The sequence below is a fragment of the Phaenicophaeus curvirostris genome, chromosome 3 (genome assembly GCF_032191515.1).
Source record: "Phaenicophaeus curvirostris isolate KB17595 chromosome 3, BPBGC_Pcur_1.0, whole genome shotgun sequence".
Classification (NCBI taxonomy): Eukaryota; Metazoa; Chordata; class Aves; order Cuculiformes; family Cuculidae; genus Phaenicophaeus; species Phaenicophaeus curvirostris.
The window spans coordinates 68,324,331-68,396,419 of NC_091394.1; the positions used below are offsets into that span (position 1 = coordinate 68,324,331).

A 72,089-nucleotide genomic window follows, 5' to 3' on the forward strand; every position below is an offset into this window, starting at 1 on the left:
TTTCTTTACTTTAAGCTATAGAAATCTGTAGCCTCCTCCAAGGGGTTAAGCTCTCCTCTATGGCAGCAGGCTGCACGACAGTAATCTCAACCTTGAGCAGGGCCACCTCAAGGTCACTCCTCGAGGCTAAGAGATCCCTTGCCCAGAATCCAATATCTATAATGAGGCAAACAACATTTTACATTAAGTGTAAAAGCATATTGTATGCTAATGATATTTAGATATCCAGCTATAGCATAATTATTCAAAGTGTAGTAAGTAGTAGAGTGTTTCACCGCTGTCTAAATGACTATCTAATCACCATCTAAATTATCATTTAAATCATCCTTTAAATCAGTGTTGAATCATTCTCAAATCATTGTTAAATCACTGTTTAATTAACACTAAATTACTGCTTAATCTATATATTTGATTATCATTGGATTTTCATTCAATCATCAATTAATTAGCATTTGATCATCATTCAATCATTAATAAAACACTTTTAGTTAATTCCATGACAGCTTCTGTTAACAATTCACCTGTGATGCTAAGACATTATTTTTGAACAGAGTGATCATTTAGCTTTTATTGCTTTACTGTATGCCCCAGAAAAAAAACCAAACAAACTTTATACAAAATATGAACTGTAGTGCAGGTTGCTACCACACAGTAAGGCCAGGTTTTCATTATTATTTTGCTCCTTTTGCTGAGTCTTGCACACAAAGGTTAGCAATAAAAAATAGATTCCAATGCAAGTAAAACCATCAGAATAACAAAGCGCTGGATCTACTAAGTTCAAGGCAGACAAGGCATCCACTGTAAAAGATCCATGCAAAGTGTTCAGACAATACATATATTGTAAATCAAACAAGGGAGGAAAGAAACAGAGCTACCCAGTCAATTCTAAGAGAAAAAACATGCTATTGTTTTTTCCGTGGCATTGTTAGAGACAAAGAATGCTGAATTAGTGATGAACTTAGCCTTTGTGTGATTAAGTGCACCAGCTGTATTTCCGAATTTTTAACTGTCAGCTGGATGATTTTCAGTAACCTCTGTAATTAAACATTTGCCTTAGCTCTTCCATGATGTTCTTACACATTGAATAGCCACATAAAACAGCTGCCTATTCTAGAACCAGTGAGAGGTTTTTAATGTCAGACTTCTTCAAATCAACATCATTTGAGATATCAGCCATGACTGAAATTATGATTATGGAATATGACACATCAAAAATGAATGCAAAACAGACTAAAGAATACCAGTGTTCTGAGTCTCTTTATTACATATTACTGGCATTATCAAAATAGGCTATGAGAAAATCAGAAGAAACAGCCCTTCCCAAAGGATTATTCCACTGAAGAGTAAATAAATGGAGACACTGAAGAAGACACACCTCACTACACAGGAGAAATTATATAGTTGGGGATCTTCCCTACATAAATATGGTTTACAAATTATTTAGATACATATGCATGCAAATATTGCATAATATTAATTCTATCAAGACTATTTTTTTACTTGATCAGTTTCAGTTTTCTCAGTTGAAGGTATTCTCTGACAAAGGAAAGAGAGAACATCATGAAGATCCCTGGTAACTTGCAGGGAGAAAAATCTTTTCTTCAAGGGAAAGAATGGCTCCATTTAATTACTCGAAGACAAGCTGGTCCCAAAGCCTGGTTTTCATATGCAGGATTAGGATAGAGACCCTTCCACTGTAACTCTCTTCTATAAATGTTTCCTTCCCTGAGGCTGTATTCAATTCAGAACTGGAATTATGAAGAGTCAATAAAGGCCTTACAGGGACAGGCACACAGGATAAATTTTTGCCCTGTCATTATTTTGGTTTTGGTGAAGCTTTGAGAAAACTTAAGGAAAGGCTTTAAATTCACACCTAGAATCTACCTAGAATGTACCTACCTAGAATGGCAAACTGAGGCAGACTTTTTCAGCAGATTCCAAACCTTTAGCGGCTGAACTCCTATCAAAAACACAGAAGCAATGTGAATATCAGTTACTTTGTACAAAATAAGGATTGATGCAGGCTTTTCTCAGCTTCCTGGGACAGCTTAAATATCTATGCCAATGCCGAAGTGATGCATTTATTGAAAGAAAATCTTCGAATTACGGAAGACTTCTAATTAGCAAAAACAACCATTTGGAGGAGTAACGTGGGGGCCTTCCTTCTGATGTGCTGTGCCTTGAAATAAGAGTCGTATCATGTTTTACTGGAAATACATTTAATTAATAAAATAATTATCTAATTCTTAAGACTTACTAGCTAAAATTAAAACTCTTCAGATGTAATTGAAAATATAAGCTAAGTAAAATTAAAGAACTTGCCACGTATTCAGGTTTGGTTGCTTTTTCCTTAAAATCAAGTCAATATAAACCTATTCTGCTACTTAATTAAATACTACAGGAGGGGAGCTTGCTCATAGCAGAAGTCTCACCAACAGAGAAATTTGATGTGTTGAAAAAAATGATTGCAGGAGCCACAAAATTTAGGGTTTTAGTAGAAAATAACACAGTTCTTCATTCTTCCTTCTTTTTGTGAATTGTAAGAAATTTAAGATAAACTAGGTTCAATACATTGTAAATATCCTATATAAAAACACCTCCAAAAGTTATCACCTCTCTCTCTTTGAGCAGCTTTATATGTCATAAGAAATAAGCATTCAACAATCTTTTGATAACCACTCTCCATCTGGAAATGAAGACCAGTTCCACAATATTGTCTTTCATTGCTGCAAAAATACCAGCTGTTGAAAAACTCAGATTTAAGCAGTGATGCAAACAGAATTTAGGGTGAAGAAAAAGAAAAGTCATCTTCTGATAAGCACTTGAGTGGGGAAAAACACTTAACAGAAAATAGAGTGGTTAAGGCACTCAGAGTTCTCAATTGAATTTTCAGCTTTGTCACAGACTCACTTGACCTTGCTCAAATTTCACTGTGCTCCAGTTCTCCATTTGTAAAGCAGAAATGAATGTTTCCTGTTGCCTTTCTTCTATCTTTCTTTGCATTAATGATTCAGACTATAAGATATCTGAGATATACACCTGTATAGACATTGTATACACACAGTTCCCTTCATATAGCCGCATGAGGTGAGTACCATGATATACTTTCAAAAGACGCCAGGGCTGTCAGCACTAGTTAGCTGCCCTCCAGGCCGTAAGAAAGAATTACTTAAGGGCTTAAGTAAGCAGACGCAAGCACCAGACTGAGTAGGGCCTTAGGCAAAAGCCATGGATCTCTGCTCAGTCAGGATTTTCCCTGAGTATTCCCAGGCCCTACTAATAATTCTAAGGACAAACAAGGGGATAAGTAGTCTCTAAAGAGCTACTCCAGTTCAGACTTGAGAAAAATGTAGATATTAAGGGTCAAGGTAAGGTAGAATCTGGATGACATGGATCTCAGCATAAGTATTATGTATATGTACATCATCCAAGACATTGTAGGGTCCAGACTTCTTTTGAGAACTCCTCAAGCTGCAAGATAATCATTCTCACTACTAAATGTCTTTATCAATAATCTGGATGAAGACATTGAGTGCACCCTAAGCAAGTTTGTGGATGACACTAAGCCGGGTGGAAGTGTCGATTTGCTGGAGGGTAGGGAGGTTCTGCAAAGGGATCTGAACAGGCTGGACCGCTGGGCTGAGACCAATGACATGAGGTTTAACAAGGCCAAATGCCGGGTCCTGCACTTGGGGCACAACAACCCTATGCAGTGCTACAGACTAGGAGAAGTCTGTCTAGAAAGCTGCCTGGAGGAGAGGGACCTGGGGGTGTTGGTTGACAGCCGACTGAACATGAGCCAGCAGTGTGCCCAGGTGGCCAAGAAGGCCAATGGCATCTTGGCCTGTATCAGAAACGGTGTGGCCAGCAGGTCCAGGGAGGTTCTTCTCCCTCTGTACTCGGCACTGGTGAGACCGCTCCTCGAATCCTGTGTTCAGTTCTGGGCCCCTCACCACAAGAAGGATGTTGAGGCTCTGGAGCGAGTCCAGAGAAGAGCAACGAAGCTGGTGAGGAGGCTGGAGAACAAGTCTTATGAGAAGAGGCTGGGAGAGCTGGGGTTGTTTAGCCTTGAGAAGAAGAGGCTTGTTTAGCCTTGAGAAGAAGAGGCTGAGGGGAGACCTCATTGCTCTCTACAACTACCTGAAAGGAATTTGTGGAGAGGAGGGAGCTGGCCTCTTCTCCCAAGTAACAGGGGACAAGACAAGAGGGAATGGCGTCAAGCTCCACCAGGGGAAGTTCAGGTTCAACATTAGAAAAAATTATCACGGAAGGAGTCATTGGGCACTGGAACAGGCTGCCCAGGGAGGTGGTTGAGTCACCTTCCCTGGAGGTGTTTAAGGCATGGGTGGATGAGGTGCTGAGGGGCATGGTTTAGTGTTTGATAGGAATGGTTGGACTCGATGATCCTGTGGGTCTTTTCCAACCTAGTGATTCTGTGATTCTGTAAAGCAAGTAACTTTACATTCTGGTATGAATTTTACCTCACATCATTGACATGGGAGAGTGGGGGTAGCAGGTTATTGCACATCAGGGAAGGAGATCCATAGTTTTGGTTCTACACATTCAACAGAGGCATTGCCTACTCTTGAGTTTTAGACAATAGCTCCAAGTCTGCTCAACAGAGTTCTCTCAGTGAAGAATGCAGCAATAATGACAAGTCTCTTGGTCTATCAGTTTCATCTCTTTTAAGATTAAAAGTACCACTAAATAACTAGCTAAATGAAGATTGTTGTAGCTGCAAAATTCACAAAAGGACATTATCTGTGCAAAACTGTTGGAACAGGTCCAGAGGAGGGCTGCAAAGAAGATCAGAGGGCTGGAGCACCTCCCATATGAGAACAGGCTCAGAGAGAGTTGGGGTAGTTCAGCCTAGAGAATAAAAGGCTCTGAGGAGACCTTAGAGCAACCTACCAGTACCTCATGGGGCTACAAGAAAGCTGGGGAGGGACTTTTTACAGAGGCATGCACTGTTAGGACTAGGGGCAATGGGTATAAACTGGAGAGGGGCAAATTTAGACTAGACATAAGGAGGAAATTCTTTACAATGAGGATGGTGAGACACTGGCACAGGCTGCCCAGGGAAGCTGTGGCTACCTCATCCCTGGAGGTGTTCAAGGCCAGGTTGGATGGGGCCTTGGGCAGCCTGACCTAGTGGGAGGTGTCCCTGCCCATGGCATGGGGTTCAAACTAGATGATCTTTAAGATCCCTTCCAACTCAAACCATTCTATTATTCTATCATTACCAACGTATGCAGTAGCTGTTTTAAGAAACCAAAGGAAGGGATTTTTTTTAAGGGATCTAAAAAACCCTAGGACCAAGATTCTGCATTGTCCTCCCACCACCATACCAACATCTCAGAACCAGGAGTACTTCCTAATCCTCACTGCCTTCTAACCTGCTCACTGCACAATCTTGTTCTATCTTCATTTTTATGAAGCAGTGTTCTTGACCTCTTCCCCCTTCTTTTAGGGTGGCCTTTAGAGTAGCTTCCTTAACTCCTGCCTTTTCTTTCCTAGAGTTCTGTCCTTACTCTCCTCCTATTGTTCTTCTATATCTTATTTCAACCATGGCCCCATGTTCTCTCTTCAAAACATTTCTAAAATATCCTTGGGAGGTTGTTTCCTATTTAGCCACACAAACAAAAATCTCATTTATGTTCTTATGAATAACCACCATGTCCCTTTTTGGCTTTGGCACATGCCCTGCTTGTGCAAAGTCTGAGCACTGTTAGCACAGTTAACTTTCCATCCTGTCAGTTTAATTCCAGTATTCACTTCTGTGCATTCCTGCATATGCGGTTTCAAATGCAAAGCTTCATGACCTGAGATGGGACATCTTCATAAATCATCTCATTACCATCCCTATCATCTTTTTTTCTATGATGTCATTGAAATATGAGTACTTAGGCTGTTCCCGTGTTATGATTCTTGTATACTGGTGAACATCAGGACAAAACTACCCAACTGTATCCTACTATCCAATATCTTGATCCTTTGAATGTAAGCTACACAGGAAAATATCTTGTTTTGTGGCTGGTCTGGTACTGTGCCTAGCCTTATCAAATCCTAATCTAGCATCAAAGCTTTTTGATGCTATAGCAATTCAAATCACATTTTTAAATGCTATTTCTAGCAAAATAGGAATTTAAAAAATAAGGTAGTTTGGATTATCTGTAACTGATTATATTCTGTCCAAACAATGATGAAAACTGTAGTTGCTTATGAAAGAGAAGTGAATAAAACTGTACCTTTGGGTATAAGCTTCTGAGGTCTGATTTAGCAAAAGTAGAAGTAAGATATATTTGGCCTACAAACTGCAAGTTACAAGTCTGTGCTATTCAGCTACTTATCCACTTAATTAATCTTTTATTACTTGAGATAGAAAGCATACACTGTCCAAAGGCTCTTTTCAGATAAAGCATGCTCTGCTGCTCCTCTGTCATGTAATTTGATACTACCTCTGGAAGATACTGCCTGTGTGGATATTCAAGACTCATTTCATATAATGTTATCTGTCTGAGCCTTCATATCTATACAAGTACAATGAAATTCCACTCATCACAAAATGTCAATGTTCAGCCTATTGCACAATTTTATGCCCTTGTTTATCACAATAACATCTGAGCTCATTCAAACTGCAACTAAATCTCTTAAAAGTTCTTCCCTGATAACCCTTCCTTTTTTGACTGGAGAAAAAATGTTTGCAGAAGGATTTTGTGAAAGTTGTACCTTCTATTCATCTCTTGCTGAAATTCATACTGTTTTTTCAGGGTTTTTTTTCTTCCCATCCTACAGAACAAATATTAACCTAATGTTGAGAAAGTCATCTCCAAAATATTATTTCTTCTGTTTCACCTGACAGAGTTGCTCTAGGAACATAAACAAACTCAAAGAAATCTACAATCTCAACAGAAGATTGACTTGAAAGTAGAATTCCTATGGAGGCACTGAGCTTGTGAGTGGGTAGGCACAAGGAGCAGTTACGAAATTTTCCAATATACACTCAGAAACAAACCAGCAAAATTTAACAAAAAAAAAATACTAGTCAGTTACTTTTTATAAAACTATGTTTTGAAGGAGAAGATTCACTGGCATTGATACAGGATCACTGAAGTACTTGGTCTAGGAAATAACTATTTTAAGCAGAAAGCCGCAACACTCCAACTGCATGAATCAAAACCACTGACCAGCTTTAGGCACAGGACTTATCAGTAATAGATTTACTTCTTTTATTCTATTTGGGAATAAAAAAAGTCATTAAATATACACACCTGTTCAACAATGAAAATACTTCCTAGGAAACAGGCAGATGTCTTCATCAATACATAAATATTACTAAGGATGATTATCAGCCAACTCAAACTCCAAGTGTCCAATGTTGCCCTGACTGCAGGTATCTAACAGTCAGGAAGAATTACAGTTGTACAGGAAAAGGGAGAAGAAGGGACCTAAACCAAAGTTTCAGTAGATGGTTCCCAAAGAAACAACTGAGAACTGCAAATGCCTTGAAAACCAGGAGAACCACATATATATAACTGCCACCTACTCAACAACATTTAAAAAACTACAAACAGCCCACAAGCTTCTGTTATTTAGAAAACTAAGATTAGCCACCATCCAAAATTTATTTTATTTTTTTAATTCTGAACTGAAAATTTTTGCCCAAGAATGCTGAACAGTAAAGGATGGAGAAAGGGAAACAGGAAAAAAAAGCTAACATACAGAATCAAAACAGGCATTCTTTAGCTTTAGAAATGGCTTTAGGCAAGGTTTTAGAGGTGCTGGCACATTACTGAGAAATCTGCCTAAGAGCCAACTGATGGGTTGTGCTAGATTTGAGATCAGGATAAGAGGTATTTTCTCTGGTGAGACATGCAGGGTTCTCATGATTCCCCAGTGATTTTAAGTGCTTTGGCAGTGAATGATAACCTAAAGTACACAGGATCACTGTGGTGCATTTCTGCTGTCAAACTCTCTGGATTTGCAAAGGCATCAGGTTTTGACAGCTCTCACAGACTTTGTTCTCTCTTCCCTGTTATGCACTGCAAGTTTTGGTAGTAATTTTTTTTTTTTAATTAAATATATCTTATCTGTGTTTCAAGATGCTCTCTGCTGCACTGCAGAGTGAAGAGTGGAGAAAACAAGCTTTTGGGGACATCTCTTTTTAAAAGCTTGTACATAACAATAAACACCTGGACTCACTGACTGCAAGCTTAAACGGGTTCCTTCACCCAAATAAACAGGTGTAAGAGATGAAATCTGAAATAAAATCAGGATTAAAACTTCACAAAAATTTAAGTCTCTACCAATGACAGTCAAAGAAATACAGGCTGTACACAAGACGCTAAATATGACTGCAGGCTAAACTCCTAGGAGCATTATTAAGACAGAAAGGCATCAAAATAAACATGAGATGTGGACACTGCATACAGATATACTCGTATACTGAGAATAGCCTATCTATTATTAGGAGTTATTCACAACTTTGGACTGGGCTTTTTCTACTTTTGATTATAACTTTACCAAATTTAATTATCTGACCTATAAACTTCAGAAGTGTGTGAGCTTCAAAACATACTTTAATGTCATAAAGAAAACTCCTTTTTTTTTCCCAGAAATTGTCAGGGTAAGTCCAACCAGAATGAAAACAAATCTGATGAGCTGTTTGTCCACATGCTTTGGGCGAGGAACTGAACTAACCACTCAGATTCAAACATATCCAAATCCTTAAAGTCTGAAAACTATATATACTCAGAGAGTATACAATCACTTCTAAGATCTCACTCTCACAAAGCACACTCCAGTGAAGAGTCAGTAGGACTCTTTGTTCACTTCTTACTCTGGGAACCTGAGGGTTTCCCCTCTGTTGTTCTCTGACAGCCAACTAACTCTATCTATCTGACATCAGACTGCATGGAAGAGGAAGCTACAGAGTTCTAATGCAAAGGAGACATGAGCAGGGAAAGGGTTCTCCTAAGAGGAGTACATCAACTCAGACTTTTCAGAAAGAGATGAAGTGATACGGTGACAGGCCAAAATGACACTTGGCAACTGTGAAGAAATGAACAGTAAGTGAAACTGAACTACAGAGCCTCCAATTTCTTTGTTCCACTATATATTATTAGGCAGTGGAAAATCCCATGATCTGAGGAGGAGCTAGCAGGAAGAATGAAGAACAACTAACACCTGTGGGGCCTGGTATGATAAACCTGAAGATTAGAACTAGGTTGAAGATCCAAGAGGATGAAAAGATGGAGTTAGAAGAGGGCATGAACAACTTATGTCAAGAATCTCTACTTTTTGCTTTTCCACTGTTGACAAATAGTTGTGGAATCTAGAGGTAAAGTACTACATTTCACTTTAATATCACAGAATCACAGAACGGTTTGGGTTAGAATAGATCTTTCTACTTCATCTAAGTAAAACCCTTGCTTCCATGGGCAGGGACAACATTTGCTAGATTACTAGATACCCATTCACATAAGTAAACATACTGAAGACCTACGTAGGTATCACAATTGTCAGATGACAGTATTTTTTTTCTTTCAAAACAACAGATTGAACATACTACATCTAAAAATGTGAAAAAATAGTCAAGCACTTAGAAAACATTATGGCTAATGCCAGAATCAATAATGCTAGTATAATCTTAATTTCTCCTTTTATGGCATATGCATTAAAACAGCATTATATTATTATTATAGGCTATTTTCCCCACATGGGAGGATGCTTTATATTACAATGTTAATAATGTATTTTTAAGCACAGAAATTGTTACTATGGGATTATTATTCCTACAAAGTTTATAAAATATATAAGCAAACAATGAAGCTGACAGTGGAAAATGAGAAAACCCAAGCAGGTTGCTATTGAAGTGTTAAGAAAATCAGATCCCTTTGTACTAAGACAATGATGGAAGTCCCAAGGGGAAAAAAAAAAGGAGAACACATCCGTTCCTATTGATGTCAGGAGGCTAAGGGCCAGGCTCTCCCCTGGAACACACACAACTGCTGTTACTTTCAGCTGAAACAACTTGTAACTCAGGGTAGAACTGGATCTTGTTGTTAAAGAATATTAATTGTTTTTGTCTGAGATATAATAAATCCAACCTTTTAGAGTTAGTTGCTTAGCATTAGGCCATAAAAATGAACTACAGATGAAGCCTTTCCAAAGTGCAAAGAAGCATGACACAGCAGAACTTGCCTGGCATTAGCAGCCAATTTTGTGAAGCTTTAGGCTGCAAGCTGCGACCTTTCACCTAGATACATTGAACTCACATTGAACTTTCACTCAACTGCACCAAAGCACCAGCCCCAGAGGCGGCTCAAGCCAGAAGATAAGGAAGGTTCAACCAGCTGGAAACCATGAATATGGGAAAATGATGGCCTGCCGAGAGACGAGGAAAAAACCTAAAGAAGACAAGAAGGCCCTAGTCCCTAAAACACCATGATACTGAAAAGAAATACTAAAAGAAAAAAAGCTATGGCAAACTATGATAAATAAACTGGTTCTAACAGAATTATCTATTTTTCTAGTGGAATCTGTCCCTGCCCATGTCAGGGGGGTTAGAACTAGATGATCTTTGAGGTCCCTTCCAGCGCAAACCATTCTATAATTCTGTAACTTTCCAGGAAACGGCACATTGCTTGCACTGGAGACTCCAAATGAATTAGAATTGTGGAACACACAAAACCAACCTAATGTAGGTGACTGCCACATAGGCAGGTCCATAGAAGGTAGGCTATTTAAGGCAAAACAAAGTGGATGTGAGATTAGTGGGGTTTTTTTATACTCAGTACAACCAATTTTCCTAATTTCAGGAATATAAAATTTAAAGAAGTCTATGGGGCATTGATCTTCATATCTTCTTATGTTCTTGTACTACTTCTGGCTGGGGTAGAGTTAATTTTCTTCATAATATGGCTAGTAGAGTGCTATAGTATGGATTTGTGCTGGAAACGGTGTTGATAACACAGGGATATTCTAGTTACTGCAGAGCAGTGCTTACACAGAGAGTAATCTTTGTCAAGCCTTTGTTAAGGTGGTCACACCTGCCACAAGTTCAATCAAGTATTTCCTAACAGGACTGCTTCAGAAAGCTCCCATAAGCTATTAAATGCTGCTATGCAATCGATGGCATATATTTTTGATGCATTAAAAGCCTAGGTAAAATCAAAAAGTAGCCCCACAGGAGTTCACCTTACTCTTTCTCTGATCATAGACCAAGAACTCAGGCAATATACACACATTCCCTAAGTCAGAGAAACACTAAAGTCAAACCCAGAGGCAATGTATGAAGTAATCCTCTCTATTTTACTGCTAAAATTCACAGCTTATATATATATTTGTGTGTGTGTATATATATATATGCATACTTGTCCTGTTTACACACTTCCTACAAATTATTCTGTGGATGGCCTTGATTCTCCCCATTTGTCTTCCAACTTAGCATATGGCTGGCCACGTACTTAATATTTGGCCACTTGATCTAAGTGTTTGCAAGTCACTGGTTAAATCGCAAAGAAGAAATAGCCTTCTGTAAAGAAATTTGTTAACTGTAACACATTTTCTATTGCAAACTATCACCACAGCAAACTCAAGTAGGTAGGCAGCAACATAGCCAACAAAATTTCATATCTATGAGGTCCAACACAAAAAAACCCAAAGCTATCTCTAAAGTTCAGGAACCAAGAGTGGGAGAGGAAAGACAATGAAATGGTTTTAGAACATGTTCTAACCTGTCGCAGTGAGACAAGGCTCAACTCAATTGAGCTCAGTACAAGCAGACCCATGTTCAAATAGACATTTTCTTACCCTGGGTTGGAAAATCGTCAGTATGTACCAGCCCACAATGCTTTGCCTGTGAAACAGTTTTTAGCTAATAACAACATTGCTGTGCATGAGCACCCACCCTATTCACCAGACCTGGCTCCCTGCTATTTCTGCCTCTTCCCAAAGATCAAGTCGGTGCTCAAAGGAACCCATGTTTTGTTGGTAGAAGATGTGAAAGTAAAAATTATGAAGATCAACAGCCTTTCAGAAAATGATCTGTGAAATTGCTTTGAACATTGGCAGCATCGTACACAGCTTTGTGTGAATTGAAAAGGGAACTATTTTAAAGGTGATCATAGTTGATTTTCTTAATTTGTTAAATAAAAAAATTTACAGGCACAGTCTCTTTTTTTTTTTGTTGGACCTTGTATACTAACCTCAGTTGATATGTGATGAAAATACAGTTTCATTTTTCAAAACTTATGACACCACTAGGTCAGAGTTATCCTATAATCATCATTCTAAATTTTTCTTTCTTTCCCTTTGTGTTTTCCAGCTGATGAGTATCTAGCATAGAGTTAAATTTTTTTACTTTTTTCCATTAAACTTCATCCCAGTTCTGTGATTTTACTCCTCATCAGGTTTAGTATTCTATCTCGAATATTTTCTGTATTGATAGTGCTTCTAATCCAAATTTAATTCATTTGTACTTACTTGCCAAGATCACTACTGAAAATCAAAAATAAAATCAAATCCAAGATTACTCTTTTTAAAAATGCTACCCCTAAATTTTCTCCAGAATGACATCTTGCCTTAGTGGAACGACTTTTTGCCATCCTTCATATTCCTAGTTGCTTACACCTATGGTATATCTATGTTACACCCATGCTATATCTACCTTACACCAATCCCTATATTCTGCAGTTTATTGATGGGTTTGATAGTAAAAAAAAATCCCTGAATTCCAGTCTTGTGTGCTATCACCAGCTAGCTTATGTAAGTGAAATTTCCTAAATCTCTTCTCATTTCATAAATAATGGTACTGTCTAACAACCTTCATGAACCTTTGACTTACAAAAATTTCTTGAGATTTAACACTTCATTGTTTCTATTACATTTAAATGGAAATTAACTCATCTGACTTGAAGACACTCTTTTGACTTTAATTTCACAGTAACATCCATTTCTATACATTCATTCATTCCTCTTCACTGTTTTACCTTCACTCCACCCTTCACTCCAGCCAGCAATTATTAGAAAAGAATTCAGTTTGAGGGAGAGTGCCTAGATTTTTCACCCCAACCTCATTAAAAAGGAGCTCAATTTCTTCATTTGAGGATTTCTTTAAATTTTTACAAGTGATGGTACAGTTTACTATTATTTATTCTAACAGTCTAATTTAATTTGAATGTTGCAAATCTCACCTCCCCCTTACTATTTCTGATCTCTAAGGCATCATTTTCTCTTCATTTGTTGGTTGATAGCCTTGTTCTAACACCTTGTTTAAAATCACCCCCTTTGCAGTCAAGTCTGAAGTTCTTTCTTATACACTTCTCTTCATTAAAGACATTTCCAAGCTTTCCTCATGTTCAGCTGTTCAACTGATTTCACTAACTAGTTTCTTCTATTTTCCCTACAGTGTACCCTCTTAAAGCTGAAATGCTTGGACTTCCATCAGCTTGTGGTGGAACTGATTGAATCCATAATTACTAAATTAAAGATTATATTCTCCAAGTAGAACAGGCTCTCTGAATGTTGCTAAACGATGCAAGCCTGTATGTTTTTCTACTAAAGTCAAATTCTATAGGTGTCTTGTCCATGTGTCCTTCCTTTTGTTTTTGTAATTATGCATGTTGAATAGTACTAAATACTCTTGGGCCAGAAGTGTTTACTTCTCTTGACTCCGGAATTTACTGCTATCAAAGAAATAATAATAATTATTATATAATAGTAATAATAGCAGTAATAGTAATAATAGTAATAATAGTAATAATAATAATCACCATCATCCTTGCTTTTCCACAGATCAGGGGTTTTGTAGTACACTGCTTATTTAGTGGATTGTGTTAGGAGTTGCTGAACTATGTAGCCAACGGAAGAGAGGCAACCATGTCTCCATTTTTCTACATCTAGTCAGTATCAAGTCAGACCAGGAGTTCCTAATAGGCACACAAACACACACTATGTATGTATACACAAACAGATGTATATAAATACGCGGACAACCACAAAGAACAACATAAACACAAAACCTCAAGTAAACACAGATGGCACGAAGGGTATAATCCTGTCCTCCTCTCTGGCATGGGTCCCTGTGATGTGAGGTGTGACTTGCTGCTGGCATTTACACCCTATACACACACATGCACACAGAACAAGGAGTCCTCTCACCCAGTAAAAGAGTGAGAAATAGAGTCTAGTGAGAAGACAGGAGAGACTGCCTGATCAGGCACAGGGCAGAGCCAGACAAGCCTGTTTACACAGGACTAGTCTTATTTACCTTCTCATCCCACTATTTTCCCACACTTGCTCATTCCGGTATCACCTTAATCCCTTCCTTTCCCTGCCATTAGGTCTTGCTTTAAACATCCCATAATAAGCTTTGTATAATTACCCAATCCCTGGGCAGGGGCTCCTATCTCTGACCTGGTTATTTGGGTTTCCCCCACTTGCCCCTGAGCTCCTCTGCATGTGTGGAGATGAGCCTTTAATCACCTCACCTAACACACAGTAAACAGAGATTAAATATCACTGTTGAAATGCTGACAGTGCTGTACATTCAGGTCTGTGATGTCAATCAATAGAAGAGGTTTAAGGCAGGGAGTAAACAGGAGCAACCCAAAATTTCTACAGCTGTAGGGCTGCACAGGTACAGGGAATCAAGTCAGACACTGGCACAATTGAAAGCCTTATCATAACCACAACAAAAATAAACACAATGGACTTCTAAAACGGAAGTCAGGCTCAGAGTTTTTATATTTCATCTGAGAAACAGATTAAGATCCTTGCCTTAATGAGATTCTTCTCCCCTTTTCTGCGTTCCCCTACCACTACAGACAACCTTCCAAGGTCTAATACCCAGGCCACTGAGGCAGCTGTCCTGTTTCAGATCTCAGCACCAACATCACCAAGCGGGGTCTACTCCAAAACCTTGCTGAGGCACCAACTGGCTACCAGGTCATGAGAGCTGGCACAGTGCCTTGGAAACAACCATGTTCACAACATTCATGTTTTCCCGAGAGCCCATCCAGGAGGACTTTTCTCGACCAGACACAGCCCTGCCTTGCTCGTGAAACAGAAGAGCCCTCAGACCACAACAATTTGGTGACACTTGTATCTATCTGAACCAGACTGCCTGGTGTTATTTATACAGCAACATAGCCGTGCTAGCCCTGTGTACAGTGTGGGTTTGGTGGATCTTTCTGATGCAGTCATTTTGGCCTGTATCAGAAACGGTGTGGCCAGCAGATCTGGGGAGGTGATTCTGCCGCTGTACTTGGCACTGGTGAGACTGCTTCTCAAATACTGTGTTCAGTTCTGGGCCTCTCGCTATGAGAAGGGTGTTGAGGTTCTGGAGCCTGTCCAGAGAAGAGCAATGAAGCCGGTGAAGGGGCTGGAGAACAACTCTTTATGAGGAACAGCTGAGGGAGCTGGGGTTGTTTAGCCTTGAGAAGAGGAGGCTGAGGGGAGACCTCTCTACAGCTACCTGAAAGGAGCTAGTAGAGAGGAGGGAGCTGGCCTCTTCTCCCAAGTGACAGGTGATAGGACATAGGGAAACAGCCTTCAGGGGAGGTTTAGGCTGAACATTAGGAAAAAAATTCACAGAAAGAGTCATTGGGCATTGGAACAGGCTGCCCAGGGAGGTGGTTGATTCACCTTCCCTGGAGGTGTTCAAGGCATGGCTGGACGAGGTGCTAAGGGGCATGGTTTAGTGTTTGATAGGAATGGTTGGACTCAATGATCCGGTGGGTCTCTTCCAACCTGGTTATTCTAAGATTCTATGACTCAAGCTGTGCCAGGGGAGGTTCAGATTGGACATTGGGAAAAAAAATTTCACCAAAAGGGTCATGAGGCACTGGCAGAGGCTGCCCAGGGAGGTGGTGGAGTCATGGTCCGTGGAGGTGTTTGAAAGATGGGTAAATGAGGTACTTAAGGATATGGTTTAGTGGCAGATAGGAATGGTTGGAGCTGATGATCTGAGCGGTCTTTTCCAGCCTGGTGATCCTGTGATTGTAATCAGCGACACGAATCCAGCCTTCTTTCACGAGCCCGTCAAGTATCCCGCACACGCGCTGCACCGTTAACAAAAATAGACGCCCTGCCTACTGGTGGATCTTAAAAATATCAGGACGCCCTTGGTGAGGGAGAAGCGTATCCCGGTGACCTTGGCAGCGACGCCTTTCCTTTCCTCTCCCCTCCCGGGCAGGGAGCAGCCGCCGCCGCCGCCGGAGGAACAGCTGCCGCTGCCCGGGCCGCAGCAGCGCCAGGGAGCACGGGGGCTCTTCCTTCCGAACAGAGACCCGCGCACCGAGCGGGGAGGCTCTCCCCGGGCTCAGCGCGGTACGGCCGGGGCGCGCAGGGCGGTCTCGGTGCGGGACGCGGGGGCTGCAGGAGAGGAGGAGGAGGAGGAGGAGGAAGATGAGGGGCCGCCCCCCCCCCGCTCCTTCTCTCCGCGGCGAGAGCGGAGTGCGGCGGCCCGGGGAGGGGGCGGGGAGGATGACTTCATGCCGCCGGAGCGCCGTGAATTTAGGAGGAGCAGCAGCTGCCGCCGCCGGGATGTGGGGGTGAAGCGCCAGCGGGAGAGCAGCGCGCTCCGCGGGGGGCTCCGCGCCGGCACCACCAGCAGCAGCGGGAGGGAGGGAAGGAGGAAGGAAGATGCGCTGAGCCGGTCGCTGGGAAGGTGAGCGGGGCGGGGGATTCGCTACGAGCCCCGGGAAGGCCGGGCCGGGAGCTGGGGGAGCCTCAGCGCCTCGCTCCCCGCCCGCCTGCCCTCCCTCCTCCCGTGTTTTCCCTGCGAAAGCAGCAGGGCTGCCCTTTTCGGAGCGCGGCGCGTTATCTCTCGCGGCCGGGATGTGCGGTGGCTCGGGGCCAGCTCTCCGCCCGGCATCGCGGTGGGGGGTGCTTTTCCGTGCCCTTGTCGGAAGGGAGATGCCTTTGGCCGGGAGGGAAAGCGGGGAGCAGCGGGGAGCGCTGCGACAGGTGCAGCCCCGCAAGCCCCTCGACCCCGCAGCCCCGCGGTCCCACATCTGCCCCTCCGGCTGCGGGGAAGACGTCGTGAGGCCGAAGGGATCCGGGGGAGCAGAAGCAAAAACGATGTCGCCCCGTTTGCATCTCTAGATTTGGAGGTCGCTTGATGGGGAAGTAAAGGCAGCGTAGGAGCTGAAGAACCAGCCCTTATACCGAAATGGATTCTCTTGGCTTTCTCGGGGCCTTCTCTCTGTGGTTTGTTCCTTTTTCTGTTTTTGTCATAGAATGGTTTGGGTGGAAGAGACCTTAAAGATCACCCAGTTCCAACCCCCCTGCAGTGGGCAGGGACACCTTCCACTGGATCGGGCTGCCCAAGGCCCCATCCAACCTGGCCTTGGGACAAACAAAATAGCCGCAAAATTTAAATGCCTCTTTTTGCTTAATGGAAGAATTAGCGAGTTGCTCTTCAGTCATTTCTTCCACATCTTCCATGGAAAAACAAGTATGTGCAGCGTTGTGACTTGGCCGTTGATATCGCACGTTGTTTGTGGTGCGTACAGCATTTGATTAACGGTCTCTTGAGATTGAGTAGAAGGGAAAAATCTGCTTGGCCTATGCTTCTGTCTGACATGTTGGTGATTTTGCGGTTTGTTTTTACTTTGTTCTGCTCAAAATAAGGTTGCTTTAAAGCAGGCATGTCAAAGCAGGAGGATAGGGTTGGCATGCAGAGGCAGATGATTAGAATGAACACTATCAGCATACACGAACAGTTAATAACTCTGTGTTTTGGTTTGAGAGCGGAAACAATAATTGTCCCTTTGGGAAGAAAACCCTAGGGTAATAATTTGTTCTTAATGAAAGAAGGAACCAGGATATTGGAACCTGAAGGATATTTTATTGCATGTCCATTTATATGTATGTTCATCTTAAAGGATCCTCTTATCCTATGTGTCCACAGAGCAGCTGACGCGGTTGTGGGATCCCCAGTTGTGGTTGAAGCCTCTGGTCATGGTGCTGCAATGACAGAAGTAGTACTTAGGGTGGTAACAGGTAGTTGCTGGGTCTGGTGTCATTATTTCTGGGAACAGGTTTAAATACATTTATTTTTTTCCTGTACAACACTTGGGAGATGGAGTTATGACATCTCTACTGCTTTTTGCTTTCTAGAAAAGACTATGGCTGGCTGTCGCAGGGGATGAATGTTGTGATCATTTGCTGATTTATCCTCTAACTGCCATTTGCTGTAAAAAGAAGCTGTTGCTAGTTTCAGATGTTTCTCATATTAGTCCAGCCATTCTATAGAAGATCATTTTTTTCACCAAAGCGTGCGTGAGTAATGTTGTTGTAAGTACAGGGTAGTATGAGTTCTCACTAATGTTAGCACAGTAAATTTAGCTCTTTGTGCAAACCCAAGTAATATTTCAAAAGACCGATAGTTAACAAATTTTGAAAGAGTATGGTGACAGGGATGAAGGAGTACTTAACCAAGAGCCCTACATCATGGCAGATGTGAACGTGCATCTGATTGGTTTGATGCTGAAAACTTGAATTGCTTTTTTTTTTTATCTGATGTGTCCTCCAAAGGCAGGTGGTGTAATCATGCAAAATGCAAGAGTGCATGTGCATGTGTCCACAGAAAAAATGTATATTTAATTATCAGTGTAAATTTAATTTCTCTTACAGTAACTTCTATACCTCTGCCAAGCAAAGAAAAGTGTCTTGGTTAGTCTGGGGCATCAGCCCCACTGACTGGAAGAACAGACTAGTTGGCCAGCTGGTTGATGCCAGACAGACTGGGTAGCAGCTGACATTTAACTGTCTTTTCCTCAGAGGCTCTGCTGCTTTGGAACTCCTCATCGGGGTTAGTTCTTCACATTTGTAAGAGCTTAATTATCTTTGAGATTTCTAGGCCACAGTCAGCCTTTGAACCAGCACGTTCATTTAACCAAAGTTATGAGTGGGGCCCAGATGGGTATGTTTGCATAAGGCTTGCTTCCTTAGGAGAACAAACTGGAAAACTTAATAACCTTGAATGCACTTGCAGTTCCAGAGGTTTCATTTCTCTTCTAGTCCTTTCCAAGGGGGGAAATGAAACAGTTAAGTTAAAATGTATTCTCTTATTATGAGCATGTTTAAAGTTGATGTTTATTAAATGCTGTTTGAACTAACTGAAATAACTACATTCCAGCTCAAGCATGTAATTTTTCAGTTATGTTAGTACTGGGCTTTGATTTGGATTATTTTCCCCAAATTCAAAATTCCTTAAAGGAAGGCTTGAGCAGGATGTGGATGAACAGATACTGCACAGTGAACATAAGACTCTGTATTGTAGCATGTGCAAACAACCAAGAGTATTTTATCAGTAGTGGTACCATTTTTTTTCTTCTAACGAATGTTTTGACGCTTTTCAAATGCATGCCATATATGTGCATTAGCTAACATTTCTAGGTGAGAAAAGATTTTCATGTAAGAAATAAATACCAGGCATAAACTTAAACTTTGTCTTGTACTATGTGAATGGATTTCATGTTGGACTCTTTTATGATTGTCAGTAGAATATCTTTATTGGAGTGCCCATGTAGTAACTGCAGAGGTAGCAATTGTTAGGAAGAACTAAGAGCTTTATCCATTTAGAATATGTCAGTGCTGGGAACAAGACAGGCATTATTAAGTACCCTTTTTTTTTTTCATGAATTTGACCTAATCAAGTAAGTCAGCACTTCACAACCAAGGTAATGAGCCCCTAGGCCTAATATAAAATATGGAGATAAAAGTACACAATTCATGTATGCCTCTTGCAAAAGCAAGCTGATTAAAGTCTTCCTCTTGAAGAGGACTGCTTGTGACAGCAACGCAAGCACTAATCCATTTTTATGTATTAGTTTAATGATGCATTGAGAGGCTAGTTTCAAGAAAGTCTTCATATTGTATACTCTTACAAAATCATTCTATTAAAACGCCATTATAAAAGAAAGGATCTGATTGTACAAGAACTGTATGCTTTCAGTATTTATCCCTGTCATTAAATATAAACATATCAGCATAGAAAAATAACACAAAATTAATTCTTTCATAAGAGAGTTGGTTCAAATGACTTAGCCAAATGCCAGATCAAATTGTTTATTTTTTTTTCCTTTTATTCTTACAGTAGAACCAGTAAGATATAATATTTTGCATGTGTGTGTCCTTCCTTAACATACTGAAGATACACGGGATTTCTGAGCCGGTCGCATTTCTGCAGTGGTAAAATGATTCCAGGGTATCTCTGCCCTTCTTCCCTGAGTGACACAAGTATAAAACATGAACTCTGCAGAAGAGCTCCAGTGGAAGAATTTCCATGTCCTCTAGGGTGTAGTTCTCTCTAGTAGAATTTGTTTTGTTTTCTAACCTTTATTAAAAATTAATTCAAAAATTGGCTACGTTGCTGTTCTTTCAGTTTATAGGACTCATGAGCAATTTAACCTGCCCTCTGTTCAGAAGTATTTTAAAGCAATTGGCTGATCTTTGCACAGTTATGCATCCCTTTCTGCGCTAATGTTCCAGTGATTCATCAGATGTGATAGGCAAATAGGTCTAACTCCAACACAATTTTAGTTTCTCTTAGTTTGACTGCTCTTTTTGTCACATCTTTGTTCGAGCAACTACTCCAAGGACCCAAAGGTCTATCAAAGTTGTCTTGTCAGTTGTCAGTTAGCCTGTAACATGTGCTGCAGCTTTAACAAGATCATATACATTTTAATATATCTATATAATTATATATATTATATAATATATATATTTGCTAACTATTCACTCATTTGCCTTCTACCTCCTACAGAATTTCCACTTACACATATGGTGAGCACATAACTGTGGTGAAACGGTCTCACCACCTGTTGTTTTAAAATAGCACAGATGCTTATTAATGGTCCTTCCATGATACTGTTTATAGTACATATTAAACCTCACTTAAAATACTATGGATCATATTGGTAAAGGATATTATTATTTCAGCAGCAGCATTAACTTGGTTCCTGTTCGGCATCTCTACTTAAGTTGTTGAGTTTTCGTAGGCAGGAGAGAGGTAAACCCCATAAGAGAGTCAAAGCTGTGATGCTTAATGAAAAAGCTGTTAGTGAAGCCTGTACACCACAAGGTGTTCTGTGAACATGAGTTTAGATACCTGATGTACTTGAAGATCTGCAAAAAGAGTGCACAGATTCTCTGCGCTCAGAGGCCTTGTGCTCAGCTGATGTGAACTACTTCAGTCCAAGGCTTGAAAGCCAAGTCTTCATGCTTCAAAGAAAAGGGACAATAAATAATAGCAGAACTTGGGCTTTGATCAAGACTGTCTCCTAATATGTGTTTCTCATGGAAAAGTCAGTTCTATACTGACTAAACTAAATTTAGGTAAACAAATGTTCTGTCATTTCGCTGTATTTTTTTGTCTAGTCTAATGAGTGCCTTGGATTCTCAATTTGCTTTCAAAGAATTTCTAAAATTCTGCCTAGTTTTTCTGGGCTGTAACTCTAGATTTATCCTTGATTGCATTTTTTTATCATATTTGTTCAAAGTAGAAATTAAAAATATGTTTTTACTTAGTAAACATCTATCCACAAGTGGATCAAGAAAAGTTCTCGATGTTAAGTGGCAGTTCACTATCATTCTCACTTCACTGAGATGTAGATTTAAAAGGGCAGTCGGGATAAACAGACTCTGCTACTTTCAAACTTCCCAAAATGCTTGCTTAAGGCACAGAAAACTCTTGATATCTGCATGTTGCTAGTGAATTCCAAGAAAATTCTTCTACAGTGCTGAAAGAATATAACAAAAACCAAACAAACAAAAAAAAGGGAATGAAACCTGTTTCTTATTTAAGTTCCACAAAAGTTCTTGGGAACTATGGGAGCATGATTTTTTTTTTTAAATTAAATAATATTCCTATGGTGCATGACAGATGACATTGATTGGTTGAGCTTACTAGAGCTAATAAATTAAAAAGTAATTGTTCGCACTAGAACAGTGGCTGTCACGTGCCTGTTCAAACAGTATAGGATGGACAAAAACCTCTTCTTTTTCAGGAAAGCTGTGTGGAATAACACTATAGACATAGCCTATAAGAATATAAATCTGTTATTAAGATAAGAGTGCTGGCAAAATTCCAGTAAAGGGTGCTTAGAGAAATAATGCATAAATTAAATGGAATAATCATCGTTTGGTACTCCCAATATTTAGTGCTCAGCATTGGTTAGGAGTTCTGTGAATATAAAGTAATGTTTGCACTATTACATTTAATCCCAGGGTGCATTGTGTCTTCACTGAACTGTGTTTGGTTGATCTATTTTATATTTTATATTCTCAGTCTCCACGGTATCCTTTGGCAATTATATGATTCAGTGTAGGCAGAGTTGAAGGAAGTAAATCTTTTTGATTTACCTTAAAATTTGTTGCCTAATGATTTAATTAGGGGTCTTTTAATTGTCATGATGTGCAAAATGTTAAACAATTTTTTCAGTTTCTTATGAGTCATGATTTCACATGCCTATCACATTTTCTTTTTCCTTAAGAACAGAGTTGTGTTGATGTGTTTTCTCCTGCATATATAGATGCTGATCCATATCTGATTGATTCTTTGTAACTTTTTTATACACCTCCTGCAAATTTTTTTATACTATGCAATGGTTGGAAATTAGAAGCTTCATTTAGTAGCATCATAGTTTCTATTTCTGTTACATTCCTTTCCCAGTTTTTCTTTTTACTATGCCTATTTTGTTCCAGTTTACATTTCAGTTGGGCTGATCTCTGGTGTCCCTGTTTGGTTCATTTTCATTGTAGGATCAGTGCAAAAATATGTTTGTGTGACTGGAAGTAGCTGGTAGCATTAACAGAAGACTTAAAAACCTACATCAAAAATATGTATTTTAAATGTAAGCAAGAACGAATCATAGTGTAAAGCCTTGTAGATCAAGAGAGATTCAGTAATAAAGCCCCTTTGTTTTGTATTACTCTTGGTTTGAAGTAGTGGGATGATGGCAGCTTTACTGATTTGGGCTATTTGTAAGCTCAGACACGGCAAGCAGGAAAAAAGAGAACAGGATTCATTAATGCATATAATAATTGGAGCATGTGAAAAAAATTCAGACGCTAAAAGGCAGGCATAATGTGAAACACAAAAAAAAAAAAACCACAAAAAAAAACAAAAAAAAACCCAAACCCCAAAACAACCCAGACTAAAAATAGACTGCTGCGTTTTAAGTAACTGTTATTTGTAAGGTCTCGTGGAGTCAAAGCATTATGAGAGATATGAATGGAGTGAATATAGAAGCTGTATGACTTGCGAAAGAGACCGCTTATCAAAATTGTTTTCAGTATGCCTTAAAAGCCTAAGGAAACCACAGCTTCTTGTCAGTGAAGTAAGCCCATTTTGTCTTACATCTGTTTTATACAGGCTGCTAATATTTACATTCAATTCTTAGAGAAATGCCAAAACCTTTTTCCACGCAGAATATTTACTCTGAATAGGGAGACGTTTAAGTTATCCTGAATAACTAGAGGCCTTTTTGAACACGTTTTGTTTTGGTTTTAATGTGTTGATTTGCCTGCAGGGAGTTCAGGTGTTGATCTGTTGAATGACAGCTATAACATTATAAGATAGTAAAGAACTGTATAATGTTAGTGTCATTCACTCTGAGTGACAATGTGCATAAATAATGCCACCACTGCTACGTGCCCTTTTAGAGTATAATTTTTGTATCTATATCTAATGTGGTACTAGTAGGGCCTGACTGGGGCAACGGCAATATTTTTTTTTTAATTTAATGAAAGCAAAACCACTTGTAAATGGTGAAAAACAGGTGCAGAGCCTTCACCCATCCCCAGCACATGCACAGAGCATCTCCAGAACAAATACAGTTTCAATGGGTATTTATAGAAGATGAACAAGATAGCCACGCAGACGAAGAAACAGAGATACTGTGTAAGAAATTTAAGCATGTAACTTTGCTTGCTCCCTGATGCTTTAGTATCCATTATATGTTCATGTAACAGTAGGCTTTTAGTATATAGAAAGCTAATAATGGGGAATGATTTCAGTAGCACATAAAGAAGGGATTGTATGCAGATGTTTTGCATGGTATGATGCATTAGCTAATTGTCACTCTATAAAGAAGATACTCTTCAATTGTACACTCTTCATGTTTATGCACTTGCTGTACAGACCAAAGAGCAGAAAGTATTTCTGTTATCCTCTTTTTCTTAGATACTGGGAAAATCTATTGTTTGTGTAGCACCTTTCATCATTGAAGACCTCAAAACAATTTACAGCACTTCCATTTTCATTGACAACATTTGCAAGTGAGGGATGAAAGCTGCTATTTAAACATTTTTTCCCACAGTTGTATGCCTGATAAGACTGCAGATCAGGGAGTTTATTTATGCTAATCTCTAGAAAAAGGTACTTATTTTTATTGAGAGCTGCAGCACACTGAACCATGCTATTTCCTTCCAAGCAGAAAATTCTCTTTCCTATCACTTCTATGCCTCATAGAAGCAATTTTCGAACGCCATTCATCCATTACAGACTGCAGATATGCTTCTTAATCAGTGTTGCTAGTGGGACAACACACTATGCAAATGTATTTAGTGTAAGTTTACTAGATTCTCCAAGTCTGCTCTTTGTTAGCGTTTCTGTTCTTCCGTCCTTCCCTAGCCCTTTTGGTTTGGCTAAGCCAGGCACTGGTTCTTCTTTTGCAAGTTTTGCAAGTATATTTTGTCAGTAAGTAAAATTTTTGAATTTATAGTTGGGTATCTCCCATGGTATTTTATAAATATGTGTCCTTAACTACTCTCCCATACATCTATTTGCAGACTAACAGATTGCAATCTGAAATCAAATTCAGACAAGCAAACTACAAGGCAGAATTCTAGAAAGAAGAACATTTTAGCACTGTTCCGGGGTCAGGATCCAATAGGAAGATGCCAATCTTCTTATGGTGATATGTTGCACTAATTTCCTACTGCAGTAGGAGGAAAGAAGTGCCATAAGCGTTCAAGTTTACCTGCTTTCTGGGCTGTGTGATCTGAGCCAGTTACTAAATGTTGTGTGTTCTCTGAGCCTTAGGCTGCACCCAAGCACCTTGTTTTGTGTTGAGGCATGCTTTTCGCAAGTGGGCTTTTCTCTCCAGCTCCTCCTGAGAGAAGCAGTGTGTCTGTGCTTAGTAGTGATTCATTACACTTTCCTCTTCAGGCTGCTCTTCAGCATCTTCTTTCATAATTATATTCTTCTATGAATTTTGGTGGCAACTATGGGGGCTTTAAAGGGTTTTTTTGTTTGTTTTTTATAGAACAGATTTCAGCAGTATCAGAGTTACAATCTTTGCTTAAACAATAGTTAAATAATACTTCATTTAAACTCAGTGAATACTGCTGAGCACTAGAGCAGTTTTGTATATGGCTGTTAAACTGTTGCCAAGTATTTCTGTACAGTTTTGGCTTGTGTCAACTTGTTCTTCTGAACAACTCCAAAACTTGTTCTGGGAATTGGTGTGGATTAGGTGCCATTTCCCAGTGGGTAATTTGAATGATGTTTAGAAAATAATTTCTCCTGTTAGAAGCCTTTTAGTTTACCTGACTTTGCATTGATGTGGTTGCTGTTGAGGCAGGCCAGATTTTCAGCTAATTTGTCTGGCTCTTCTCTGCTCAAACTGATGAGAACAGTGGAACCATGCTTTCTACGCATCCTGTGAAATCTGTCTTTCAACCTATGTTCCTTCTGTGATGCTCTTCTTGAGCACTTACTTAATCATATCTGCTGTTTGCTCTGTTGAGAGAATTTCGGCTCACCATCCCCCTTCCTGAAGTATTCTTGTTCTGCTCAGAGAACAGTAATTCCAGTGAAGTGTTTGAAATTATCTGTTCACTGAGCATGTTCGAAGGTGTCAAGGAAGGCAGAGATACATTTTAGAGTATCACGGCTTTCGTAGTAGTAGTTGTAGAGGTTTTCAGTGGTTTTAATCTCTACATGTGTTTATTTTGTGTTTAAGTATGATGTGACAATCCAGGAGAAGTCAGTTTAACACTTCAGTTTTGTTGATTTTCCTTATGTAGTGGTAATTTATAAAAGTGGTTAACATTCTGATAATGGTGTCCAAAATACTAGGCTTTTCTTTTCGCCAAGGGCTGTCTTTCTTCAGAGATTCTTGTGTAAGTAAAGACATAGATGTGGGCAGGTTGGAAAAGAAAACATAAATAGGAGTTGACTGTCCACAGAAAGAATGGGAGTGTGGATCTAGTGAGGGTTTTCCAGGGTAAGTCAAATGCAGAACAACTTATTTGTATACATGTACTAATGTTGCTATGTCAGTTGTTTGTCCAATGGGTGAGATTTTTCTCTCCTCCACGCAGGGCCTTGTCTGTGGAACTAAAGAATGGGAGACAAATATAAGGAAAGAAGTAGTTCCTCTTATAAAGATTAATAATAACAAAACTTGACTAAAAGTAACGGTAGCTCTGATCTCTGAACTTTTCCTCTCCTTTTTTTCTTTTCTGCATGTGTCTGTATTTGCATGGTAGTCAGGTGCTTTTGTTGCATAGTTTGGGCATAAAGACTTCTTATAGACTAAGTCTTCTGTGTTGGGTTTCTGTTGTGCACTGGGTTGGTTTTAGGTTCCTACTTTTCTGTCCAACTGGCCAACTCATTTAAAGCTAAAATCTTAGACCTAACATGGAGGCTGTTTATATTCAACCCAGCTGGTATATCACTAAATTAAAAAATAGTCAGAGAAGCATGAAAGGATTCGGTAGGATTAAATAGCAAAGCATGAGGGTTGCAGCCTTTTAAAGCTAAAAGCAAACGAAAGAGAGAGAGAGAGAGGCATTAATTGTGAGAGGTTAACATGTAAAATGGGATTGAGAAGAGAAAATTCTTCAAATCGTTTCAGCTACTGAATGCATTGAACCAGGGGTCTTCAGTTTACAAGTGATAAAGAGAGATAGAAAAGAAGCCTATTAAGGACAGAGTAAAGAAAAATTATTGAGATTGCTGTTATAACACACCTCCCCCCTTAATCAGCTCTCTGTGAAAAGGATCTCTTCTCCCCTACCCGTGAGTGTGGTTTTAGACATATTTGTCCAGAATTGTTGGTTGTTTAAGGTGACATGGATGACATCTGAGAGCAAGAAGTCAAGTATCCTTATGCTTCTATAAATAAAGATGTGTGGAAAGTCCGGGAGGACACTGACTTGCCTTTTAACTGAAAGGGCTAACTATTCCTAAGTTTAATTCAAGTCATCTTCAAGCGTTTTATAAGTCAAAACCTAACCAAAGCAGAGCACAGGTCACTTTCTCTTTGTGTCTCCCCTTCCCTATCTATTGACTGCTTCAAGAGCTTCGCGTAGAACTTAATGAAAACACATTCTGGCTTTTTTAGTTATTGCTTATTTTCACCTGGGAGAACTGCACACAACTGTATCTGACAATGACTCCTGAAGGATCCTTTGTCATCTTCTGAAAGTCCTTTTGCCTCTCAACACAAGAGGAGTAAGCCAAGACGGGAATAAGCTTGAAAATGCCAAGCTGAGTGCTTCACCATCTGCTCTTGGATCATCCACAGCACACCTACTTGAACAAGTACACGTCCTTACCATGGAAACTGGAATTGGGATGCAGAGAATGGGAATGCCTAGGTCTCATCCAGACATTTAATCATGACAAATCTGTAGTGTACTTGTGAAACAAGCAACTTTAACATAACCAGAATCTCATTTTTTTTCTTCTCACTGACTGGCATGTTTTGCTGTTTTTAATACAGGCAAGTGTTTTGCGTTTTTTTGAGTTTCTTCTCATCTCAAAATGACAGAAGCCACTCTACTACCTGCACTAAGCAATGCTCTAGCCCTTTTATTTGCTTGAGCAGCTCCAGCAGGTTTGTGGCACAGTATGGCTTAGCCCTAGCTTTCTGATGAAAATTTCTTTTTTTGCAAGTAATTTCTATTTCCACAATTGCTTGGAAAAGGATGTACTTGGTGCTTTCTCATCTATATGAAGCAGAAGGAAAACTGCATATTTAGACACGTGAGGCTTGTCTCAACATGCAATCATTCTGCCAGATATTTTGAGGCAGCTAAAAATGGCTTTACTTCATTAACCTATTCAGAAAGAAAGTAGTTTACCAACTTGTCATTTGTAGTCTTCACTACTTGAAGTGCCCTTCTGATAAGATAATTCATATAATAGCTGAAGTAATTTTGACTTCTTCCTCAAACTTCTTACGAGAAGACCTAGGCAAGAAAGAACTCTTATTTCTAAGGCATATTTTTCTACAAGCCTTCGATGAAGTCTGTTTATTTCTGTGGAACTTCTATGGCATCCTTCTTGTATTCGCGTGACACCTGTGACCAGTTTGCTAGTCTGTTTCTCTTACTATGCTTATATAAGCTACTAAAAAGAGTGGATTTTTTTGTCCTGTATTGTTGGATAAAGCTTGCTCAAAAAAATCCCCAACAGTGCCACCCAAATTTAAATTAAACTGTTCGCCTTTAAATTAAACTGTTCACTGTTCCTTCTTCCATGCTCCTGTACTCTTCACTTGAATATATTGGAATAGTAAGGAAGTTACAGGAGTTAAAAAGATAGCTAGTATAATGTCTTTTACAAAAAAAGGTAAATATGCTGACTTAGTTACCAAGGTCTATTGATCTAATATGACCCCCAGGCAAAACAGTAGAAAAAGTTATACACTTTTCACTTAAAGCTTTGAAGGACAGAATTATAATTAGTACAGATGGCTGATGAACAAAAGATCTTGTCAAAGAGATCCTGGTGTGCTGGCTTTATATATTTTGGAGATGACAGGTTTGGCTATAGGCTGAATAGTGTGTTTTACTTGGTGAAAACTGAACTTAATGCCATTTCACGTATGCCAACTCAAACAGCTCTTGTTTGTTACCTGCCAGGTTCACTGCTTAGTTCCAGATGTGATGCAACACGATGGGAGACAGATACAGCAGAACACACAGCGTGTTAAGTTCATACCTATGTCTTACTCACTGATGCTTTCTTGAACCTGTCATGTAGGTTTAATGAATGTCTTCCCAACATGTTCATGGTGGTTTTTAGATTGGTATGGACCCAGACTGTGAAAAGACTTCTAAAAGATGGAGTAGTTACAAGATTCTTACCAGCTCAGAAAATACTGATAAGTCCCTGTCTGATGACAATTATGTAGGTTTCCCTTTCTTGCTCAGTTTCTGCAATATTTGTGGGTGTTCCCTTCCATTTCTCTCTGTTCCCTGACCTCCCAACACACCAAGAAAGAAAAGTAAGGGAGAAGTTTCTTCTACATTAGCAAGTAGAAACAGAATTCAGAAGTAGTCTAAAGGGCTGTGCGTATCTAGAGAGCTACATGATTTTGTCCAGTTTCTGTATTTTCCCAATGGAAAAATTTGTTGTCCTGTTGATAACTTACCTTGACCCCAAAACATTCTATTTTTTCTTAAAATAAAACTTTGAAACCAAAGAATTACAAATTAAATTTACTTGTTCTAAAGTGTTGGTAGTCAGAATGTTGTTCAAATATAGCAAAATTTGCCAACAGTATGCTAAAATTCTTAAGGTTTACTAAGTATGTTTGTTAGATGAATTCAGAGATGGCAGACAAGAAATTAAGAGTTCTCCCAGGCCTTTTTAAAAACCTTTATGACTAGTGTTTTTCTGACTCTTTATATTTAATGTATCTGCCTTCGTGTTCGTTGCAAATTTATTTATTAAATCCACCAAAATGTTCACTTTCTTCCTGGAAAACTAGGAAAACAATGAAACTGGGCATTTCTGTTACCTTCCATATGATTCATCACTTTGTTTGCCACATTTAAATGTTTTTCACCTCATTAATTCCTTGTGATTATATTGTGTGTCTTGATTATTTCTACTTTGTTTGTACTGGACAATATGAGCTTTGTTTTGTCTTTTTGCATTTTGAACTTTGGTACAGGCTGTTCTCCATTAGAGCTCTTTGTTCCATCTGCAACAGGGGAAGATTCTTCCAGACATCAGCACATTGCTTAAAAATCAAAAGGAGGGCTTAATGTCACATAATCTTCCCTACTAGTCTTGTAGCAGATATAATGAAGACTTGACTGCTGTGAAAACAGAAAGCTGCCAGCTGTGCCATATGCATGTTATCTAGTAGCATGAAGAGAACCTCTTGTACAAGTTGCAGTCAGAGGATGCTGCCTGGGTCTTTGAAATTAATTATTGAAAATGATGTGGGAATCACAAGATGAAGAAATGGAAAAAGAAAGTCACCAGTTATAATGATTAAGATTTTTTGAGGCATCTCTGAGTATGTATTTAGAAATATAAACCAAACAAACAAACAAAAAAAAAACCCCAAAAATACCCCTAACTTATAAACTACTTGTTTTTCAGTGCTGTGGCCGAAACTGCATATGATAGTTGCCCTTGTAGAATACTCTATCTTCAGCCTCTAGCAGTTTAAGCTCACTCTGTTTTTGTATCCCTCCAGTTTGTTTTTGTTTTTTTTTCACAAAGGACAGATATGAAGGTCAGCTCTGTTTTCTAGACTATACAGCTCAGTAATTGTTTCATGCCATCTAACTATTGCTTTTTTACCCGGCTTCTTTTACAAATTCATAGTTTAAAAACAAGCTTAAAGACTGTGAAGAAGTTCATAACCACAATATATCAATGAGAGAACCTTATTGCAAAAATGCATTATGATGTTGTTTTTTCCAGATGCTGTTCACAGATGAATTTTTTTACTACTTTATTTTTCTTTTTCAAAAACTGATTTTAAAATAAGATCTTATTTCAGCCTGCTTGCCCAGTGTTATTCTTAAGCTTTTCTCTTGTGTGCCAATTTATAATGGATATCATTTTTCTGCCTCCTGTCGTATGCTACCTGGCTTGTACATAAGATGTGCATTTTATTAGATAGAATGTGTATATGTGTTAGCAGCAAAATACGTAGCAATGCTCAGCTGTCATCAAGCTCAAGGCCAATGAATATTCTTGTTCTTGCAAATTTAGGAGTTAAATATGGAAATCTTCATCTTCTCTTGAGAAATTAAATATTTTTGACTGTATGTGTAGAATCTGATGAGAATTCAACCAGTGAAAAAAATTCAGTAAAGTTAATTAAAGCTGGTATCCTGAGAATGCTTTGCGTTAATTTTGCATCAGATTATACTTCTACTTTCTGCAACCTTAATTAATCAAATCTTAATGGTTCCTCAATCTATAGCACTGCTTTGGGCTTAGAAAATTCCAGGGGCATGTTCCTAATTGAATATTGGTGTCTGAGGGGGGAAGGAGTAGATATTGGCCCTTTTTTCCAAAGGGGAAATAGACACTAAAGTCTGAGCAGGGAGAAGAGGAAGAGGTAAAGGGCAGCTTGTCCTTCAGGACAAGAAATGGCAGCAGAAGGGAGACAGCAAAGTAATTAACTGGTCTTTCTCCAGAAGAGAGGATGGCGTTTGCTGTGCCTAATTACGCAGACTGTAATTTAAAACACACTGTCTTGATCTAACATTTGGATCTTTCACTGCCTGGTTAATGCAGGTCGTCTGCTTAAGTTTTAGACCTGTGAACAGATATCTAGATTGTCTTTGCCTGAGACCACAAGCTGAGAGGACAGATTGCCTTGTGAGGAGTTAGAACTCTCATCTTGTGGATAAGTGTTGTAGATTAATCCTTTGTATATTAATGGTTTTAGCCTGCAACGTTAACGTGTTGAATTGTACCAGGATACAAAGGAGTATCAATGTTAGTCTAAACCTGGGCTGTAATCTTCTAGCAAGTAGAGAGCTAACATCTGTTTTTATAAACTCTGCAGTTGTGTGATTAAAAGGGCACTATCTAGTTACTTGTATTACGTGTCAGGGAAAACCAAGTGTAAAGTAGGCCAAACTAATATCAGGGAATCATCTTGCCAATATTTAGTTGTGTGTGTGAGCTAAGGGCTGTATTTCACCTATGACATGGTAATAGTGAGAACTTCTAAAACTCACTAATCATGGATTAAACCATATCTCTGTCAACTAGTAGCCTGGTTCTAGTGAGGCTGGTGTCTTGAGTCAGGAAAATGTCTGGAATCTACATCTACCTTTTAGGAGTCTGAATGCAAGACTGCGATCTTCCCTTTTTTACTTGAACTATAAGCATCTAGAACTGCTGGACCGACTGTGCATACCATCTGTCTCTCACCTAAGACTGCTTATGATCTAGTAACTAGGACTCTGATCCTAGTGTCCTTGCAGTCACTTGGATGGCTGGATAAAAAAGGGACATTTGACATACCAACTCAAGTTTAGAGAGGCTGCCAAAGCCATTATGAGGCTGTACCAAAGCCCATGTTTGAGCAGGGGCCAAGGAAACTCTGTTCAGTATGGTGATGACTTTACAAGGAGGTTTAACTGCACTACCGAATGATGTGTTATGGAGATGATGTAGACTTTTCCTGGAGGCTTCCAACAGAAGTGTAGGTAGCAGTGGTCAAAAGTTGCATTGAGGGAATTTCCAGCTACATGAAAGGGAAATCTTTCACTGTGAGAGTAGTTAGCACTGCTGCAGATTGTCCAAAGTTTCTGGGGAACCTCTATCCTTGGAGATACTCAAAATTCATCTGGAGTCCCTGAGCAACCAGACTGAAATTCAAAGTTAGCCTGGCTTTGAGCAAGTGGTTGTTGGACTTGGCCTCCAGATGTCCCTTCCACCCAAAGTTTTGCTGTGATTTAGAGTGACTTGTTGATTGACTAGGCGTACCTCCCAGTCCTGACTCACAGCCTATGTTTAGCTTAATACCTTCTTTGTCAAGATAGCAAAGAAGAGAAGCTCACTTCTCATCTTCCATACAGCAGCCTTACATCAGTGAAGGAGGGGTCTGGGCTCCAGACTACCCTCATCTTCAAGAAACATGAACCCATTTCCAAGCAGAGGACTGAACCACTAGTAGAAAAATTATATTGAAAATAGTTTATTGTGCGCAAACACAATTGCCTTCCTTCTGATCCTGTGCCTTTTTGCAGACGAGGATACCTGACTATAGTCTTATGATTTGTATACTGAAAAACAGGAAACTTCCAATTCTAGATCATGCTTCTAAGATTATTTTAGGGCTTTTTGTAATTGACTCTGGAATAAAGTGTGTGCGCCATTCTGGAAGTCCTTCTAGCTCTAGGTGTTATGCACAAGGCAAATGTTTCTGTCACTAGGTGCTTATTTCACAGGAATAAGCGCATCCAAGATTATGCAGGAGACAGAGCTTAAGAAAGACCTGCCCCACAAAAATGTCCAAATGCAGCAGAACAATACTTGAGTGCCAAGACAATATGGTTCTCAAACTTCCACGTGAGGATCGGAGCTAGGGCTAGCTGGTATTCTCCTGAACCTGTAAGACACAACCACAGGGTTCTTTGTGAAGAGATTGTTTCTGTTTTCCTTATGCTGCCACATAAAGTGAAATTCTCAGCAAGACATTGAGATGCGAACCAAAGAAGCAATTCCATATTTAGGTGTGAAGTTTGTCATTGTCTGATATACCTTACCCTGGTGCAGTGCAGAAAAACACAGGTATGTAACAATAGGCATTGCAAACTAGACTTGTCCTTTTATCAAATCCACCCACATAGAAGATATTCAAGAAAAGCTGCATCACATGCTGAAATCTGTGAAATGTAAAGCAACCCTGGCAAGTAAATTAATTCAAATTAATAATGTACATAATTCAAACAGTACAGGTGTGGGAGAAGAAACAACAGAAATCAAGCGAACATTGTAGAAGTCCATTACTTTTGTTGGGATTTTTTGTGAATGTTGCCAATGCTGTTCTAGGAGACCTTGTAGCTTCCTCTCCTGAAGCGTGTTCACTTTCATCAACTGTTGATGTCTTTCTGCACAGGCTTGTTAAGGAAAAGTAGTGAAAAGTACTTGTTCTAGATGGAGAAACCACTCGTGTTTTAAGGAAAGATATTCAGCCTTAGTATACTGAGAACAATTTTCTTAACAAAGCATGTTAACTGACTTTAAGATACTTCCAGATGTACCTCATCAACCTTTGTTTCTAAGAAAGAACTTTCTCCTTATCTAGTATCAGCACAGTTCTGTTTCTGGAGCACCTTTTCCCTATTATTGCTCTTCTAGGGTGTCCAAGGTTAACAGGGAGAACCCAAAAGACAGAACCTATCATGAAACTTAAAAGAGCAAAATTGTATGTCATAGGTTTAGCTCTGAAGTACTTGATTGTTACTGTTGTAACATTTGAAAGACATAACACTATGCAGGTTCATAAAAACTTTGTGGTAATGCTGGAGCTTACTGGAGTATTTGATTACATGCTTAATAATCAGACCAAACCAGTTTACCTTTTTTGGCAACATAATCACCATCTGTATGTAATCAGAGGTTGCAGTTTGTTTTGTTTAGTTTATCTGGGGAGAGTCTGTGTGTGTGGTGGACTTTCTGGTTTTTTTTGGTTTCGTTAATTTTTTCTTCAAGCTATCATTTAACTGAGAAGATGACTGAAAATGTTTCAAATAAGCTTAACTGGGAAGAAGCATTTATTTGGTGTTGTGTGTGATGAGTGAGAGAGGTGTCGTTGTGTTTTTCTTGGGAGTTTGGGGAGTTTGTTTGTTTGGTTTAAAAAAATAAACAAACTCCATCTTTCTTCTTTTATCCCTGAGGTGAATATGGTCTCTGCCTTTTTCTGTGCTACTTCTTTTGTCATGAGGGTATCATAGTGCTTCACTTTAATCCTATCTTCAAATAATACCTGCTCAGACTTGGAGATTTCACCTTCACACACTCTCTGCAGTCAGTTGTATGTTTTTTAAGAAAAAAAAAAGAAAAAAAATCCTTCTGTATTTGTTTGTTTGTTGGGGTTTTTTTTGTGGGGAAAATTTCATTGTTTGCTTTTACTTTGTCGAACCCATTAGCTTTGGTAGTCCCTTAAACGGCATACTGAGGTATGCCAAACAGGAGAATAATTTACTCACAAATAGCTTTAATGGACCTAAAAATCATGTTATGTAATGTGATGTATGTGAAGTTTTAGGCAAATAGCCAATTCCCCTTGACTTTACAGGTGTGTTTGACTCATTTGACATGTAAGTCAGTCAAATGGCTAAAAGATTTGTAGTGATTTCCAAAAAGCATTTTGGCACATGTAGATTGCTGCTGTCTGGATGCAAATGTGATATTCCAGTAATGACATCATGCAAAATATCTATGTGGAAAGGAGGGGACATGTGTCAAGACCTGTGGTTTCAGCAATACTTCATACAGAAGTGAAACGCCTAGAGCGAGTCTTCATCTAGAGGCTAGATGTGGGGAAATTTATTTTATGTAGCCTTCCAGATTCCTGGTGGGTTTTTTGCCCCTTTCAGCATTTTGCCTGTTTAAACTTTTTTAAAAAGTTTATAATTAATAATGAATAGTGTTTAATTTTTTCATTTATTTTAATATTTGGTTATTAATAATTGCATAATTCCTGAAGGAGGTTCAGCAAGAAGAGTAACAAAATACAAAACAGGGAATCATTGCTTGATTCTGAAAGTCATACTTAAAGGTATTTCTAATAAAGGGTTAACAACCAATGCTCTGAGGAAGGAGGAGCATTTCGGATAGACAAATTTGAAACAGAAAGATACTGAGAGCTGCAGGGTAGAGTTAACATCTCTCTCACTGGAATGTTATTTCATTCACTGTACTGAAAGCTTTTCTGAAATGAAGATACATCTTGTTTTTCCGTTTTTAGTTAAGCTCTGCTTTCATTGGAGTCTGTGATCAAAACAAACATGGAGTGTTATCTGTTATGCAAATATCAGTACTGTTGGTTTGAAAATACTGGTGCTGTTTCTCTTGGATCGTGAGGAGCTGTAGGTATAAGGTATGTAGCAGCAATGGGAAATTTTGTTCAAGGGAACGGTAGAAAAGATGGAGATTATATTTGAGGTCCCTTCTAATCCCAGCCGTTCTATGATTATTGGTGGCTGGTATGTCAAATTTCGAAGACATTGCACTAAAAGTTAAACTTAACCTAAAGGCTGCCTATGAAGCATGTGTTCAGTGAAGCTTTTAATCCAATGTAAATAGTCATGTCAGAAATTGTGGACATAAATTGCTTAGTAGTAGAAAGGAAAAAGCCTTTGTCTCCCCTCTTTCTTCTTTTAATGTTTTTTACAGTACGGGTGAATTTCTGACTTGGCTGAAATCAGAGTGTTGTTTTCATCAGATCTTGAAAGTTTGCATTACATCTTCAAATTTCATGGGTGGTGTCTGACATTTCAATGATACATTATATCACATTTTTAGACATGATTAAGTGGCTTGGGTTTCCTCATTTATTTCACTACCTAACCCAAGATACTTTTTTAGAGGGTTGGTTCTCTAAAAATTTCTGAAGCATGAGGTCCTTTGTAGCATCTCTTGTTGGTCACCTAAAACTGAAAATATGAATCTGTATGTACTGTGTTCATTCACCCAAGTTTGGCATGTTACTCATAGAATGGGCAAGTGTCTTCTTCTTACCTATTGTTCTTGTGGAGCATTTACATTTTAAACAAGTTAAGCAATGCTTAGAGTAAACCCACAAACATCACATTTTACCTTGTGCTTGCATCCTTGGCTCTTCTTGCTGTTCTGAGATGCTTTAGTTCAATTCAGTGGGGTGTGAAAAAAACTCATAATTTTGTTTCTATAGTGAATACTTGAAGTAGCCTATAGTCTTGAAAGCCTATATATACTTACTGTCTGCTTTTGTGGTACAGAAACTGAAAAATGTCAAAGCTAATCTCATGTTTAAGTTATTTAAAGTAACAGAGAAAAGATTCCTTGTCCTTTCTCATGTAAAACAAGGCTTTAGTCTTGGGGAAAAGCACTTTGCTTCTTGTATCTATAAAAGTCATGGCTACAGTCATCGTGATCTTTGAAAGCGCTGAGATTTTCTTCGGCTTTGATGGTAAAGACTGGGAAGTAGAGAATAGTGCCTTATTATCTCTCTCTCATGTTATTAACGTACTTGCCACGTAGCCTTTGTTTGGAAAGAGACTGCCTTATATTAGCTTTGAGAAATCAGGGACACATAGTGGATGAGATCATGACATGCCTGTGATTTCCCAGTCTTAAGTGAAAGTGGTGACACAAGGGCAGTCTCAGCGATCACTGAAGTTTAAGGAAGACTCTGGAAAGCACATTAAGTGCTTTTCCTGGCCATTTATATCTACTTAATGTCATGTGATGAGTATGAATTTTATTGGTGGTATATTGGGTGTTGATATCCAGGTGTTGGCAGGGGCAAGTGGGGCTGCCCCGTGTCACCTGCATGGACCCACCACAGGGCATGGCTGAACCAGGGTGGTGGGACCTCTGGGAAAACATGTTTAAGAAAGGTGGGAAGATGCCACACTGGTAGAGGAGGAGGAAACAAAAGAGTAAGAAACAGCAGAAAGAACACAAAGGCTGAAGAAGGAGGAGGAAGTAGAAGAGGTAGTGCTCCAGGCACTAGAGCAGATATTTCCTGCAGCCTGCGGAGGAGACCACAGTGGAGCTAGTATGTGCCTACTAGTTTGTGCCACACCACAGCAGCCTGGTATTTCCTGATAGGCCTCTAACCTAGAAAGAGCCCATGCTGGCCTATAAGCTTAGAGCTATCTATCAGCATTCCAAGATCTTTGCTAGGAGGTATAACAGTTACAAAGCAGGTTTCTTTCTCTTCTTTGCAAGAAGACACTTAATGTTAATTGTTTCTTCCTGCACGCTTTTGGAGTGTACTGAGTTATTTTTATGTACTTTCTTACCATGGTTTGCTTAGTTTCATGTCTTTTCTCTTAGTTGGTTCTAAATTACTTAATTCTTTTATTCTCTTTATTTCTGCAGTTTAGTTTTTACTTGAACAAGACACATCTGTAATGACTGAGATGTGTCTGTGGTTTTCTGTTGCTTTCAATTTGGAGCAACATCTTTTACGTAGTTAGTCTCTGCCTTTTTAACGTTATACCCATAGCTTGCCTTTTATGGAAAAAATGGTATCCAGAAACTCACATTTGTGGGTGATTCTTGTTCTTGACAGATTTTTCCCTTTGCCAGGATTTCAGAATTGGAAGTCTTAGGAAATAACTCTGCATGCATAGGCATACTTACTGTAAGTAGACAGTTAGTACATCCTTTCAATATCCATAATGCACCAGCGGGTAGGAAAAACAGGGGATTTTGTGCTTTGCATGGCCTCTAAATGGTCAAATGAACTATTCAAATCAAGTGTGGAGGTCCTGATGTAGTCTGACAACGCGAATTCCTCTTGGCAACTTTGTATAGCAGTAAACTTTTCTGTAATTTCTTCTGTTTCTGCTCATATTATATGTTTATGCTTATATCCAGAAAACACGGCTTGCATGTTATTGCATTTTGTTGGTTTTATGCAGATAGGAAGAACTGTATGTTCAGATTCTTCTTGAGCTTTTCTTGCATTGCTTAGTACTCAGCAACTGCTGTGAAAGATAGAGTTGTGAGCCAGAATCAAGAGCTTAGGATGCAGAAGATACAAGTAAGTGTTAGTTTGGTTGGATAACTTTTCTTGGCATGAGTATAAAATGCCTACTGTATGGTTTTTTAATAGGCCATCTCTTAAAGTGATTGAGCAGTTTGTTTTGGTTGGCTGAAATCAGTGCACTCTGTGAGAGTCAAGGGGATTCTGCTTTGTTTATACGCTTCCACCACCCCCTCCTGTAAGCTGCTCACCCTGTTATCTTCCTCCATTTGGCCTTTTATTCTTTTATGTGAAGAACTGGTACATTAGGACAATAAGAATTAACAATTTGAGCTTTAATTTGCCTTGAAATTAGAGATAAAAGTGATATTTGACCCTCAGAGTTATAGCTGTGCTAATTTTAACGAGCTGTGGTTTGCAGAGCCTCTGTCTTCCTCAGTTGCTGTTGGATATCATGTTTGTCAGGGTACCTGGGTTTGCATCTAGAAGTTAATCTTAAATTTGACTGTCATGGACAGATTGTGTAATGCAGCACAATTGCTAATTAAATATTAGTATAAGCAAGCCATTTTGTAGTTTCCATCTGGTACCAACACATGGAAACTTGTCAGCATTGTTGAGGACAGCTCTTTAAAGTGCAGATTGTTCAGTCCCAAGTATTCAAAATGATCCCAGGTCACAAAGGATTATTCAGGAAGAACAGTTGGGTTTTGTTTTGCTTTTTTTTCTCTTTGCTTAATTAGATTCTTTTTTAAACTTGGGCGTGCGAAAGAGATTGGTAAGGTTCACCTTCAAACTTACAAAAGCAAATGTGAGGGCTTTGTTTTTGTTAGAAATCATTTGATCTGTCTTTAAATGTCCTTAAATACTGCAAAGTGTAAAATGCAAACTGAACATACTAAAGGATTTCCCCATTGTAAAAGATTTTCTTGTTAACGCTTTTCTGTCCTCTGGCTGATCATGCATCATTTTGGGGTTTCAGACTGTTAGGTTACCATAAAGGCGATGCTTCCAAATGTTGCTGATCTTCAGGCCTTGACCTCTTTGTTTTCAAAGCAGTATTGATACCAGTTTGAGTCTGAGCTGTACTTTTTACGTGGTTTTAAAGAATTCAGACTTGAAATGCCTCATTCTTGGAGAGTCACACTCACTAAACCTTGCTGAATCATAGTCTTGGAAAGCTTGGCTGCTATACATATATGTGGTTACGCATATGGTTGTGGAAAATTACCCCTTTATATCACTTACTGCATTTGTTTTTGAGAAGCCTATTCCGGTGCCTACCACAATCTACGCTTTTTACGAAGACGTCATCTTTAAGATTTAGGTTCTTACAAGCAATAAGAAATTGCTTCCCCCTGTTACTTTAAAAGACTGCGGGTGGACTTGCCTCTGCAAGGATCTTAATTTAAACCTTGTTTCTGTTTTCTTTGGGTCTGGGAAACAACAGTCGTTTCCCGGTACATCAGTTCTGGAATGACACACAGTTCTCCACAGACACAGTTGCTGCTTAGCATGGTAAGGTAGACAAGGAAAAGAAAAAAAATACGATGTAAAATATTTCAATTTATTAAATTGCCTTTTGTGCTATTAGACCTCCTTCCTTTGAACCCCTCAGCCTGGTGCGTAGTAAGGCATTTGGCCCTCTAGAGTTTACTGATGCTTTAAGTAGAGCTCTGTGTTTGTATTGATCTACATATTCTTACAGAAACAAATTAACTTGAGATTCCTAATCAAGCTAGCATTACCAAAATAAGAAAACAAAACACGTTGGTCTACCCTTGCAGCAGCAGCACTTGAAGATTGTAACAAGAAAAATACTGTTTGAGGTTGGAAAGACTGAATGTTTCACATGACAGTTTCTCAAGGGCTGCATGAAGGTACCTTGAAAAACAAATGCAGCCCTTGTTCATAGCATCTGTAAAATGATTTTTAAAATGTGGACTCTTGTCCTAAAGAGTTCTGAAATAAATTTATTTTATAATGAATTACAGCATGGAATATTTGCATATATGTTCCTTCTGTTGAGCTGATTAAATTTATAATACATTTCATATGAAGGGGGTTTATTTTTTCCTGACTGGTGGCATAGTCTGCATTCAAAAGAAAGCATTTTTCCCCTTGAATGAAATAAAGTAAAGCAAAGAACAATTAAGGGTTTTTTGTTTGGTTTTGTTTTCTTTTATATGGCGCTTATATACCTGGAGAACATCTGGCAAACGTATGGCAGTGTGAGATATTTACCTCCCTGTGCTAGTGCAGAAGGTATATCCTTAATTTTGCAAGCGGAAACATTGATTTTTGTCATCTTAAGTAGCTGCCAAAACTTCCCAGGTGACCACTGTCTAATACTGTGGTAATAATATCTGTGGTCCATCATAAAGAAACAATAAAGTGTTCCTGCTGGAAACAGGTCTAAAAAAAGCACATTTGAGACGATTATTTCAGGAAGCCCTAAGTAGGCTATGCTGTTGCATAGCAACAGAGCCAGGCAGTCCTTAGACTAAAGGAGCCAGTGTACACATGGGAACAGAATGCAAAAATGATGGAAACCTTGAAAAATGTGAGGCTGAGACTAAGAGAAACTGAAGTGAAATGATATGCAGTATAAAACGTGAATTTATTGTGTGAGGTATAATAAATTGAACTGCTTTCAAGTTACAAAACCTGCTGTCAGCCAAATAGTGCTTTTTAATAGCTTCTACATGGTAATTAAAAGAAAGGCAGAATGTCCAGTGGCTGGGAAGACTAATTCAAGTGTAAAGTAGATGTGAAATGCCTACTACTGGAAAAAAAAAATGCGTAGAAAAGTTAATTTATTACTGATAAGCCAGAAAGTTGACCAGATACACCATTAATGAAATATTGATTAATGTGTTGTGTCACAAAGAGTTTCACGTACTTAATATTATTAAAAAGCTGCTTGTCTCATGTTCACAGGTCTCCAGGCTGGCCCAGTGGTATTTATCTTTGCAAGTACTGATAAGTATGGTGCCATTGGGTGTATTCTTGTCAAACTTCTAGCTTGCATGTGAAATGTGAGATCTTAACAGAAGCATATTATGCTATAGCAGCTTTGGTTTTGCCAGATTTGCTTTTTAATTTCATTAAAAGCAAACATAGGAACTAATATTTAGTAACATACAGTTGTGGATATCCTTTCTGTCAAAAAAGGCAAATCCCTTTCTTCTAGTACTGTTTTTACCACTGCCCAAGAAGAAACAGTAATAAGCTCAAGCTCTTCTGTACTGGATGCTGCAACTCATGCTTTCAAGATGAGTCATAACTGCGTGATTTTAAAAGGTAGTCACATGCAGACAGCTGAGCTATTCCACCAGAAACTGCTGAAAAAATACGTAATACAACAAATGTTGCATCTGTTTAGTAGCTTTCAATGTCTTAAAGGTTTGAGGGAAGTGTCTTAGAAGGGGACAGATGTTTCTTATATACTGAGGAACAGTTTAAGGGTAGCTAAACTGCGGAGCACTTAGCTATCAAGTATTCAAGGTATCTAGATGATACATGGTACTGAAACCCTGAAAAATCCTAGCAAATAGGTCTGGAAGAAACCTTATGATAATGCTGGTGCATCCTCTGTCCACTCAGGGTAACGTATAGCCTAGATTTTAAATGCTGTCATGATACTGTTATTTAGACGTTTTCTTCTTGCTGTTCTAACTGCATGCCTTCCCTTTGAAATGCTCCTGTTACCAGCAAGCTGCTGTTGTAGATGCTGTAAACATATCAATCAAATTGTCAGAATACAGAACATCACAAAATGCAAACTTTGGGTAATTTCCAATTGGGAACACTAATAGGAAGGGTAACTCTTTTGAGCCAAACTCTTGCAGTGAGATAAGAAAGAAGATCTTCTAAAATAACCTTATGCATTGCATTTTCAGAGGAAAATGGATATTGTAATGACATGAGTATTGCCTGGAAACAAAGTATGCACCATAATTGTGTTAGATCTTGGTTCAGCAGCAAGTGGTAGAAATACTGTGTTCCAAGGATGGAAAACTAAAATATTTAAGATGGAATCCTCCAGGAGGAGGAAAGTGATATCTGTTTTCTTAGTAAATAGGCTCTACAATGTTAAGAGTCTTATTAGTGACTGGTAGATACAAAGATGGCATACAAAGAATTAGTATAAATCGTTGTTAAGGACCTGACCAGGTTATCTATCCACTGTAAGATGTCTGAGGCTTTCCCCTACCTACCATAAAATGTCTTTCCAGTGAGCCAAACCCTTCATGAAAATCAGTGGTCCTGTGTGAAGTCCTTGAGTCAAGTTAGCCTATCACGTAACTCTTAGTATAGTGACTGGAGAGGTCCACGGCAGTAGAAGTTGTCTTTCTGGTTGTACAGGCTAAACTGGTTTTTTTCGAATTGAACAGAGTTCTCCAAGGCAACTGCTGCTTTCTCCCCATCTCCATCTGCTGCTTTTTTAACTTGTCTTCCAGAGAATATGCTTTTGGATGATACCTTCCCCACCTGAAATATGATTCTTTGAGCCCATATTGTGTTTTTGTGATTCCGTCATATTCTCCCAACCCAGCACATGCATAGCTAAATCTTGGCAGTGCTACCTGATAACTTCTTGCTAACCATTACCTTTACTGACATTTTGAAACAATGAATAGCAAGGCTCACATTCGTTAATTCTTGCCCTAGCATAACAAAGCTATGTATTTTATCAGATTGGGCACATATTAATAAGGAAGAGATTATCTGCATTTGTTTGCTTGTAAGTAGCTAAAGATCATGAACCTTCATGTTAGTATCAGAGAATCATAGAATGGTTTGGATTGGATTGGACCTTAAAGATCACCTACTTCCAACCTCCTTGCTTGTGCAGAGACATCTTTGATTAGATCAGGTTGTTCAAAGCCTCATCTAACCTGGTCTTGAACACCTCCAGGGACGGGGAATCCACAACTTCTCTGTTTCAGTGCCTCGTCACAGTATAAAATTTATTCCTATTATCTAATCTAAGTCTACCCTTTTTAGTTTAAAACCATTACCCCTCATTCTATCACTGCACTCCCTGATAAAATGTCCCTCCCCAGCTTTCCTGTAGGCCCCCAAATAATAATAATTTTAAAAAGCACAAGCCAGGGGCAACCATGGGCTTGAACCTCTAGAGGGGAGAATCCACCAAGGTGCAAAGCCTCACCGGAACCACTGGGCTGCCACTGGCCACCAGTGCCCTCCCTGCCACCATGGTTCACTCTTAGGGAATATAGCAACTGTAATAAATTACTTAGGGATGTTTAGCCAGTCAAATCTATAGTTCAGCTGAGTACTTCAGCCCTTATAAATGAGCGGAGGTTGCCTTGCGTCATGGAGCCATTTCTTAAAAAACACTGCTGATTCCTATTCAACTTGAAAGGTACACAGACGTGCTGAATACTGTCTATGTGCTGTTTCTTGTTTGATTTTTTTTTGTGCAAATGAAGCCTTTTTTTGGTTTGACCTCGAAAGTATTAGTCCTAGGAAAGTAATAGCTGTTAAGATGTATATCTGCAAGGGGAAAAAAAAGATACTGAGGGAGATAGCTCTTATGTGGATAAGCATTTTATATATGCTGCATTTTAAGCTTCAAGGATCAGAGTCCTTTTTGGTCATCTAGAGTAGGGTTAATATCGCCTAACTTGTCACTTCTTAAACTTTCTTTTCTATTCAGCAGGAAAAGATAAGCACATTGAAGGTGCTAGTTGCATTCATTCTGAACCAAATGTGTACCATGTATCAGATGAATCACCTTGTATAGATACCTACTTACATATCTGTGCAGAGATGTTTAAAATTAGTCCAATGTATCTCATTCTTAGTCCTTCCCGTAGCATTAAGCTTCTGCCAAGAAAATTGGAAATCTTTGATAGATTTATGAGTGGCTTCCACATTACTGCCTTTGTAACACCGAGACTGTTTAGAGCACTCATGCTGGTCTGCAGGTAATTCGCAAAACTATTTTGCTGTCAGACCTGTCACAGTTTAGCCCTACCTGACCGAATTCAGGAGCTGATACTGTGCAGTTGAACCTCCAAAATCCATTAACCCCGTGCACCCCACAGGGAAAGGAGAAAGGGAAATGAGAGGAAAAAGACTTATGGATTGGAAACTGAAACTACAGCTTTAATGAAACGATAACAATAATAATAAAAATGACAATTATTAGAAAGTAGTAAAATATAAACAAATATATGAGATCGCACCCCCAACCCACCCCTTGGTGACTATATGTCACCACAAATGCTGCAGAGCAGACACGAGGGAATGGGTCCTTGGCTAGCAGGGAGCTGGACTCAGGAACTGTATTCAGGAATGCACAGATCCAGGATCAGGAACAACCAGGCAGATGAGGTCCTCGCTGGATGTCAGCCATCACAGAAGAGAAAAAGACCCTCTTGGTCTCTCAATTTTATACTGAGTATGACTTGCATGGGATGGAATATTCTGTTGGTCAGTTTAGAGTCACCTGCCCTATTCGCCCCTCCTCACGGGTGCAGCTCCTTTTCTGCTGGCTTGAGGGTGGCCTTGGTTAATTGTAAGCATTGGCGTTTCTGCATACCAATGCCCTGTGTTATCACTTTAGAGACAAACACTCTCTCAAGGACATTAGCTATCAGAAATTCAGATAGTTAGCTATCAGAAAAATGAAGTTACTTACAGCAACTGAGTTAGTCACAAAACTGACTCTAATTTACCTCAACTACAAGAAGACCTTAAGTTTAAAGTTGTCTAAACGTATAATTTTTTCTGTTGAAAGCTGTCTGTAAGGATTGCAGTAGCTTACAGCAGTATGGCCCAAATAATTTATAGACAACTGATCATGATTGTTCAGTGTTTTGTTCTTTCTTTTTTTCCCATAAAGCCAAGTATATGCTGTTGTATGTAGCAGTGAATAGAGGAAAAACATGGCTGTTAAAAAATAGTCGCAGTAGTTCTTATAACAAATTCTTTACAGATCAGAGGCTTGTCTGTGTTCCCTAATGAGAATTGTGTTGATCAGTACCTTTAAAGCACTGGCTGTGCAGGCTGTCACATGTTGACAAAAGTGGCTGAGAAAACACACTTGCTTATAGCAAGAGTTCTGAATTAAGGGCAAGGTTAGGAAGATAGAGAATTGCTTCAAGAGCAAAGCCGGCACAACTCTCCCCCTTCCTCCTCCCCGCCCCAAACATCCTGATGCTAAGCAGATATCTATTCTACATTTCTAAAGAAAGTCTTTTCTTTTTGTACAAAGCATCTCCAATCTGCCAGTCTGTTTTGAATCCTCAGTAGACCAGGCTTTCCCAGTAATCCAGCAACTGAGGAGGAGTTCCTCTCTCCTGTTGAGGGATGTATTTTGTATCTTCATAGTCTTGGTTGGGCTTGCCTCTCAAGTCATTTCCATTAAGATCTTGTTAGTACTAGTAGTACTACACATACTGTGTTCACAATAAGAATACATTAACTGTCACAAAGTTATGTGGCCTGTACTACATTATATAGAGGTAGTCACTTCAGAAACATCAGATATACAGAACTACAGAAACAGATTTTTTAAGTGCAGCTAGCTCGCCAGCTGGCATGGACATTTATATTTCCTTTAACATGCCTTCGAGAGTTAATGCTATTTTCTTGCTAATCTGTGTATATGCAAAAGCAATATTGTTATATAGCATGACGTATATAATTTCTTGTGAAAGAAATATAAGTTTCTACAATTGTTGCTCTATTTCTGCTTTCAACATAGCAGACCATGCATGACATGGGAATCAAGATACCTCCTCACTGGAAAGAGGCCTGTCTCTAAGCTGAGGCTGGATTTGGAACCAGAATTTATTTTAAAAGCATAATTATACACCTTCTCTAAAGCAGACATGCTATTAAATGACAAGTTCTCACCTTTTTTTTTGTTCCCTTATGATAGCTGAATATAGATAATTACATTTAAATAATGTGCTGATCGTGATACAACATTTAGCAACCAAAGCCTGAGAGAGTTTTATATGAAAATCCCTTATTCGATGCCATCACTAAGCACATCTAGAGAAGGAGGGGGAGTAAATGTTGAAGGATTGTACCTTAGTGTTACACTAAAATGGCACCTCTTCCATGCTAGCCAGCAACTTACACCAAATCCCATAAACAAGCCATGTGGCAAGTGCCCATTCTTATTTTGTCTTTTAAAATAATAATAAATACCAATTAGTGAAAGTACTTTAGATGTATCTGGGCTTCTTTAAGGTAGCTGATCCCTTAAAAAGGCTAAATTCAACAACCCTAGGTACTGCTAGTCCATAAACTCTAGAAACACTGACTATTAATTCATGCTGGTACACCACCTAATTTCTGTACTTCACTTCCAAACTCTTGAGAACAATGGTATTGTGTGGCACTTGGTTTCAAAGAAAGATTATCGAATGTGTCAAACTGGGATCTTACTTGTGAAGCCATCCCTAAAATTTTAGGGGGTTTTAAGAGTTCTTACAATAAAATGAGAGTACATAGAAGAAGGATAACAGTTGTAGAAATTTGACAGCTTCAGAATCTTGGGGGATAAGATTTGCTACATACAGCATGGAAATGGAAAATTTAACACAGAATTTGTATCGTGGAGATCAAGGAGTGTTCTTTCTGAAAATGCGAATAGTGATGCTTTGTGTACCTATTAAATTATTCTATTCTTATCATCCTTCTTTTCTCCTCCTGCATTCTCTGGATACTAATTCTACTCTTTATGATGCTTACTTGTAAAACTTCTTCATTTGCATAAGGTACAGAACTAGGCCTTCTGCAGATGTAGCAGTATATGTTATCCAGAATCTTAATTAAAAATCAAGAGGTGTCTTGTTACACTGGCTAAATCCAAGGTAACAACTACGCCTTTCTAACTTCCACATTGTCCATAATTCTTTAGTGCTTTCAAGTAGTTCTCAGCACAATTTTCTTTGGGAGGTAAGAGTTGGGAGCAGAAAGAGACAGAAGTCTAAGATACCCACTTTTCTAGAAGTTTCATATTATGAAACTAAGAAGCTGAGGAAAGCAAAGATGCCATTTGAAAATCCCCAGGGCTAAATTGAGAATTGTAACCCATTATCGGGTAAAGTGACCCTCCTGGGGTGGGGAGAGGTGGAAAGACAAACCACAACTGGAGATGACTTCAGATGAAGAGTATCTCATCAGTTAGCAAGAAATCCAATCCTGTGACAGCAGTTTTCATTAGTCCTTACGCTCACAGAACTGCTTTCTTTAGTTTGCTGATTCAGTTGGCAGAAGCAGTGAGGTTGTCCATCTTATTGTTTAAGTTCAATACTATATAGCATGATGCTGCTTTTGCAAATAAATACATAAATAAATAAATCAGTAGAACTAGAGGGATTGTGGCTACAATCTTCAACACATGAATCTCTGTTAATTCAATTAGTTGGGAAATTCAAATTATGTTTCACCAAATTCTTGGCAAATTCCACTCCTTCCACAGAGATGGAAGGGAAAATAAATTCTTTTGGAATGAATGGTAATTCCTTAATGACTGGTTCAGTGCATAATTACAGACTACTGGGCACTGAGCCATTCACTGAAAGGGGAGCTCTTGGGTGATGTCAGTGGAGTTCCATATTTATGCAGTAATGTCTCAAGATAGTGCCAATACAGAACAGAATGGTGTTTGATATTTAGGAGAAGATGCAGATAAGAAAACTTGGAAGTGTTAATAAATGTATGTTTGGTAACATTCTTTTTTGATCAGAATGTGTTAGTAATGCCATATTGAGCATATAGAAAATGAACCTTTCAAGTAAAGTTCTCCATAAGCACAATTTCCTATGGCTTTAGCTTGTTTCATAACCAAAATTAAATAAGCTTGAGATTTCCCCTGGTATCCTCCATGTTTTACAGAATGCTTCAAGAAGAATATAATCTTAGAGAAGAGTATTCTGTGGGGTGCAGTTTATACAGTCCAGGGAATGGCTCATGCAGTACAGCATTGCTCATTTTGCCAGCCTTACAACCCTATAGCTTGTTCCACCTCAGTCATAGTCTTCTCTGCTTATTCTTTTCCTCATGCACTAATGTGCATCTTCCAAAGTAACAAAAGAGTATTCTTCCTTCTGGTGCTTTTTTCTATGCTATAATGAAATTAAGATCTTGGCAGGAGCGATAACTGTGATGACTTTGGATTTGTGTTACTCTAATGTCAAAGTCTAAGCCGGTAGATTGATTACTTTTATGTTTTGCACTTCCTTTTCTATGGGCCAGTTGAAATAACAGGCATGAATAAATATAACTCATGTAAGTTTCACTTAGTCCATTTATCTTCTGATCTTGCTGGATGATATTCTTCAGTGGACAGGTCAGATAGGTCTGAAAACTTGTGCTGTTTTTTTAACTCACCACAACTGTTCTCACTGTTTCCCTTCAACCTTGCAAGTTATAAGCTTCATTACTACATGCTTAATAATACCTGGCATTGTACTGTCTACACCCTGCACAAAGAACAAGTGATGGACTTCTCATTTGCTTCAGTGTTCTTGCAGTGTTTCAAGAAGAGCGCACTTCACAGGCGCTTTCATGCTTATGAAAGTATTTGTTAATTGAGAGGCTCTGTGCTATTTGACGTATGTGAAGCAGGCTTTCATTCAATGCTGGCCTCTTTAACATCCTAGGATTTTGTTGTTTGGTTTTGTGGGTTGCTTTTTTGGTTTTGGTTTGTTTGGTTTGGGTTGGGTTTTTTTTTAAAGCAGTTTCCTGTTTCACACTGGTTGTTCATAGGAGTAAAATTATCCTGTCAGCCATTCAGCATTTGGCATGCAATAGCAAAGCTTGATAGCCATGAACTTAAGTCAGTCAGTCTTGCAAAGATACTTAATATAGTTATATTTAGACTAATATAAATATGGTTTAGAAACCTTTTCTTGCCTTCTTACACACATCATACGTAGACCTTCATACAGCTGCCTAAAGTTGGGGAGTTAAGGACTAGAATGAAGATGTAGAATGGACAGGATTTGTGAAATTATTCAGAGTTGAGGGTGGGGTAAGGTTGGCTGTTGTCTTTTTATATACCTGTTTTAAAAATAAAAAGTGTTTGTAAGAAATGAGGGAGGTTTATTTTTATTCAAAAACAGAGGGCTGACCTTTTGCTGCCGTTACTGTTTGTGGTGAATTCAGGGGCTTCTTCAGTGTCCAGCAACTGCAGTGGGAACTGATCAAAAAGATTTCTATGCTCTATGCAAATGTGGTTACAGCTACTTTAGTGATTACAGCAAAATCTTCTCACTGCATACATCTGTGCAATATTGCACTTATAGCCATGTCATCTCTGTGCAGCATGCAAAACCACAGAAATATTGCTTAGAAATAAAGGAAGTATACAGCTGTGGGGTAGCTGGTTTTGTTTAGCGGTTCCCTGGTGCTTCCTTTCTTTGGAGTGCTGCTTTAGTAAAAATCTTCCTGCATTCCTCTGCTACATCCAAACATAAAACATGAGGAAAGCTACATTTGAAGCATGCAGCCAAGAATTTTGTAGGAAACCTTGGATGAGTACAACTGGGACTACAGTAAAAGCAGTGTGATCAGTAAGAGAAAGTGTCTTCCCCCATCTCTGGTTACAATTCTATAAATTCAGAAAAAGAAAAAAAAAAAATCCTGAGAGTTTAGATCTGTGGCAGAGATAGCAGATACTCCAGCAGGGATGCAAATCTTTCTCTTACTGAGGTTGAAATAGGAGTTTCCTTTTATCTTTGGCAGATCTTACATTAATGCATGTCATCACTTTCTTCCGTAATAACATGAGCAGTAATTATTTTCTAATAAAAAAATCTATATCTAGCTTTCATAGCACTGCTTTCTAACCTCTGCATTATAGTTTAGTTACTCTGCTTGCTCTTTACCCTATCTTCACTTGTTTCAGACACTCTATGGCAATGCATTTGCTTTGGCGCAACTATCACACCAAAATAAATTGATTGAGTCTAAAGAGGTCTGTATAAAATGCCAAAATCAATAATGCTAACAGAAAGGAAAATACACAAAACATAGCTATGCCTGGGTGTGAGCACAGTGTTCTGCATGTGAAAGCATTATCAGTTTCTACTTTCTTACTCCTTATGCTCTGCTTTTTGTGCAGAAAAGAACTTTGTTCCACCCCCTACCTACCTCCTACTTCCAAGCTAATATTAAAAGCAGAGACAACTCTATAAAGAAATTATGTTGCTGATGTCATTGCTTTTATAAAGTACTCGCTAGCACTTTATGAAGAATGAAAAATGAAGTTGTTTAAAATACAGTTGAATGCAGGTTGCATAAAATCCACACACCTTTTTTGCTTTCACTCTGTTTCTTCTCTAATTTCTCCAAATTTTGAGACTGAGACATCTCCTTTTGCTGCTTGCTGGTTAGTCAATCTACTCCACAATGAGAACCATCTAGTTCTCCTGTTCCTGTTTCATAACGTCATCTGTTTTTCTGGTGACCTAAGCATTGTTTGTTTGTTTTTTGTCCCATGCAGGTACTGCTATGTGGATATTTGTTAGCAATGACTGATGTAGAATCTACATATGCAGACTTTATTGCTTCAGGAAGAACAGGTAGAAGAAATGCATTACATGACATACTTGTGTCCTCTCCTGGTGGGAACTCTAGTGAACTAGCCTTAAAGTTATCAGAGCTTGATATAAACAAAGCAGGTGAGTACATTTTTGTCTTTTAATACATGTATTTAAAAACTAAAATGAAGAGAGTAGTACACAAAGCATAATTTATTTGCACGCATTTTTCCCTTCTCCCTCAGCAACAAAAATATTTTTTTCTGATCAGCAAGGGTTTCCTGCAATAAGCACAGATTTCATAAATAGGAAGGGTCATTATTTGCAAGTGTAACACAATACTGAAAAATCAAGTCATTCTGCAGTGAACGCCTAGCGGCAGGGTCATCTGCTTCAGGATAAATTTTATGGAAAATTGAGTATAAAGAAGAAAATAGTGAAGTCTTTATTAAGACCCAACTCTTCATAATATCCTTTAATGGAAGCTCTCTGTTTTGAACCCTGTAGCAGAAGACGTGTGTTTGCTTGAAAGGTTATTGTGGAGATTAATTTTGCTTTCAGCTGCCAGAGGGGAGAACAATAGCAATGCATTGTTGTTTGTTTTACTTGGATCTTTGTTTCTGGGTAAATTGTTGCTTTCCCCTTTCTGCTGATACCTTGTCCTTCTTTTAAGGTTATTAGCAGTAATGCAATCCTAAATCTTACTTCACGTCTAACGTTAACAAAATTTTTAGCTGGTTGTGTACCTTCAGCTGAGAGGAACGAGGGACAGTGTATGCTGAAAGACCTTACATTAAATAAAAGTTGTAATATAGCTATGTAGTTATTTTCATGTTATGTGAGTGGTGGCTAATGGATGAACCTTAGAGATATTTGAAGCCATTTGTAGGTCTTAAGAAAGAGGTCTTATCCTTATTGTAATAATAGCAGGAGAAAACAAGTACAGCAGAGAACAAACTGTTGATAATCAGCTGGCCTGTTTATGTACATATTCTCAGAGACAAAAGCAAGAGTTCTGAGAGTCAGTCTCATCACTGGACAATCGGATGTGGGCAGCGTGAAGTTTGTGTGGGTTTTGTGCTGTTTGAGAAAGGAAGGGAATTCTTTTGTCTTTCAGACTAATGTACATCCTAAGTCATTCCTTCTACAGTTGCCAGTTTGGGGTCCCTAGCATCTAGATGCATGCAATCTAGCTGGACAGGGCCTTTTATTTCTTTTGTATTTAAAAGAAAAGCTTCATTAGTATGTGTGTAGGTGTGTATATTTGTTTTAATGTGGGGATACATGTAAAATGTTGGAAAAATATAAAGTAGGTGGCATTTGAAATGCACAATGCCAACCTTCCTTGTTGCTTTCATTTTCTTCAGTCTCAAACTGACACTTACCAAAAATTGTCTTTCATCTTGCCCATTTGGAAGATATAAAAAAATCCCTATTTTTAATGCAAGGTTTTAGAGTGAATGTAAGCCAGAACTGTGTTCTTTTGTGTGCTATAAAAAGATTGTGACTTTGTGCTACTTCATATCATGTGTCAGCAGTCCTGCTTAACCAAGGAGGCCCCAGTTGACTGAATGTTAGCAAATGTGATGCCCACCTACAAGAAGGGCAAGACAGAGGATCTGGGAAACTAGCCTGTCAGCCTGACCTCAATGCTTGGGAAAGTTACGGAGCAGATCATCTTGAGTGCCATCATGCAGCTTGTACATGACAACCAGGCAATCATGCCTAGTCAGCATGGGTTCAAGAAAGGCAGGTCCTGCTTGACCAGCCTAATCTCTTTCTATGACAAGGTGATCTGCTTAGTGCATGAAGGAAGGGCTGCGGATGTTATCTACGTAGACTTTAGTATAGCCTTTGACACTGTTTCCTACTGCATTCTCCTGGAGAAACTAGCTGGTCATGGCTTGGACAGGTGTACTCTTTCCTGGGTTAAAAAACTGGCTGGATGGCTGGGCCTGAGGACCTGTGGTGAACAAAGTTAAATCCAGTTGGTGACTGGTCACAAGTGGTGCTCTGCAGGGCTTAGTGTTGGGTTCAGTTCTGTTTAATATCTTTATCAATTATCTGGATGAAGGGATGGAGTGCACCCTCAGTAAGGTTGCAGATGATGCAAAGTTGCATGGGTGTGATGATCTACTTGAGGGTAGGAAGGATCTACAGGGGGATCTGGACAGGCTGGATCAGTGGACTGAGGCCAGTTGTATGAATTTCAACAAGGTTAAGTATTGGATCCTGCACTTGGGTCACAACAACCCCATGTAAAATTACAGGCTTGGGGAAGAGTGGCTAGAAAGTTGCCTGGCAGAAAAGGACCTGTGGTTGTTGGTTGATAGCCAGGTGAACATGAGCCAGCAGTGTGCCCAGGTGGCCAAGAAAGCCAATAGCATCCCAGCTTGTGTCAGGAAGTAGTGTGGCCAGCAGGACCAGGAAAGTGATCGTGCCTTTGTACTTGTTGCTGGTGATGCCGCATCTCGAATATTGTGTTCAGATTTAGGTCCCTCACTATAAGAAAGACATTGAGGTGCTGGACTGTGTCCAGAGAAAGGCAACAAAGCCAGTGAAGGGTCTGGAGAACAAGTCTTGTGAGGGGCAGCAGAGGGAACCGGGGTTATTTAGTCTGGAGGAAAAGAGGCTGAAGGGAGACCTTATTGCTCTCTACCACTACCTGAAAGGAGGTTGTAACAAGGTGGGTGTTGGTCTCTTCTTGCAAGTTACAAGTGATTGGACAAAAGGAAATGGTCTCAGGTTGCATCAGGGGATATTAGATTGGATATTAGGAGATATTACTTCACAAAAAGGGTTGTCAGATGTTGGAACAGGCTGCCCAGGGAAGTGGTTGAGTCACCAACCGTGGAGGTATTTAAAAGATGTGCAGATGTGGTGCTTAGGGACATGGTTTAGTGGTAGAGTTGACAGTGTTAAGATTATGATTAGACTTCATAGTCTTAAAGGTCTTTTCCAACATAAAGGATTGTGTTATGGGATATGTTGGTATACATTTTGTACATGCACTTATCTCTGTGGTGATGAGAAAAATAATAACTAAACAACTGTTACCCTGATTTTTAATACATAATTCAGGAGTCTTAGTTTAGTTTTTCTTGGGACTCTTTTGCAGCCTGTGTAACTTAAGCATTGCAGTAAAGTGTACAGAGTTATTCATAAAATTACTTTAGATAGTAGATACACAAAAAAGTCCACATACTTCTTCAGGAGCCTATGCAATTTTAATTAGATACAACAGAAATACATTTAAGTTTTTTATTGTTAATACACTTGAGTGCTGGATATAAGCCTCCAAACTGCAAATACTGGAAAATGTGTTGTATTATCATTTGTATGAGTGCATTATCCCATCATGTTTTCCAAACCAAAGGGAATCTAAAAATATTTTGCATTCCAGATTCCAGTTCAGAATGCAGAATGCATACATGCATCACACCTGACAGAATTAAGAGTAAAGCACATGTCTGAGGATTATATCTTATGTCTTTGAAGGCACATGTCAAACAATTTATGCTAAGTACTACCTAATTATACAAATATAGACATCAAGTTCCATTTTTTTTCTTTTTCTTTTATCCTTATTACAGCTATATGCATTTTCTTGCAAAAGTGCAAGTACATTTGCTTTCAGCTCTATGGACTAATGGCAGAGTAGGATAATGCAGATTTAAAAAAAAAGAGCTTATTATAAAATATATGTAAATTAAGCTACTCAAGCATATTTAGTACATTCACTTTGAAAAGCCTGCACATACATTTCCTGTAAAGAACAGGAACAGTTTTGAACAGCACTGGGCAGTCAGGCCTTGTTAAGAGACCACTTATTTTCCATCATGCAGTATTCAATACCTGAAATGACTGCTGGTTAGGCCCATCGTTGGTGAGCCCATGACAGATAATCAAGAGTTTACTGTATCATTATGTATAATACATCTAATTACTGTGTAATACTCTCCCTTCAAAACAACTGTTCCAATGTTCTTTTTCTGAAAAAAAGTTAACAACTTGCTAGTATCTATGGAATGGATATATTTATCAAACTTCAAAATGTAGGTTCCAAGCACTCTGTGGCAAAGTAGAGGCATTGAAGTCATACAGTGCTGCAATGAAGGACTGATTGTAGAAATTTATGATTAAAAGTGATTTTTGTTCATGGTAGAAGTGTTTCAGGTGTAAGTATTGGGAACACTAGTAGACAATGAAGAATCTGTAACATTAAAGGAAGAAAAATGAGTTAAAGTAACTGTTGCTAGCTTACCAACTCATACAAGTGCACTGTGGCTTACAGTGTCATGTTATTTGTTTTGTTGGTTTTTTTAAAATACACGCTGTTGGTTTTAAAATTATGTGTAGGAATCACAGTTCTTATTCTTAAGAGCTTATAGCCATCATGTTTTGGGAGAACAACTCAAGAGTGTGCTTCAGCAATTTTTGGATTCTCAGAATGTAGAAGCAAAATTATTTCCATAGACTTATTTTAAGGCTTTTGGTAGGAGAGCTCTGCCAGCAGAAAGAGCAAGTCCATAGTACCAAAACAGTGTATTATAGATTAAATGTGTTTAACAGTTAGGTAGTGAAACGTTTGGACTTTGTGTCCAGGATGACTTTTCTTTGAAACACAAATACCTTGCATTTTTTTTTCTCTCTTCAGTTTTGTCTTTTTGTTTCCTTTTCTTTTTTTAAAATAAGAATTCTTTCAGGAGTGCTTACTTATCCAAATAGTATGAAGGACATTAAAGACTTCCTAGTAGTTGAATAAATGGAGTACAGAGCAGGCAAAAAAAAAGAAATTAAAAAATCAGATTCCACTTATCTAGGGTTCTGCAGTATCAGAACAAATGTAGGAGGCTTTGTACAGAATGTTTAGACAACTGTGGCAAAAGGAATTTCTGTCCACTAGGAAATAATTGCATGTAGATCCATGCTGATGCAATGCTTTGTCATTTGGGTAATAAAATTGAGAAATAAAAAGTTTTCTGGCAAAGTGCCTTGCAAAACAAATTTTTATTTATTACTCAACACATAATGAACAGAACAAACCTCACTGTTTAATGGACTTATCAGCCTTCCATACAACTTTTCATCAGGTTGAATGTGATAGTTACTAATAAACTTCTGAGGCATTCTGTCACCTAAATAGTGCATGCACAAAATACAGCTATTGTGTCTCAGCTTTTTGCAATGTTCCTTGCTATGCAAAGCACTTTTTTCCATTAGCAATGTGCCACTTTTTCTACATAGAAAAGAGAAGGTGTTTATGATGATTTTTTCTATAAAGAGAAATAAAGCTGCAGATGTGCAGTGTGATTTGAAATGGGGAAACAATATCTATATGAAGAACTCTGCCTTTTTTCTATAGATTAAAGTTAAGAGGCAATACCACCTCTACTTAGACCTCTTTATAACTTAGTCCATGGAATTTTATTCTCTTAACTTCTGTATCAAGCCAGTTCAATAAAAAATACTCAGAATCTTTGGAAGATACAAGAGATGTACAACGTTCTGTCTTAACAATATTCCTTACCTAACATTATTCCTTATTATGTACCTGTAGATACTTAGTCCAGGGTTTTGTGACTTAAGTCTTAACTTGCACTTAGCTTATGGCTATCTGAACCTGTTAGGCCTTTAATTGTTAGGTGAAATACAGTAGATATATAGATATATAGATACATAGATACTAATAGACCATTGCCAATGCATTTCTTGGCCTTTTTTAGACAGGCTTTATGAGATCTCTGCTCATTGTGCCACTCTAAGATTTTTTCTGTTCCTCAAATTGTTGTGTGGTTTGCAGTGAGATAGCTGGACTGAACACCATGGGGCACGGTCTTGAAAATGGACACACAGAACTAACACTGCTTTAACAAGCTTGTTTTTATTGAAGTTGTGTTATTGTTTTGGCTTGATGTTAGGAGATTTTTTTCTCTTATATTGTCATAGTGAATAAATGGTCAAGAATATCCTATTTTTGTTAAATTCTTTCATTTCTAGCTACTTTAGATCTGCACTTAAAATGGTAGTGGTGATTGCAGCTAGGGATTTGTTTTTGAAGGTGTCTCTTGAGATGCAAAGTACGGCTATCTGAGTAGTAAAAGATTTAATATTTAATGCGAGATTTCAGTTTCGATTTCTTTTTACTTTGTTTTTGAGACTGGTGGATGAACAGTTGGGGTCCTGGGAGCAAGGCGTTTTTATTTTAGGGTGGATCATTTGTCCTTTTCTTGTATGTTGTAGAAGGAGAAGGAGATGCACAACGAAATCCAAGTGAACAAACCGGGGAGGCCCAAGGGGAGGCAGCAAAGCAGGAAAGCTGACATACAACTTTGACCGGCTGGAACAGCTGCTGGATGTTTTCAGACTACAAGAGCATGCTGGAACAAATTTGTTTCCATGAGCAAGCTGGTGGAAAAGAAGTGCATGTGTCTTCACTGCTGGAACCCACTCAACACAATTCTAGAAATGGGGGTACAAGCTGTGGCAGAAGACAGAATTTTCTCTACCTCTGTCATTAGCAATGGTTGAACGTGTTTTGATGTTTTGGGATAGTGTCATCCCTTCATAATGACTACTTGATGGGAACACTTAGAAAGTAGAACAGGTAAATCTTGTAGCAAATGGTCTTTGAAACATCAGAGGATCTAATTGTGTATCTTAAGCAAAGGCTTGTGTGATCCTCAGTTTAAAATTCTCTGGCCAAAGTGTTCACCCATTAAAAGAACTGTAAAGAAAGCACTGTTTTTAGAACTTTGCATCTGTTTTACAGCTCTGTTATTTACAATGGTTTTTGTATTGTACGACTTAGATGCTCCACACTGCCCCTTCTCAACTGCTTATGAAGAATATTTCTGTTACTGTGAATTTTTCTACCACGCGTTTTGAAAGGGCTGGTTTTTTGCATAATGTGGTGATGTGCACATGATAGATTTAAAAAACCAACTGCTAAATTAATTATGCCTGAACCTAAATGAATCAGCAACACCCTAATTTGTTACTAGAGGAGCCTTCAAAATGATTTGTTAATGTGAATACTTCAGCGTGTTTTGTGTCCTTGGTACAGTTTTGCCACTTGCCTGTAGTTAGTTGCATATCAGAGACTCTAATTGAATCTTTTACGTTATTCTTCCCTATTTTTCTAATTTTGCTCCCAATTTCTTAATCTTTCTCTGAGATATTTTTTTAAAATGTTAGTCTAAGTATTTTATTGTTATGGTAGTTCTAAGAATACATTTATAACCTTATATGGGTTAAAATTCAAACAAATTCCGTGGTGCTAGAGATTTTCCTGGTTCACAATGTTAAAGACAGGCCTTCTTTACACACGAGAAAATAACTGGCATAGGTAACTGCCAATTATATATTATGGAACGAGATTTACATCGCAGGATAGTCCAGCTAGTGGATCATGACCTGGATTTGGCCAGGGGGACTGTGTTTTTTTATTCCTTGCCTTTGCCTCAGTTGATCGGGCTGTTGAGTTTGCAAAGCCAGTGGCCTGTTACTGATTCACCAGGTACAGCCAAGTGCTAGGAACTGCTACAGCAGCATTTTGGCTAGGAGGTGGTAAGGGAAGTGAGGCACTTGGCGTCTAGCACCCAGAAGACTGGATTTTTCCCATTTGAGCTATTCCAAAATAACAGTCCAAACTAGGCCTTCACTGAAATACCAGGATAGCTTTTCCATCCTAAAATATCTACAGATTGATACCCTATTCTGCAGTAGCTATGCTGATTGATTTTCTTCCCCTCATCCTGTTCCAATAGACAAGGCTATACAGGAGGCTGAGCACTTCAGAATGGGGCAGCCACACCTATGTGTGACTAAGGTGAGTAGAGAAAGTGACTGACTAGTAAACCATGGCAATCTCCTAAGCACCAATCACAGTCAGAAGATTTGTTTTCTTTTATTAACAGGAGGTGATGTCACTTTCTTTATATATAGTATATATATTATATATATTTTTGTGTTGTTGTTGGTTTCAAATGTTATGCACTTTTTAATGTTTGTAAACTTTTACTAATGAATAGTGTGATTGCTTCCTGAATATATTAATCATCAGTTAACAAAAGATCTTTGTGGCCACAGCTGTTTGTTTCTACCGTATGTATCATAGTACTTGTCACCTGAAATTCTTTTGTGAGATGTGTGGATTAAAAAAACCCCACTTCTGATCAGTATTATGAGCTCATTTATTAGTGTTAATAAAAAACAAGCCAGCACTATGCTTGTGGCTTATTAGCGTAATATTAACTCTCACCTTTTATTGTTTGGAAGCTGAATGCCTCGCTGTCTCATTAGCTGTCAAATGCCCTATCTTCTTGGTAACAGTAGTAGTCCATTTGCTTTGAAAATACTGTTACCGTTAAACTAATTATTTATTAATTTGTTTCACTTTGTGTTTTTTTCAAAGTTAACACATTATTATTGATATTTTTTAAATTATTTTCCTCACCCTTGCTTTGCATCAAGTCTTCAAGCTGAACTCATTGCTCCTTTGTCATGGACTAGTTTCTGTCAATCTAGCACAAATACCAGAAGGAAATAAGATTTTAGAACTTTTTGTAGTGTTACTTTATTGATAAATCATGAAGCATCATCAATAAAAAGGCAATAGTGGAATAAGTAATTGCAGTATATTAAAGTGTTGGTTTTCCTTATTTTCCTTCAGTGCTTTTCTTTATTTCAGTACACTTTCCTCCTTCTTAATTCTTCTGTGTTGTGAAATAAAATTAATTTCAGCCTTTACTTTCTATTTTGTACCTGTTTCTTCTATTTCTCCTTTTATTTTCTTTTGTTTTCAAAGCAGTTATGGAGGCCTTTGCTGGGCTATTTTTTTTTCTCTTTGTGATGGAAAATAGTGCTGTTAATTTTAGTAGAGGCTGTTTATGTTCCTCATGCCCCAGAAGTGTATGAGTGCTTGCTTTGTCACTTGGAACTCTTGCTTTCTCTCTTTATTTGGAATACTTCTGTAGCATCTATAAGCAGGCCTCACTTTATGTAAACATGTGGTTAGTCTGCCAAATCACAGCATTGTGTCTTGACTACTGTTATTACCCAAGAATTGCAAAAGAGCTGTCCTAGCCACACCTTTACTTCTGTGTAATTGCACCATATAACAGGGAATGGCAGAATTGGACTCTGATGGGGTTATTTTTCACTTTGCTAGTTATCTTTTTCAGTAAGCCTGCCACTCTAGCTTCTGTTCTGTATCATCTTTATATTTTATTGTTCTCTTCATAGCTAAAATATATAAATGTTTGTTTAATCCAGGACTATCTAAGAAAGTTCTATTCAAAACCTATATAAATTAAATAAAGTTAGGTCTAGGCTGTCAGCTTAATAGAATACTCCTTTAAGGTTTCTCTTCGGTGGGGATTTTGTGGTGGTGATGGTTTTGTTTATTTTTACTGTCTTTAGTGGTACCTTTTCAGTGATTGCTTCACCCTGCCAGCCCTGTCATTTAAAAAAATAGTCTATACTCATGTTCTTGTTGCCTGTAATAGTCTATGACAGTGTTTTCGCGTGTTGCACTTGCAAGGTTTAGATTCTGCAGTCAATTGAAACACAAAGAACATAGAACTAGAATTGGATAGAGATATTGCCATTTATATCTTCTGTTCATTTCCATTAATGTTTTCCATGTGCCTCAAAAAGTTTCTATTAAAAGACAGCAGCAAGCATGCACATACTATTATTTCATCAAACTTACCAGTTTAAGACAAAAGTTCACCATGACCTTCCATACAACAATTAGTAAAAAAATATGAAAGAAAGTCAGTGTACCTGCTACTCACCCCTGCTATTTCCTATATACAGCTATAATCCTGCTGTATTTTTTCCATAATTTTGAAGTGGGAGAATGTATCCTAGTGTGAGTGGCAGATCTTGAGAAGTTAGATTTCATGCAAATGGATAATGAAATGATCTTGTTCCCAGAAAGAGGAGAGCAACTACCAAAGTGCTTATATCTGGAACTTCTAACGTAAGAATGCCTTCCTCAGCTAAACCGTGAAGAATTCCAGGTGTGCTTAATGTTCATATTTAATGTTTCAGAAACATCAATGAATTTTGTACATAGGAAAGCCTGAGAGCTACTCTTGAGACTGAGAACAGTGGTGTCACTTCAAGTATGACCAAGTTTGCCATACCTCAGTGGTATTCCTGTGTTAAAGTACTGGTTTTTCTTGTGATTCCTTTCTTTGGTTTGCTCTGCCTCTCTTCCTGGCCGGTTTATTTTCTGTCCTGCACTTTCCTTGTGTAAGATATCCAAGAAATATATACTTATGATGTGCTTTATTTCATATTGTCTATATTTAAGTGACTGAAGTTTCGTTTCTCTTCATCTTTTTGGTCAATATACAAAGGAGGATGTGCTTCAAAGTTTGCAGAACAAAAGAAGCAGTAGATCCAGGAAGGGAGTGTGAATTCAAGAAGCTAGGCCAAGAATATAAGGAGGATATTTTTTCTTAGTAGTAAGGCAGGTGAATCCCAATGCAGAAAATGGCTTCTTCCATCATATGATGGACCGTCAGGATGTGTTCGTGTTAGCTAAAAAGAAAATAAATTGTTCAACTTGGTTGTGAAGTCAAAATACCACCTAACTTCAGGGTTTTATTAGTGCTTTAGAACAGAAGCATGCATTAATCTGTAGCATTTATCCTTGGGACAAATGAGAATCACCAGATTTTTTGAAAGAAAATGAGAGATTTCTTAGATGTCACCGAATACAGGATACTGTCTGAAAAGCAGAAACTTAACAGCTAGGAAAATGATAGAAATCAAGGTAGTAGCAGAAACTCTCGCTGTTCTCTGCAGGCTCAGACTGAACAGAGATTTTCAATATGGATGTTTGGTACCTTTCCACTATTTTATTTACATAGCGTACTGCCCATATCTGTCTGAGAGAAAATAATGGTCGAACAGAGGTCTGCCCAAATAGGCTAACAGGGTACTGAATTGGGTCCTGTTGTTGTGTGTGACTAATAAATCTAATTGTGAGTTAACAAAATAGGAACACATCTTAAAAGCAGAGAGTGAAGCTAAAGACAAATACAGTGCACTCATGCTGACAAGAAGCATCCCCATCTTCTGAATGCAGCAGCACTTCATACGCTACTCTTTTACAGTGATTCTTAGATTATGGTTTGGAACTGCTGATGTTTTAGGATGGAGGACAGGACAGACTTTTCAACTTATGTTGTGTGTGTCCAAATGATCTCTTAGTATTTTCAGGCAACAGATGCTTTGCTACACTGACATCAAGTGTTCATAAATAAAGGCCAACGCTACTGATAACTTGCTTATGAGTTCTTAAGTAAGCTTTTAGCAAATAAGCCATCAGTATGTGTTTTCAATCCTGTTTGCTATTAAGAAATTTTCTGGTGATGATCCATGAGTGCATAGTGTAAGAGGTGATAGCCTTATAGACGCTTGACCTAGGCAGATCCTCTTGAGTACTCGCAGAATGTCAGAGACAAAAATGTTGGCAAAAAGTCCACGCTACCTTCTTACTAGCAGGGACAGATGGTAACAGGGTTTTGTATTTGTTAAATCTATTGTATCGGTGATTAATCAGTTTATGTTTAGTTCTACTTCCATGAAAATACACTTTTTGATCATGTAATGTTAATCAGTTTTTAACACATAAAAAGACGAGAGATGAAAAAAAAGTAACTCAACAGTAATTTATGGGAAATAGTGACGTATTATGTGAGAGACGGATGTGAAATATTTATGGGAAGATCACAACTTAAGCAGTTCTGCAAACCAGTATCAGGATTAAAGACACCTGTCACCCAGTCAGTACTGCCATGGCTGAAATAATGCAGATGCTGGCAGGTGAGTGGTTATATTCTGCACATGTTTTGTTGCATTAACATGTAAGTTAAGTCTCATTGTGTTCATCAAACATGGATATTGCAAACCATACACAGAAGCAGTTTTTAAGTATGAATACATAAATAGTGGCTTCCAAGGCAGCAAGGAGGAAACAAGATTTTTATGTTTTTTAACACGTAGCATGCTGACAGATCCATTTCATTGCTAGTGTGCTTCCATTTGTATGTCCCATTTTTCAGTAAAAAAAAGAACAACACATGTAATTGTGCAAAGGAATTCAACATTGCAATGTGTACTTCAGCAAAACAATGTATTTGTCTTAACAGAGTTTGGTTATTACCTGGAAACTCAAATGGCAAGTGTCTAGCCAATGTGTTAGCCATGTAGTTGATGCGGGAATGTTTCATCATCCATTTTCAGTGGAGTTTCACTGTATTTCCTACTAGTTCAGTCGACTCACTTGCCTGTAAAATTATTTCTGTTGTCCACAATATTTTTAGTCCTGTGATTTAGCTGGCTATTGATGTAAGAACACGTACTGGGAAAGTTAAAAACTTATGTACAGTAATGATATTTATCTGCTGCTTTAGTATTTATCAATAGAACAGGATATATGTGAGTCATTGTGGTTAGGAACTTCTCAGAAGCATCCTGGAACTGCCACCACTGATAGGAATCCAATGACTACTCCTGGAATAGGCCAGACTACGTTTTTGGTGGAATGGTGTTACAGTTGAACATAAAATATCAAGACTATGGTTAAATTTAAGGGGAGAGGGGTTGGAGTGGGACATAAGCTTGTAGTTTACACAGGTAGCCTGAAAACCATATCCTCAGTGAAATGTGACTGCCTAAATTATATTGGGCAAACTTAAAAATCTTTTAATGTTTTAAGAGGTTTGGCTATAAGCCATACAATATACCATTGAATCTGGAAATCTTTTTCAGGCATCCACAACAAGGATGGCATATGCTTTATCAAAACATTCGTTGATTGCAAGATGCAATAGAAAGCAGAAGTAGTGACTCTGACTGTACAGCTCTGAAAATGTCACTCCTGCACACTGCCCTCCCTCACATATAGCATCTGCAGGTGGTGCTTGTGACTGTTGTGACACACTTAATTTTATTTGGTTGAAACATGATTTTCAAGAGACCCTGTGGAATGCATTTGAACTGTATATTACATCACCAGGCAGGTCTTATCATATTTCATCAACTAATTATTTCTTCCTATGTGATGTTCAAATGAATTAAGATTTACTATTTGCTCTAATGCTTTTGAATATCCATGTGGTAATAAATATGACACTACTTTAGGCTATAGTGTAATAGGATGTCTTGTAGCAATTTGTAATGTCCTATGGATCACTACGTATATGTACATATTTTATGCCTATATTTACACTTAAAATACACTACATATTTTCCAATTAAATATCACAGACCAAATGGGAATATGCAGCATAAAAATACTGTGTGGTATTTAGCTTTTTGTAGTATACACTCATCTTTTTACTAATTCTGGAAGTTATATACAAGTGCAAATAGGACACAACTTATGTGTTTCAGTAAAAGATCTTCATTTCCACCGCCTTATCTTTGATCCTGCAATGCAGTCAAAATGTAGACTGTGCAACAGCTCATTATAGCCATCATTTCCCTAGCAACAGACTGATATCCTCAATACATTATACAGTATACTTCAGAGAACAGGGCATGGTGTAAGGGAAGAAGATGGATTACTTAACAGGTCTTTTTCCTCTGTGATTCTCCTCATCCAAAGAAAGAATTAAGAACTGTCTCTGGACACAAACACGACACTCTCATTTGTCTGGAAGTGCAAACACCAACGCTATATAATAATGATGATCCTATAGAAACTGCTCCCCTCTAGTGTTACGGAGCCCTACCCCCAGAAAATGAAAAAACGCAAGCACCTCGGAAGGTAAGTGATAAATAGCACACGGACACCTCCTGGTGGCACTGGGTAGTATTTTAAATAGAAGAATTAAAAATTAAACTGACATATAGAAACAAAGGGCCAAAGAGCTGCGGTGGATCTGGAATGATTAAGGTGTTAAGAAAATTCTCTGGAAATTATGAAAGTAAAGTATTGTAAATGCATCTTTTATGTGATTGAATTACAGGCTTGGCTTTTGTCCTTAATCTCTAAAAACACCTATTATTTTTCAGAGTTTTCCCAGGATTTGCATCCATAACCCGCAAATAAGATCTCCATAATGCCTGCAAATAAAACTAGGATTATAAATTAGTCCTTGCAACTGATCCCGGTAGATGAACTGAAGTAAAAAATGCATTTTTCTCTTATCTTAACACCGACTCTGATTGCTGAGAGGACAGCTCACAGAATGCCAGTCTGCATCCACCAGTCTAACAGAACAGTCAGAGCAGTGTACCTTCCTGGCGACCTTTACTATCAGGACATTAAGAGCGTGAGTATGTCAAATAGGCTTTAATTTAAAATAAGTCATCATAGCAAAACCTAAGAATACTTTTCTGATATTTGTGGGAAGTTTGTGCTTACTGGAATTCCTGGAAAAATAAAAACACCTAGAGGTGTCATCAAGACTAATTCAGAAGAACAAAACAGGATATTCCAAAGTACTAGAGGGCACTTATGATAGACCCCTTGAGGCTAATCCCATGATCAGGGCCAAATAGCAATATTAAGGAGACCGATAATGAAGGGATGTGGTGATTACTGCTATAAGTAGCCCAAGGTGTTTAAGAGAAAAGGGACACAAGAGAGCAGTTTTTTAGTGCAGAAATGAAGAGATCACATGGAAAAGTGGATGAGAAGCCACTTCATTTTAGTAATTTTTTAAACGAGCCTGTCTGCTATTTCCTCATAGAAAGTCCTTGTGTTGTAGGATATGCAAGGACACAGCGTGTTCCTAAACTATACCACTACTGCCAGGCATGACACTGGGAACGGCTGGTAAAACGTATTTACTTCCTATACAAGTGCGGAAGTCTAAGAAAGCTTCTTTTCTGAAGATTAAAAATACCATGCAGCAATTAGAGTCCTACCACCTGTTCCACCTCGCCTGCCAATTTATGTGCTGTTACTGACAGTCTCACATCTAGGCTTTAGTTTTTCCTTTCTTCAAAGAATACAATTTTTCAACATGGTTTTATAAAAGGACCAGAAGTGTCCTGAGACAGGATGTCTCAAATGCCCAAAGCAGACCAGACACTTTCTCAGAGAGAACCTTCTTCACTCCACCAACATTGGTTCATGTTTGTATATAGCTAAGAAGACAGAAGCTTTCTGCTGTCTCCTGTCCAAAATAGTTCTCTAGGGTATCTCTCTTAATCCATAATATTCTGTTACTGCTTTTCTCTTTGTTCCAGTGTTAATTTCACCAATGCAGCAAGAAGGTTTGGCAGGTATTCGAAGTTCTGGAAAAGTACACAGTCTAAAATACTTGCTTTTCTAAAGGCAATACTTAGCAAAATAAAGGATAGTCCATTCACTTCAATAACATAGTGCTTGCTTATGATAACACATACTCAATATTGCCACAACTCTGGTAAGTGAACTTATATTGCTATTTAACTACTCCAAACACAGTTTTGTCTTGTGCACAGCTTTTGCCAATGGAGGTACTGGTATATCTAAATGTATGTAGCCACCTGTGAATATTATTGGTTGTGGATTCTGTTTCTTTTGTTGGGAACACATTCTTTCCTAGAACTTCCTTGGTTTTGAAAGCTGAAAATTATCAATCTCCCTGGTGAAAGCAATGTCTTTCCTCATATATATATGTGTGTGTATTCAAGGACTGGATAAAACAGGCAGACTTTCCTTTCTTCGGCGTGCTTTGTACTAGTTACTGGCCTATGAAAGTCAAAGCAAAGCAAGTTCCCATATTTAATATTACAAGAAAACGGACACCCTGTACTAAATAGCATTCTTCTACCAATTTTGGCCATAAAACAACTGATGTTAATGTCAGCTCCTTGTATTTTCACTGTAGTACCCTGAAGATATTGCTGTTTCAGGTGACAAATTAACTTTTCTATTCTACTGTGGTGGTTTTACCATCAATTATGTCGATGCAAAGCTTGTACACAGATGCACCAATATAATATTTTGATTGGTGTTTGACCTGCAGGACACCTGCAGGACCTGTCAGTTACCTGCAAGGCCAGTCAACATCTTCATAAGAGATCACAAACCCTTTTTGGTCCCTCCCTGCTGTCTCTCATGAACTATCCAGGCTCTGTTCTCTAAAGCATTATTTTGTTTCTTTAAAATACTTCAGTGAATGTTACTCATGTGTTGTGAAGTCAGAAAACATTTACAACTTACTACTTCTATCTCCAATATTAAAACCAATTGTTATTTTTTTCTCTGCTGTTTTTATTTCTTTGGGGCAAGTGAGGCTGTTCAGTAGATACTCTTTTATGCAGTAGTACTGAATGTAAGTGAATGTAAAGAACTGAGCTGTTCATTTCAAGCTAAAAAAGAAACAAGTAACTACTTTGAACTTTACACCACACTACATATATTTATAAATATAATAATAAGCAAACTGTGGTCAGTATATTCTGCAAAAATAACACAGATTTTTAAAAAGGGGGGTCTGATTTGTACAGATTACAAAGCAATCTCATAAAAATCCCTTCACTGAAGACAATAAATTTGGACTAGTATAAAGCTCATGTGGAGGTACACTGACTACCAGAAGCAGAAGCAGCTGGTAAATTTTTTGTGAGGGTTTCAATCACAAGCAGAATTAGTGGAGTATTTTTTTGCCCTGAGATTTCACTGAATAAATGGCCCCAGTTTAAAACCAATTATTCCTACCCTTCATCTAACCAAGTGTGCTTGTTTGGGCTTAGATAGAGTTAATTTTCTATGTGCATAGTCAACAGAGAGAGAAGCTTCTTCAGGGGATGATTAAGAACAATCTAGTTTAGATTTTTGAATTGCCCCCTACAAAAAGCATTTCAGGACACTACCTGCCTTAGTTACACAGACAATTCCCTTCAGTTTCTAGCATGAATATTTCCTCACACGTATAGACTTGATAATCAAGACTCACAAACTTGCCTTTTCATCTTCATTTTCTGTGCATTTTCCCTTTCTCATGAAATGAGATAGCAAGGACTCCTAACCAAGGCAGAAGAGCGATTCCAAAAATGTATACCAGGTTCACTATAGTCAACATTACGGTTTAGGAACCATTTTAACTTGTGAATATTTAAAGCAGGGCTACAGTATTTTTCTCCCTGGGTGAATGAGGTTTTGCAGGTTTACACACAAGATGATTCACAATGAGGTTGCTATTGATAAACACAGCAATATTGCTACTCAAAATATAATAATGTACTGAGTTGAAAAAAACCAACTTGGAAATGGTAATCAAAACAGTATCCCAAAATACACTAATTTAAGAAGTCGTGAAAGCTTCTAAAGAAAGGATATAAATAACTCTGGTAACAGGCATCTGAACATTCTATTAATTCTATTAATAGAATTCAATCTTATTATATATGATCTATTTTTTTACCAATGTTTCATATATTTTAGTAAATTGTTTTCCTTTTTTAATGTTATTGTACCGTATACTCACATGCCTCTCTGTACTTTGTTTTTCGTCTTTCTGAAGATTAATACATTGCTTGTTGGAGCTGGAGACATTACTTTTAATTCTTTAAAGATTAGCCCATTTTGGCCTCTGAGTAAAATAAAAAGGCTTTTGAACACTCTTACATAGGAAATGTGCAGCTTTAGAGAAGCATGTGCACTTCATAGCTAACAGCTTCAAAACAAAAATTCAGGTTTTGTTATATTGCTGTTTTGTCTTCAGGCCAGGGAACACTTAGGAAGGGTTTCAGAAAGACACCAATGAGTTTTTTCATAATATGAAGGCGTACCAACTAAGAAAATTGATCTATTCTACTAGTCAACCATGAGTTTTGCCCACTTTACATGTGGATGAGTTCAGACCAGTGAAAGGATCCCTTTCTTACTATTTGTTTCTTGAACCATGTTGTTCATCAATAAAATATCCGTACCTATACCTACACCTATATATATTTATATTTGTATCTACACCTATATATATTTATTTCTATCTATATGTACATCTACATCTAATCATATGGATTAATTATAGCTATATGGAGATATACTAACTACATGTATACAGATATAATCATATAGATCTATATAGATATTATAGATATATGTTACAATTTACATATCTCTATGATCTATAATGAGTAAAACAGTATAATTTCCCCAAGGAGAAAAAACAATTGACTCGCCAACCACAATCACATAACAATTCAATCATTATTTTTTCAGTTTCAGCAACAGGAAAAGCAGGACCTGGTTTTGATGAGCATTATAATACCAAACTAGTTGAGGCAGGCGGAGATTATCTTTGTCTTTGTTCAAATAGATGAATTATTTAATTCAAAGCTGTATGCCTGATCAAATATACATTATGGAGATGTAATGGAACGTTAGCATTTATATTCCAGTAAAGCCTTTTGCAGATACATTACAGGAAAAGTAAACAATTTTATCTTAAAAGCTTTCATGCTGTAGTTAGGCAGCCTGGCCTTTGAAATCTGTGATTTCTATGAACCAGTCTGTCAGGCTGCATCACAAAGAAGTACAAATGCACAGGTACATGAAGTGAAGATGCAACATATAACCTTGAAGCTTCACACATGAAAAAGGTTAGCCCTTTCTTTCAGCCATCATCTTTCAGCCATAAGCTGATATGCTCACTCATCCTTACCAGAAAGCTGAAATAAATGCTGGAAGGAAGGGTTCTCCTGCAGAGATTGCTTCTAAGTTCACTTTTTGGCTCTGAGTATGACAGCCAATGAGTATGAGATTAATGAGGCCAGAACTGCCTCCTAAAACCTTCATTCTTCCAAAAAGCTGGGTTCCTTCTCTTTTAGAGAGCTATTCATCACTTTTACCAGCTGATCTTTTAAAATCAAAACTAAAAACCTTAAATAATGGATCTAAATATAGCTCAAGGTCTAGACGCTATCTCCCTTCGTGGTTGAAGGTGATACCTCTTCCCCTTTTCAGCTGAAAGTCACAGAAACTTTGGGGCATTTTACTCTTTTAAGGAAGTACCTCAAGCATATGTGAAAGAAGACAAGGGCCAGATGACCGTAACAGTACAACATGTCCTAGTCTAACATCCAGTCTCCTTAGGACGCTACCTTGTCAAAGGATGTAGCAACAGTCCCTGTTTCCACAACAGCTTGAAGATTAAGGCATTGATCTGTGACATCAAAGGTTCAAAATATATCCCATCCTTTGCCTGAAGCTTTGAATCTCCACCATCAGCCTTCTAGGCAAGAAAATACTCTAGTGCTGAGACTCTCAGGCTTTCCTTTTAATTTCCCCACTATGTAAAGAGAATTTAAAGACCTTATCTTCTTCCAGGTGAATGCCCTAACCACTACGCTACCTGACAATGGGTCCAAAACTACGCTGACTGTTTTCTTTAAGGAGAAAGAGTAGGATTGATAAGCTCATCTTCAAAGGAAATGACTCAAAGGGATTTACATGCTTAATAATAGCAGTCAAGCCAAGGAAGAGAAAGGCACCCCCAAGCCCAAAGGGAGAGATTTACATCCTTGACAAGCAGGTCTTTAACACTGTCTTATGCTATTCTTTACAGGCTTATGTAAAAGCACATGACTTCCATAGATCTCATTTTATGCCCATAACCCAGAGCCATTCTAGGCATCTTCAAAGGAGAGAACTGCAGTAGCTGCATCCTCCTCATGAATGCAGACCAACATTGGTTAACTCTCTTCAGCTCTCACAGGAGAGATCACAAACCATGACTGATCTGGAATCTAGATATAACCAACATTTTTCCTCCAACAACAAAAATAATAAAACCTCCTTAAACTATAACTACCCAACCAATCAGTGGCATCTAGGAGCAGGTTTCATTCTGGGATTAATATTCCAGGCTTATTTTGGGAGAGGCCAGTGACAAACACTGTCAGTTAACCACTGCTTCCCCATCCTAGGATTTCTGCCTTTATAACACAACCTGCCTTTTTCATGTGTGATTCTGCTAGTTCATAAAAAATCCCAAAACATCCTTTATCAAGAGAAGCATACAATGAGATGAATACAACTTAAGGGTGGAGAAAGAAAAAAAATCTGCAAAATCATTGGTGTTAGTCCTTTCCTGAGCTGGGGAGATGCTTTTACAGTATTCTGAATAACTATTTGACAAGACTTTTATAAATAAAGACCTATCTTTACTAAGAAAATATACTTCCAACAAATAGAAAAGAGAGCTTATCCTGTTGTGTTTAACAGAAATGTTTATCTGGTATGCATAGAAATAGGAATACATATGACAGAATAATATACCATAAATCTGTAACTATGACTACAGAAACTGATGAAGTTGGACACAGAAACTGAGTGGTCATCTGAAAAAAAGAAAATTACAAGTGGGAGTTTTCGCTTTATTCCATGTCTCTATAATACATTGTTGCCAAGTATATGTGAGACTGGGGGGGCAAATTCAGTTCCTATGACATAATTCTAGGAATAACAGTGCTGAAGTGAATATTACACTTACTTATTGGCTGTGATGGCAGGAATCATCTATAATTTCTGTATGAAGCCCATGCTGTAAATCAGCTTCATCTTTTAGCAGGATTTAAATCTGTGAATAGATATATTTATTCCTAGGGCATGTTTGCTGCCTAATTGTTACTTCAGGACCACCAGGGGGGTGTCAAACATCATACTGGAGTACTTTTTATGCAAAATGTCTTTATCCTAAAGTATTACCCTTAAAAGAATCCAGCAAAGATATTTCAGAGCTCAGTTCTTTCCTTGAACATACAAATACAATATTGTCACAGCGTTACAGCTGCATGGTAGCATCTGAGAACAGCATTAGTGTTCTGAAAGTTCAGAAGACCAAACAACAAATTTGAAGCACAAACAAAAAAGTAACCCTTCAAACAAAACCTCAGTCATTTTTACTCCCTTCATATTTATTTGCCATTCAGCTTTGAGACTTTGAGGAGTCACGGGAAGGGGGCTGATGATGACGATGATTATTATTGTTGTTGTTGCTCTTGTTGTTAATAAAAATAAATTACTAAAAATAAAATACTGAGTTCATTTTTTTACATCGTAGCTTGGCTCTGCAAGACTTTCTCACAAAACAGTCACCAAAATAGAAACATTGTCATCATATAAGAGTAAAAACTAAAATCACTGCAT

The 72,089-nt window shown here is 38.3% G+C and overlaps 1 protein-coding gene across 3 annotated transcripts; it reads left to right on the top strand.

Moving 5' to 3' along the window:
• The first annotated feature begins 16,308 nt into the window (after positions 1-16,308).
• PKIA (cAMP-dependent protein kinase inhibitor alpha) lies at positions 16,309-59,725 on the top strand. 3 transcript variants are annotated; one of them, XM_069854252.1, is made up of 3 exons: positions 16,309-16,332; positions 50,938-51,115; positions 57,218-59,725. In XM_069854252.1, exons 2-3 carry the CDS (start codon positions 50,965-50,967, stop codon positions 57,295-57,297), a joined length of 231 nt encoding a protein of 76 aa, XP_069710353.1. In that variant the 5' UTR covers positions 16,309-16,332; positions 50,938-50,964; the 3' UTR covers positions 57,298-59,725. The 3 variants fall into 3 exon arrangements, with proteins under 3 accessions (XP_069710353.1, XP_069710352.1, XP_069710351.1); XM_069854251.1 differs by lacking the exon at positions 16,309-16,332 and adding an exon at positions 16,575-16,672; XM_069854250.1 differs by lacking the exon at positions 16,309-16,332 and adding an exon at positions 35,649-35,840.
• The last annotated feature ends 12,364 nt before the right edge of the window (positions 59,726-72,089 follow it).

What these genes read in the sequence shown, in the direction of transcription:
- PKIA (XM_069854252.1), top strand. Translation starts at nt 50,965, where the DNA reads ATGACTGATGTAGAATCTACATATGCAGACTTTATTGCTTCAGGAAGA. An exon ending in GCTTGATATAAACAAAGCAG is followed by an intron (nt 51,116 to 57,217) that starts GTGAGTACATTT and finishes TGTATGTTGTAG; the next exon opens with AAGGAGAAGGAGATGCACAA.